Consider the following 72,089-nt stretch of genomic DNA (forward strand, 5'->3'; position numbering starts at 1 on the left):
CATGTAAGAGTGATATAATGTTTATGTACTTTAGCATTATGAAAATATACACTTAGCGCATTACATAGCAAAGACACTCACACAATTCATTTTTCATTTTATTAACACTTCATGACAACTATTACTTTAGATAAATTTATATACTATTTGGCAGAAACATTACAACATATCTACATCGATAGTTTAATCCTAAACACTCTATTTTTAAAAATAATAATAATATCGCACACATAATTCTTTGGTGGAGATTAAACATCGAGACCATCAAAAACAACTATTTATGTCATTGTAGTAACCACGATTAGTGTTTGGTTTTGGGGTTGATCTCGGTGTCATTGTAGTAACGTACTATTTACTTCGAGGGCCAGATTTTCCAGATTCCACATATTTGACATTTCCAAGAGCTAGGCACCATTCATTAGTTACAAGAATTTCCAAAGGATTTTGTTGAGCGACCTGGTGCAAAAACTAGCATGGTGTCGTCTGTGTGTTGGGCAAATTATAATACTCCGCTGCAGCGCAGGCTTCATTTTGGCGGACCGAGGTGCTTCATCAGAATGTCTAGGATTTGACATGCCCTAAATTCCGATAGGCTGTCTCATTCTTATATACGTATAAATTAACAATGGTGTGGTGGCGGTGGTGCTGCTGCGTGTTTTGATCAAAAGCAGGGTTGTGCGTGCATGCATCAGCGCATGCGTCAAATAGCGCACCGGGGAAATCACTAGTGTACGTGTCTCTTCATGTGGCCGAATCTTGACGCAACATAACATGCAGCTCTTCTAGGCCACCTCATCGATCGATATATCTGGAAGCTGTTAGAATGATCCATCTCACATCATCTCACATTGCACAATTTCCCTCCTATGTGTCACAACTCGGGAAAGGCGCGCATAGGGAAGATTGTTTGACTCGTAATCTACTGCCGCACACAGAAAAGCAGTTGTGCTCCTCGCATTTTTTTTTTAAAAAAAAGGTTGTACTAACGTTAACACGCCTATCTGGTTGGGTTCCGCCGTGTTCTGGTTCTCGCCTGATTCACAATAATATGTTTTTGCAAAAGAGTTTAGGGTTTGTTTGGTGAAGTTCCAATCCCTGACTCTTAGATACAGTCATTCTAGTTGATTTCAGTGTGTGTACGTATGTGTGTGTGGTGGGGGAGGGCAGAATGGAGAGCCGGCGAGAATTGATTTTGGAGGTGATTGGATAGGGAGCAGTGAGAAGCAATTTTTTTTAGCTCCTAACTCCTAGTATAAATGGAGAAGTGATTCTTGTCTACTCTTCATCAGAATCTATGTAGATTTTTGTTGTTTGGCTAAGGAGGAGCGATTCTCACGGAGAAGGTGCTCTATGCAGCACTATCAAAAGGCCCCATAATTAAAGATAAAGATAAAGAGTGAAAATACTATAATAAGTACACTCTAGATATTCTTAACGTAGGACCTGGTTGGTTTCAAATAAGTCACCTACTTATAAGTTAAAAAGTGAAATAAGTGACTGATTTTGCCAAACACCACCAACTTATAAGTCACCCCTGCTTATAAGAAATAAGCTGGTTCACCCCTGCTTAAAACTTATAAGCCACCCTTTTCCGCTTGGGGCCCACATCTTTCACTTAATAGGCATGAGCTTATAAGTCATCTACAACTAAACAGGCATGACTTATAAGTCACTGGTTTTCAGTCACCTGACTTAATAAGTCATCTGACTTATGGAAACCAAACAGGGCTGTACAAGCATCGTGGAATGTTTTCTCGTGAGGCCATGGAGAAGTGTTATAGGATGGAGGGAGTAGTTCAAAGTACATGTGGATCTCCAAAATTTTAAGCCTTTCAGGATCCGAGAACCATAGCACTAAAAGTTCATCGTCGAAGAATGAGAGTAGGCCTTTGGGGAAGCCAATGGGCAGCTTTATTAACTAAATATCAGTAAGTTATATATGAAAAAAATCAATAATTCAATTATATTAAGAATGTAATGTCACTTACTAAGCTACATAATGTAACCAAAGGTAACTAATTTTGAACATTTTGCAATGCTACTAAATTATATAATAATCTAGGTAAACCATTTTTATGAAAAAGTACATGAACAAGGCCCTCCCCCCCTCCCCCCCCCCCAACACACACACACACACAAAGGAGAGGACATTATTTTTTAATCTACCATAATCAAGACGTGAACTAGATCTCTAACTTAAATTGGAGTTAGGTTTTGATCTAAGCGATCTCCATACAACTATATCTAGGAAGATGTAATGTGCCAAATGGGATCCCAATTTGAGCTCTAGCTCATTCAATATTTTATCACAATGGGAAAATCATATTATTCTTATAAAACCTAATGCAACTTAGCAACTAAATCTAAATACATATGGAGTGTGGAGGATGTTACTACCTCTAGTTTGGAGGAGCACTTAGGGAGAGTGGATTCCCCATAGTTTTGTATCCTCCAAGCGAGGTTCTTTTGTAAGCATTTGTGGGAGAAGACAAAAACTCCTCCTATTTGTGGTGGGCTAGGTAATCTCTAAAACCATTAGTGATACCTGAGTAATACATTGAGGAAGAAAAATGGTAGTGTTGCTTCATTATTGGTTAGTGTTTGTTTAGTTGCTGGTATTCTAGAAGGTACCACTAGGGTTTGGAGTTTGGTTCTTGGGGAACATAGAGGATAAAGATTGATAAACAATAGACGATAAAATGTACTCATTTACCAGTATAAGCTATATTTCGAATAGATGCTTTGAATATAGGGTACAAAGGTTGGTGAAAGAATTATAATATTGTTAGATGATACCTCTAGAACGTTTGTTTAATTGTTCAAAAAGAGAAGCTATGAATTGTGGCTTTCTTTCGATCACTCATCGATGCATCAGGTCATTTGATATGTAATATTTTGAACAAATGTGATATCTATATTTAATTGTTCATAACCTTCATTCATAATAAGTAATTGTCATAGTTGTGCTAAACACACCACAAATTATCATCCATCATTGTTTTTACACTAATAGCCATTGATTACAGATAACAACATGAACAACTAATTATCACTAATAAGTAGGGACAAACTATTTGAATCCCAATGCACCATATGTATGTTGTATGATAATGTCTGCACGCCTTTGGGCATGAGATCGATCAATTGCTTATTTTGTCCATTGAAAATTTTTGAATCCTCTATTTGCATTGATATGTCAATAGCATGTAAAGGTTGGTTTCATAGAAATTGATAATATAGAAAAGGAGAAATTTAATGTGAAAGTCATCTCATAAAGACCTTTGCTATTAAACTACTATCTCCGTTCCAAATTATATAAGACGTTTTGGTTTTCTTGATATATTGCTATTACTATGAATCTAAATGTAGTGTATATCGAATTGCATAGCAAAATCTATGAAAAAACCTAGAACTTCTTATAATTTAGAACGAAGGGAGTAAGTCGGAGCTAGCTAGGGACTATTTTGGGCTTAAGGTAAGGCTCCGGGTTCGGCTTTTGCAGATTAGGCTTCTTTTGTTTAAGGCCAGCGGCACATGAACATGTCTGAAAAGCATGGAATCACTACCCTAGCTCTTCTGTGATCACAATCAAATACACACTTTGGTCCCAATTTTATATCACCAAAATACGCCCAAGACAAAAGATGATAGTTGCCAGCATGTGCTTTCTTAAACTCCAAGCAAATCTGTCTATTATTCCATTTGTCACTAGAAGAATTTAGTGTAAGTACACGCTGCTGCAAGTAGGAGCATCCGCACTAATTTCCAATTGTATACATCAAGTACGGCTAGCGATGGCATGCTAATCTCCAGCTATTTAAGCTTAATCCTCCCCTAGGCAGGGGACCAAACTACCTCACTCACTCACTCACTCACTCAGAGCTCTCACTATCTAGCTCCCAATTGGCCTGGTGAGAACATACTCAAAAGGGCCTCTCTCTGGGACCAACCAGACAACCCCTGAATCTAAGTCCTATATATTGCCATAGCCCAGTGCCTTCCCGCCCCACTGCATTGTTTGCTCAAGGTGGTTGGAGGTGAATCTAAGCTCACAGATTCTTGGAACCAGACAACAATGGGGGTAAGTAGAGTTCACTGGCATTATTATAGGGAAATTAAACAAGAACTGGGCTCATGACCGATCGTACGAACGAAAATTCTTACAGTTCTGTATTTTTATTGGTTGTTGCATGGTTGCAGATCATCAACTGGATGCAGAGCAGATTTCATGGGAAGACGGAGAACAGAATCTTTGACGGCGCAACGGCCACCAGTGCATATAGAGGTACCTTAACTCTCTCATCGCAGTGCACTTGCACTTGGAGCTTGCATTGTGTGATCACTGATCCGCACTGGAGTGGAGTCATTGCCGTGCTAAACGTGCGTGCATTTCCTGAACTTGAGCCAGGCGCTGCAGCCCAAGAGAGACAACAGACGATCATTCAGGAATCAGAGAAGCATCTCGACGCCGAGCCATGGCCTCAGGCTGGCCTCCTCTCCATCGGCACTTTCGGCAACGAGGAGCCTCCACCGGCGACAGCGCAGGAGCAGGAGCAGGACCTGCCGGAGTTCACCGTGGAGGAGGTGAAGAAGCTCCAGGACGCGCTGGCCATGCTCCTGCGGCGCGCCAAGTCCAAGTCGAGCGCCCGTGGCTCCGCAGCCGGCGAGGACAGGCCGCCGCTGGACAGGTTCCTCAACTGCCCATCCTGCCTGGAGGTGGACAGGAGGGTCCAGACGACGACGAAGCACGGCGAGTGCGACGGCCACGAAGGAGAAGGAGACCTCTCGCCGGACACCAAGATCATACTGACCAGGGCCAGGGACCTGCTCGACAACGGCGGCAGCATCAAGCAGAGGTCGTTCAAGTTCCTGCTCAAGAAGATGTTCGCCTGCAATGGCGGCTTCTCAGCGGCGCTGCCTCGGAGCTTGAAGGACCCAATAGAGTCAAGAATGGAGAAGGTATGCGTACATGTGCGAATGATCGGCAGACACAACACAACGAAGCTAGCTGCTTCATGCAACCATGTCTAGCTAGTGTCTCTAATCAATGCCCTCTGGTGGACTATCTTTGCAGTTCTTCACGGTGATTGGGAAGAAGATGAATGCCAGGTCAGGCAACGGATCGGCGACGTTGAGGAAATACTTCTTGGAGGATGGAACCAAAGGGAAGAGGCGAGGTGGTCGCCGTTGTGGTAGCCAAGAGGAGGAGGAGGAGGAGGAGGAGAGGGAAGAGAGCTGCAGGTGGGACAGAACAGATTCTGAATGTAAGTTCATTATTTCTGCTACTCATCCATCACGGGCAATTGATGTCACAATTCTGTGTCTGAAGATGAAATTCTCTCTCTTTTTTTATTCTCTTGTGCAGTCATTGTTTTGGAGATATGAAAGTGAGAACATCATGGTGAATTGGCGACGAGACGACTGGAATCAAGAAAATGTCAATGGTCAAAGCTAACCAGGGGTCCATGGTAGGGGTCACGATGGACAAACCAAAAGGGCCGCCCCTGCAAGCCAAGATACTGAGTTGTTTGGATTCTGGAAATTCTCCAATCTTTACTTTTTTTTTTGGATGATGAGACAAGAATATCAATTTCCCCCTAATGTGGGCTTGTAAATTCATTTTGCGCCACATATAGTGGGTTTAGATAAATTTTCAGTTACAGTTTTTAAACAAAAATAGCCTACATAAGGGCTCGCTTGTTAATTCACTTCCATCCCTATGCCTCAGGATATAATATATTCTCTCAAGTCATTTTCTAGATTACGTGTATTAAAACTTCGATCTTTAATTAATTATTACCATATGTGCATTGAGATTTGACATGTATAATATAGAGGTAAATGAACTAGAGTGTGCTACAGATGGCCATAAGGCCCAAGATCCATGGATACGGTGACTCGCCAGGCATTTTTTGGTCCAGCCCAGGCATGAGTGTGGTGCCCGTGTCGTCCCGGCTTGATGGGTGGGCCGTGCCTAGACTGGTACTCCGGCATGAGTTGCTAGCCTGGTCGGGCTCAATTACTAGTTCGTCCAATATGGTCCATTAACTTACAATATATAATCGTCGACTCTCTAAACCCTAGCTCCCGCATCACCTCCTATCCTCCCACATGCCTCCTCGTCCACCATCACCTCCCTCGGCCTCCGCTGCTCCTGTAGACCGCATCGCCTTCTTCTTCGAGTAGCCGAGCACCCACCATGAGCTTCTTGTCTTAGCCACCTTCTGTTCTTCCTCTCTCCTCCCCTGATCCTCTCTAGTGGTGGCGTAGGCACAGGCACAACAGCCTAGCCAACGCGATAGATTCGGCGGAGATGCAACTTGAGCTCAACTGGCTCACCAGGCCATCAGGACACCTCGACAAAGATGATGTGGGGTCATGCCAACCTATGGACAGGTACGACATGACACAATTTGCTTATGGGATACGCAAATACGCGACGACACGACCCGCTCCCATGCGCCTGTGTCCGCACCCACGCCCGTGCCTGCGCTAGAGAGAAAGAAGAAGGCGCCTAGGGTTCCGGTGAGGAGGTCGCTAGCGTCGGAGACGACGAGCTCGCCGACTCTCCCTCTCTTCTTCTCCATCTCTGGCAGGCTTAGAAGGGGGTTCGGGTGGAGGCAGACCGGCCAGGCGGTGGGCACGGCGAGAGGGCGGCGTTAGGTTTCTAGTGGCGGTGGAAGTGGTTGGCCAGGTCTGGCCGGGGGCGCCCATGGCCATGGCGGAGTTCCCGTGAGAGGGGGAAGGGAAGAAGGAGGTCGCCGTAGGCAGTAGGGTCTCATGGGAGCTCCACGGTCGTAGAGCTCCGGCGAGACCCTACCGCCTGAGGTGGGGCAACGGGCAACGGGGGCGAGGACAAGGACAAGGGCGGGGTTGAGGGGCGAGAGCGGGATGTGGGCGGCACGATGAGGCGGCGGGAGCCGTCGTCCACAAGTCGTGGAGCCGGGGGGCGTGGGGAGGGCGAGGACGATGCCGGAGAAGAGGAAGAAGAGGGAGGGAACGTCGCGCGGAGGAAGGAGACGGGTTGCACATTTCCCAAAAACGCGCCCCGTCGCGCGTTAACTGTGTCATTTGCTTATCGGGGCATGTCAGCATGTCCTTTATTAGGCTGTGCCTGGGGTGTTTGGACACCCTTCCTTAACTTTAGTCCCTGTCACATCAGATGTTTGACACTAATTTGAAGTACTAAATATAGACTAATTACGAAACTAATTGCACAAATAAAGACTAATTTGCGAGATGAATCTATTAAGCCTAATTAGTCCATGATTTGATAATGTGGTGATACAGGAAACCTGTGCTAATGATGGATTAATTAGGCTTAGTAAATTCGTCTCGTAAATTAATCTCTATCTGTACAATTAGTTTTATAATTAGCTCATATTTAGTTCTCCTAGTTAGCATCCAAATGTCGACGTGACATGGACTAAATTTTAGGCCTAGGCAGAGTCGAACCGTGCAGTCCATTCAGCCATCTATAGAGTAGTGTGCTTCATCGAACGTGCATGGATCAACCTGCGTGCACGCATGGATTTCGTCCTCCTCCGAAATACTACCAAGCCTCGCAAACAGCTGTACAAATAGTGTACAGCAGCATCGATGCTAGAGCAATTGCTGTTGCCAAAAGAGGAAATCCAAAAATTATTAATTCCAACCTGCTCTGGCAATGGGATCGGAAGCAGTGCCCGGCACTAGAGGTTTCAGGTTAGAAAAAAGGAGGCCAAACAAGTGCATCCCAAGCAACGGTTTGTATACTTTATATGGAATAAAAAATGTTTAAACTCTCACACATCGTGGCTACATCTGAACCAAACATGGCTTGTATATAATAGTCAACGAAAACCCGAAAAGATCTTATCTTAGTCTATGATCAAGAGGCTGCCCTGAGACCACGTTGTACCATTAACTCAGTCACTTACATTCTTATTATACGACTAAACTTTAGAGCTAAAGCTCCAAATAAATGTTCTAAAGTTAGCTCTAAACTTTAGCCCATCTCACGTTAGATCTTCAGAGCTTAAAAGTGAGCTAAAATACACTAAAACTTTTAGAGCTCTAAAATTTAGAGGAGGGGATCCAAACAGGAAAGAGAACAGTTCCTCATGGTTGTGAAGATTTATTAGGATAAGTTTGTTTAAAAACCTGTTGTATAAAACTGTAAGTCTGTGATGGCTTATTACAAACCATTTGTGCTGCAGAGGCTGGAGCTTTTTCTTTTTCAATAATTTGTGCTATTGAGCAACCATTATAGGAACTATCAATCAAACTTAATTATACATGGGTTGTACATTTCTTATACACCAACCTAGTGCCAAATTATCACCAAAAAATAAAATAAAGCTTTCCAAACTAAGTTCCCAAGTTATAATCACTAATGCGCCAACGGATTCCAAAACATACAGGACAGTGAAATATCTGAAAAAAAAACTAAAAAAAGTGGCAACAAAGTTATAACCCCAGCAACGTTCCACAAAACAAAACCATAACAAATCATCTTTCTGGCAACAAATGCAGTCATTTTTACAGCAAACAAGTCCGGTAGAAGAGAACACATAATTGCTGATATCATGAGCATGCAAATAGTAATGAAAACTAGAACAAGGAACTCCACTCAACTTTGGGTCCCTGATGATCCAGTTTTCTGTAACAAAAATAGCTCGTAAGTATTCCAGCGAAAATCCAAAGCTTAGATAGAATATGAATATAAGAGGTGGTTCTTGTCGTATTCACAAAGTATTCCAGCGAAAATCCAAAGCTTAGATAGAATATGAATATAAGAGGTGGTTCTTGCCGCGATTTCTATTAGACGAAGAAAAGAAAAAGAAGGCAAGTGCCCCGTCCAGTTCTTTGAATGGAAACTGGGCAAAAACCATACAACTGAGGAGAGCCCCGCTCATCCTACACAACTTGATACAACAATTCAGCACCAACTTGTCGAATCAACCCCAGCTAACCAACTATCTCAACTCACGCCGCCACTTGCAGCTGGTCGACGTCCACACAACTCGACTCTACTAGAACAAACTCTCCACCACTGGCACCACCCACGCAACACAACAGCGAAAACGATGCACTAGCCCCGCCACGAGCCGTCCCGGCCGAGACAAATTCCACAACGACGCCTTCAAGAAGGTAACGACGTCCAAGCGCCGCCGTCGCTCGTCCAAGGCCGGACTGGGTTTTCACCCGTGGAGAGTGCTGTGGACGCGACGCCCTCAACGGGGGGAACGGCACCCGCAGGTGTCGCCGTCACCAGGCCTTCGCCCAAAGAAACCACAGCACGGTCGTCGGTCAAGATGCCGGGTCCCTGCCAGGCACCAAAGACGTCGCCGCCAGACCACCGGCCGAGGACACTCCGAGGGGGGCCGACGCGCCGGCCACGCAAGCAGCCGCAAAGCTGCGCCAGCACCCCTGCCGACCGGACCACATGCCGAAGAACCAGCCTTCTGCCGCCGTGTACGTCCACCTTGGGCACCATCCCATGCCCTGAAGATCCCGGATCTGGGGCAAGGCCCCAGACCAGCACCCCCGAAGACGCCGAGGCCTCCGTCCTCGCTGCGACCGCTCCGCGCCGATAGCCAGGATCATGTGGGGAAGAACGGCATAGACGAGGGCCGCCCCCCAACGCCGGCATGAAACCCAACCACCGCCACAAAATGGCCACCATCGAGAAGAAGGAGAGGGCGAGCAGAGAGGGAGGGAACCCCGCCGCTGCCCCCTGCGCCTGCACGGGCGCACGCGCCGGCAAGCCCCAACAGGGAAGTGTGGCCTCCACCGGGCCCGGCAATGCCGGCAGCACCACCACGGCACCGCAGGCCTGCCACCGCCACGGCCGGCCACGCCACCACGGCATCGCCGAAGGAACCACACCGCCACCGTTGGATTGCCGCCCAGACGCCGAAGACGTCGCCCAGCCGAACCACCAAGCAGCCGATCCACCTCCTTGACAAAGCCGCCGCCGGTGCCCAGCCGAACACCAGCGCCGGTAGACGCTACCACCGCAGGAGCACCAAATCCGGCCCAGTGAAGGCCGGATCCGGCCGCCAGAGCGCTAGATCCGGTAGCCGGAGCCGCCGCCGCTATTGCGCCCGCTGTAGACGCCGGCGAGGACCAAGACGGCGAGCAGCAGCCTCCATCCCGCGCCCACTCCACCTCCGAGCGCCGCAGCAAGCTGCCGCGCCCCCTCCGCCACCTCTGACCTGTTGTCGCTGCTGCATCGAAAATGGGCTGCAGGGGCAGCAGCCCGGAATACAGCGCCGGTCACCGAGGACCGCCGGCCATCGCCGGACCAACGGAGGAGAGCTGCCGTAACTACACCACCACCACCACCACCTACGGGCCAGGGCGCCACCGCACCAGCCACGCGCACAAGCCACACCGCCCACCGTCACGGACACCACCGTCAAACCGTCGCACCGCCATGGATGGGCGGCGCAGCCGAGCACGACCATGGCAGCCAACGCCGCCCCACACGGCCACGAGGCCCACCAGCGTAGATCTGGCATGGGAGCTGCCGGATCCACCCTCCACGGCGTCGGATCTGCCACCTCCGTCGAGGATGGGGTCGTCGCAGCCGCCGCCGTTGCTCGCAAGCTGCTGGCGCCGTCGCCGCGCGCCCACCAAAACGGACGGGGAGGGGACGAAGAGCCCCGCCGCCACCGTCATTGCGACTTCATGGCGAACTGCCGGAGAGCTCGGGCGGCGGCGAGGATGAGGGCCGCGAGAGGGAGGTGTGCGGCGGTGCAGGCTTGGTCCGCCCGTGTCGCCCTTGGCGAGCGACGCGGGCGTCTGTCTTCCGATAGGGTGGCAATCCGTGAATAAATCACCACTGCAGTCTCCCCAATGGCTTTAATGCTACTTGAATCAGCTTCAACTTATGGACTTGTTAAAGCTTAGGAATACAACTCAACCTTCCTGGTCCTCATCCCTAAGAAAAGCCTGACGCCATATAGGTCAAGGACTTCAGGCCAATTAGCTTAGAGGTGCACAGTTTGGCCAAACTTATCACCAAAGCATTGGCTAATCACGTGGCCCCGAACATGCACAAGATGATCTCAACGAACCAGAATGCGTTTGTCAAAGGATGATGCATTCACGACTACTTCTCGCTTGTTCAGCAAATGGCCAAATTCCTACACAATCAGAAGGAACCGCGCCTCCTACTGAAGCTTGACATCACGAAAGCCTTTGTCTCCGTGTCCTGGCCATTCCTCCTCGAGGTCCTGACTCCTGACGCACGTGGGGTTTGGCCAACGTTGGCTAGGCAATATAAACGACGAAGAACGGTAGATCAAATACAGGGGACACGGGATTTTAACGTGGAAAACTCTTCCAAGGAAGAAGGGAAAAAAACAAGAGCACCAGCCAGCAAATCTTCACTATATTAGGTGAGGTTACAAACGTCGGGGATTTACAAATTTTCTTATCCCAAGACGACTGCTTACATGAGGTATGTATATAGATGGAAAACCCTAATAGGCGACGATCCATACCAGGGGTGGGGGGTGGAGGGGGGGGCGCACCCCCGGCGACAGGCCTCGCTTCGCTCCGGCAGAAGTTAGCCTTTAAATTATACATAACTGAATTTGGATCACAACTCCCATCCAGCACTCGTATACTTCTTGGACAGCCGGGGGAATGGAATGCACACTAGCGAGTCTTATGACAGGGGATCCCTTATCGACACTCCTCTTCATCTGGTGATGGACGTGCCCAATTCTATCATTGTCAAGTCAAGTGAAGAGGCCCTCCTTCAACCACTCTCGAGGAGCCTTACCGGTCACCGGGTGTCCCTTTATGCGGATGACCTACCTATGTTTGTAAAGCCGACGCATGAAGATCTTGCAACAATCAAGAGTGCTTTCGAAGTTTTTGGGGACGCTTAGGGACTCCACACACCAACATGCAAAAGAGCTCCATTACCCCGATCCCTTGCTCCACAGAGGATTTGGATGCTGTGGTTACGGACTTGCGCCTTGTTTAGTTGGACCCCAAAGTCCAAAAAGTTGCTACAGTACCTGTCACATCGAATGTTTGTGGCCCGTGCATAGAGCATTAAATGTAGACGAAAAGAAAAACTAATTGCACAGTTTGGTGGGAAATTGCGAGACGAACGTTTTAAGCCTAATTAGTCAATGTTTGGACACTATTTGCCAAATAAAAACGAACGTGCTACAGTAGCCCCAAAATCCAAATTTCACGAACTAAACAAGGGCTGGCGTGTGAGATCAAAGAATTCCCCTGCAGATATCTCGGCTTACTGCTCTCGATTAGAAAGCTATCAAAGGCCGACTATAACACCCTCGGTGTTACGCCCTAAACAAATTATCAAACCATGTGATGAGCATCATGTTTATGTGATAATGCATGTGATGAAAGGTGTAGATAACATTTTTTTAACTTCAGATAATCAATAAAAAGGTTAAATGATAAGCTATTCCATAACTCATATGTATAAGTAGGGTTTAAAACTAATTTTTATTGAACAAAAATACTATAGAACATATATGTGGCGCTTAAATAAATAAATTTGGAATATGAACTTTGTAGATGACAATGAAATACTTGTTGTAGAAAAATAACATTGCTAGCCAATATTTCTAAAAGCCTAGAAATGTAACTTGAATCAAATTCAGCTCATAGACTTAGAAGATTTTTAAGTATATAAACAACTAAACAATGTCATATTTGGCAATTTATTTTGCGAAATCGGGTTAAGAATAGGTGTTATGTTTTAGCTTGGTTTGGTAGCCTCATATGTCATCTTGAACATGGTGAAGATGGTTTAGGTCTAAAAGCAACCGTTTAGTTGTTATAGGTGCTTTTAAAATGCGTGCACGACACGTTCTTGGGTTGGTCGGGTGGACGCGGTCACCACGCTCGGGCGCACGTCGTTGCCGCGCGTGGCCGGCCGTGGCTGCCTCGGGCCTGGTCGCCACTAGCCTCTACCGCGCGGAGCCGCCGCCGCTGCTTGCGTGGCTATGTGGCACTGCTGGCTGTCCCGCCGCACTGTCGTCCCGCCCCGCGCAGCGATGCAATCGCTGCCGATGCCGTCGCCTCATCGTCAGGTCCGCGCTTCTTTCCGGACCTCTGCGCCGCTACTGTCCCGGCTCGAGGCCGCCATTGCCGCGCTCACGTGGTCGTGCTCATTGTCGCCTTGCCATTTATGGCGTAGCGCCGTGCGGGCCACGGCCGATCGGGGACGCACACAGTTGTCCTTTGTGTCTACGCGCATGCCTTCCCGATCACGCCGAGCACGTCCCGCTGAAAGGTCCTAATGGCTAGAGGGGGGGTGAATAGCCTAATAAAAAATTCTACAACAACACTTAACCAAATGGTTAGACAATTATGAGGCGAAGCGAGTGTTGCGCTAGCCTACTCAAAAATGCAAGCCACCTACCACAATTCTAGTTTAGATAGTGTCAATTCACACAAGAGCAATGACACTACCCTATGTTAGTGTGCTCTCAAAGGCTAACTAAAGAGCCACACCAACCAAGCATGCAAGCTCTCACAACTAGCTACACTAAAGAGCTTGTCAACTAGTTTGCGGTAAAGTAAATAGAGTGATCAAGAGGGTTATACCGCCGTGTAGATGAATGAACCAATCAATCACGAAGATGAATAACAATGATGACCAATCACCTCGGAATCAAATGATGAACACAATGATTTTTACCGAGGTTCACTTGCTTGCCGGCAAGTTAGTCCTCGTTGTGGCGATTCACTCACTTGGAGGTTCACGCGCTGATTGGCATCACTCGCCAAACCCTCAATAGGGTGCCGCACAACCAACACAAGATGAGGATCACACAAGCCACAAGCAATTTACTAGAGTACCTTTTGGCGCTCCGCCGGGGAAAGGTCAAGAACCCCTCACAATCACCACGATCGGAGTCGGAGACAATCACCTCCTCCACTCAACGATCCTTGCTGCTCCAAGCCGTCTAGGTGGCGGCAACCACCAAGAGTAACAAGCGAAATCCGCAGCGAAACACAATCACCAAGTGCCTCTAGATGCAATCACTCAAGCAATGCACTTGGATCACTCCCAATCTCACTATGATGATGAATCAATGATCTAGATGAGTGGGAGGGCTTTGGCTAAGCTCACAAGTATGCTATGTCAATAGAAATGGCCAAAAGTCTGAGCTTGAGCCGGCCATGGGGCTATAAATAGAGCCCCAAACAAATAGAGCCGTTATACCTCTTCACTGGGCAAAACGCGTTCTGACCGGACGCTCCGGTCAGACTGACCGGACGCTGGCCCTCAGCGTCCGGTCGCTCGATGTCAGCCACGTGTCCAGACTCAACGGTCATCAGCCTCGACCGGACGCTGCTTCTTCAAACTGACCGGACGCTGAAGCCCCTGCGTCCGGTCGTTTACAGTAAGCTCCCGAGCATGACCGGACGCGTCCGATAAAACTGACCGGACGCTGAAGCCCCAGCGTCCGGTCGTTTCCAGTAAGCTCCCCGAGGCATGTTTTTTCGACCGGACGCGTCCGGTCCACCTTGACCGGACGCAGCCAGCGTCCGGTGCTCAACCCTAGCCGTTGTCCTGTCTGACAGCTCGACCGGACGCAGCCTTTCAGCGTCCGGTCGCTGAGTGATCCAGCGTCCGGTCAGTAGACCGACGCCAGCATCATTTCGACCAACTCCATTTCAACTCTAACTTCTTCACCCTTGCTCAAGTGTGCCAATCACCAAGAATTTTGCATCTGACGCAATAGAAAATAGACATTTCATTTTCCCGAAAGCGCCGAATCCCGCCTCGCAAGCTCGGCGGGAGGGAGAGAGGGACCCAAACCCATCTCAACCCTGCACACACACCTTGTGCACAAGTGTTAGCATATTTTCACAAATATTATCAAGGGTGTTAGCACTCCACTAGATCTTAAATGCATATGCAATGAGTTAGAGCATCTAGTGGCACTTTGATAACCGCATTCCGATACGAGTTTCACCCCTCTTAATAGTACGGCTATCAAACCTAAATGTGATCACACTCTCTAAGTGTCTTGATCACCAAAACAAAATAGCTCCTACAAGTTATACCTTTGTCTTGAGCTTTTTGTTTTTTCTCTTTCTTCTCTTCAAGTGTAAGCCCTTGATCATCTCCATGCTATCACCATTGTCATGTTATGATCTTCATTTGCTTCTCTACTTGAAGTGTGCTACCTATCTCATGATCACTTGATGAACTAGGTTAGCACTTAGGGTTTCATCAATTCACCAAAACCAAACTAGAGCTTTCACCCGCCAAGGTGAGGCCGTGCTGTGCCACCTATCGGTCTCTCTCTCTCTCTCTCTCTCTGCTGCCACCGTCGGTGTCGCGCCCCACGCAATTGACCAGCGAGTGGTCATCTTCTTTCAATTCTGCGCGCCTGTGTCTCCACCATCAAGTCCTCTTGCTGCCTGCCCCCACCTGCCTTGAATGGCGCCCAGTCGAGCTCCAATTTGACGTTTTCCCTCCGTCGTGCCGATAAGGCCACGTCCGGCCATGGATGAGGGCAGCCCTCCTACCGTCCCTCCTGAGCCAATTTACCTGCACCACTAGTTTCTCCTTGCATCCCTCTTCACCTTGCGTACGCCAGTGGAACCGCTACCGCCTCCCCGTTGCCGTTGAGGCAACCGCGCCACCGCGGTGCACCGCCGCACGGCTCAGCCACACGTGGCCACACCTCCTCCACCATCTTCCACCCCAACCGTCACCTCGGCTAGGTCCACGGTAGTCTACTGATGCTCCCTCGCTAGCCAGTTAGGTTCTTAGGTGCTCTGGATAGCCGGGACAACTGTGCCGCCGCGTGGATGGCCGCGCGTCGCTGCAGCTCGCTCTAGCGTGTCCCGCCGCCCCGCGTTGCTGCTTGGTGTAGGCGGTTGGACCATAGTTGAAGGTCAGCCCAACCGACGGGCCAGCGCGAGCCTCTGGTGGCCGGCATGGTCGTGCTGTGTCATCGCCGGCCGCGCCGCCGTGCGCTGAGTCCTAGGGGTGCGCGCGGGTGAATTAGGGAAAAGTCAGGGGGTTAAGTGAGAAGGTCTGAGAGAGAAGAAAATAGTGTTAGTACTTAATTGTAAATTAGAAATGAGTTCGAGGTCTCTTTTGCAAAATCGCCAACATGCGTGGGACTCCCCCGCCGTGGGTCGCTGCGCGTGCGTGCTTTGTTTTGCGGGCCGCATGTGTGGACTACGTAGTAGATTTAGTTTTCTTTTTCATAACGAATTAGCAATGTTTTCTAATTTAATTTTGAGCCGATCTTTGGTAAATTGTATAAAATCATGTAGGTGTCTAAAAATTATGAAACAAATTTTGTTAGGTTCCTAAAATTATGCTCTATCGGTTGGTGTATTTAGTTCATGTTTATACGTGTTGACATTAGGAGTTATTAAATCATAGAGGATGCTTAATAATATTAAGTTAATTATTTTAGGAATTTTTATGGTAAATTGGTGATAGCTTTAGTCCTAAAAATTTTATAGTAGTTTTATTGTATTATTATGTGCTCACCGTAATTTTTGTAGCCTTAGAATAGACTAAGCATTAGGGTAGTTAAATGCTCTTTATTTCAATATACATTAAATCATTAGTAGAAATAAAGATATACCCTTAAATTGCAAAACTGAGTGTGTTAGTTGAACCCAACACTTTACTTGATGAAAATAATAGTTAGCTTAGTATCTTAGTCATTAGAGTTATCTTAGTAGCTTAGTATGCATATTTTTATTTTAAGAGTTGTTGTTGTCTAAATACTAAGTGTTGCATCATCATTGCATGCATGTAGAGAATGAGTTGGCAGAGAACGTGATCACCAGCGATCACGAGTTCGAGGAGATCGTCGAGGAGTACGGGGAGGAGATTCATGTGCAGGAGGAGGTTCTGGAGCCACCACTGACTGACTCAGCTGACACCGCATCTGCCCAAGGCAAGCTCCGATGCATAACCTCTTTTTTATAATTCACCGTATATAAATGTGTTGTGCATTTATGTTACTGGAATTTTATGAAAACCACATGCATAGATACACATGTCCTAAGAGTCTTACTAGTGCAGGTTCAAGTAGATGCTATGCCTAGATCATCGATAACGTGAGTAATCTGTCGTTGCTCACAATAGGGGATTATTATTACTCTCATAATAAAATAATGAAAGGAAAAATGGAGACAGGGTAGGGATATGGTATGGGTATTGGTGGGTTTAACAGGTTGTGTTCCGTGGCCAACGGGGCTTAGCTTGGTTACACTGTTTTTTTATTCGTGTCGATTATTAAGGACTGTCCGTTGCTGTGGATAGTAGTCAGGTCATAGATTTATTATCCTAAGCACATACTTGCTTATAGGAGCGGGAAGGCTCGTTACGCTCTTATCGTGGGTTCCGGCTCTAAGCACCATGTTGAGACTGGGTTTCAAGTGTGGAGGCTTGGAGTCCTAGTTTGGACGGGGACCTGGACCCCGTGACAGGAGTGGAATGGGTTGGTCTAGCTTGTGCCTGGGGTGCAAACATGGCATGTGTTTGGGATACTCAGCTAGGATACATTGGTTCGTGAATCGTCGTTTTCGTGAGACAGTATGATTTGGCTATGGTCTAGCACCATAGTAAGAACTGGAAGATGAAAGATTGTGATATGGTTCTGATTGCTTAACCTTTTGCTTGAAAGTAGAACATGTGCTTACCTAGAATGGTTAGCTAATGAAGTAATCATGACTGCTAATAAAACTTGACTGTAAGAATGAACTATTAGTAACGCTTTCCGCAAACAAAAAGAAAACAGTAAACACATATTGTCTATCACATCCTTGAGAGTTGGGAAACTATTCCCACTAGTCGGGTAAGTCTTGCGAGTACATTGTGTACTCAGGGTTTATTTTACCCTTGTTGCAGGTGCAACTTAAGGAGTAGCTCTTGTGTGGAGGATTCTTCTGGTGGGCATAGAAGGATCCTTGTATCGTTTCTGCTAGATGTTTATTTTCATTCTGCTGTTTAATTATCGTACTCTAAACTCTGGTATTGTAATAAATAATTTCTAAGAACTCTTGTTGTATGAAATGGACTAAGTATTGTAAGCTCGTACTCCTTGTTGGATTCTGGATGTAAAACATGGATTGTTTCGAGTTCTCCCTTGGGGTGTGCTTGATGGAACTGTCTGATGTAGCTCACTTTCGAGATGTTTAGTGTCTAGTGGAAGACGAGCGCCTCCGAAAATGTGTTGTTTCGGACGGTTCTGCCACACCGACCTTCAACCCATCATTGACAAGATGGACGACATTCTGCCAGGCTGGAAAGCAGCCATGATGACTTGTCACTACAAGAAATATGGGCTTCTATGACAGCTGCTAGATGACACTTATCTGTCACAAACAAAGGCTGTTTATGACGATTGTTCATAGGATGGCAAGTGTTTTATGACCAAGCTGTGTCACCACGGTTCGCACCATGCTCACCGTGGTTCCTGTCTATATGTTGATCGCGTTGGATGTGACCAAGTGGGTCATTCGAGCCATCGACAAGCGTAGGCATGCGTTTCTTTGGAAAAGACGACAAGAGGTCCATGGGGGATTGGGGGACATTACCCCATCGCCTGGAAAGGGCTTGCCGTCCACCAAAACTGGGCAAACTTGGCATCCGTAACTTAGAAACCTTGGGTTAGGCACTTCGCATGCGCTGGCTATGGCCTTGGGTTCTCTTTGATATCCACGTTCATCCCAATGTTCGAGCCTTATTTGCCATCTCAGTCTCCACAGTGGTCGACAATGGGAAATCAACCATGTTTTGGACCTATAGATGGCTCCATGGAAAATTGATCAAGGACGTAGCGCCAACATCAGTACCATTCATTAACAAAAGGGCTCTCTCAAGGCGGACGGTCCATGAGGCGCTACAAAACCAGAGATGGATCAAGGACATCCAGGGTGGCTTATCCGTTCCGTCCAACGTATGGTACCTTCAGTTGTGGGACATGCTTGAACGGTTCTAGCTCCAAGACGACCAACAAGACCTTCACGTTTGGACTCGGACCCTTCAGGAGTTTAATTACTCCGCCTGGTCAGCTTACAAACGCTTCTTCACAGGGGCTATCAGTTTTGAACCTTGCAAGCGCTTGTGGAAATCTTGGGCACCGCTTTGCTGTAAGTTTTTCCTTTGGCTTGCCACACACAACCGATGTTGGACAGCCGACCGGCTAGTGTGTATAGGACTACAACATCCGGCGAGATGCGTCCTGTGTGACCAGGAGGATGAGACAATCCATCATTTCCTCACCATAAGCGTGTTCGTTCAACAGCTTTGGTCCTGGCCTTTACCAACGTCGGGGCGCATAACTTGGCGCCGAGATGAGGGCATTAGGTCTTCCATGCGTGGTGGCGACGTGCAACACGATGAGCGCCCAAGACCCAACGCAAGGGCTTCAACACTTTGGTGACCCTCATCGCCTGGACATTATTGAAACATCGCAACCAATGCATCTTTGATGGGGGAGCAACCAAGCGTTCAGGTCGTGCTACAAGAAGCCGCCGACCAAGACCATTTATGGATCCTTGCAGGCGCAAATTAAAGGCGCTAGCCCAGTTGCTTCAATGAGTTTTTTTTTCTTTGTGTGGAGGGTGTTCTGTGTTTGATTTTAGGGCATGTGTGTCTCTAAGGCCAGTCTCAATGGGGATTTTATAGAGTTTTATGGGCCTTAAATATGCTGACATGGTACTGTCTTGATGAAGAGAGAGAAGATAAAAGTTTTATAAGAGTAGAGAGAGTTTTATGGGGATGAAACTCTTCTGCACTGTTTCCAAAATATGGGTGTATTGAAAACTGTGAGATGAAACTCCCACTGAGACTGGCCTAAAAAACTAACCCTGGCCGTGAATTTGGCATGTTGTGGTGACCGGTTTTTTCTACCTATTAATACAATTACACGCAACTCTCCTACGTGGTAGAGGAAAAAAAAAGACAACTTACTGATTTTGTTGAAGGCCACATTGTCACGCTCTGGATGTACTCATTGGCAGGTTGTAGAGATGGTCCTCAATTAGACTGTCGACAGAAACGCGGTCATCATAATTTGCACCTTATTGATGCCATATCCAACCGGATCAAACGAAATTTAACAAGACATGACAGGTTTTGTTAAATGTGCTGCGTCATGAAGGTGCAAATTTAACCACATTTGGCCATTCTACAAAGGATGAGATCTCAAGTTTGGGGGGGAAAAAAATCTGATTTACAAGACATGAAAAGTTTTGTTAGCACTACTTTGAAAAGTAGAATAGCATGGAAGAGCAGAGTGACATACATGCACCCAAGAGCAGGCCCTCCATCTTCACACTCCTAACAGCTTCATCTGGCTTTTGCATTAACTATCGGTCTATCACCCATTAAAGCTAATAATTACCTGCTAAAAAATAGTTGGAGACCAACTTTGGCCCCCAGCTAGTAGTCTGGCTAGTGTCTTAACTATCATCCATCTAGAAATTCGCTCTTAGAACATCTCCACCATACCTCGCTCGTGACGCACCCAGTGCGGCGCCCCGCGTGGCGACCTCAATGGTGTCCTCTGCCAGCAGATGAGCACTGGCCGTGGATGCAAGAATCCAAAGGTGGTCGCGAGTTGACTGAAGAAAGGGGATTAAGAAGATTATCTAGTTCTTCCTCTTTCTTTGAGGGGTTATGGGAAGGTTTTGAGGGATAGGAAAAAAATTAGAAAAAGAGGATTTGAAAAGAAGATATATATATTTTTTTGCAAAAATCTCCTTTATGACTGATCATCGGGAAAAGAGATCGAGTTTTATTAAGACCAGTCTCAGTGGGGGTTTCATGGCTCAGTTTCCAACGCACTCATATTTTGGAAAAAGTGCAGAAAAGTTTCGTCCCTATGAAACTCTCTCTGCTCCTATGAAACTTTCATCCTCTCTCTCTTCATCGATACAGTGCCATGTCAACATATTTAATACCACAAAACTCTTATGACCTAACCGGTGAAAATGATCCTAGCTAGTTCCCTTTAGCTGGTAGGACTAATAGATTGACGAAGGGATCACACATGACCTGAATAACACCATTTAAAAAGGCTGAGAATGGTAAGGGAAGGCAGAGTATGAAAGTTAAACTCGTTTGCAGATAAGAAAATTTTAATTTTATAGTATCAAACAAGAAAGCACAACTTTTTTAAAATTATTAATGGAGAATTCTCTTATACAGCAACGAGGACACACGGACCGTGAACAAGAAGATCCATTTGGGCCCTTCACGGCTGCTCCGGCTCAAACATGGCGCATGGTTTTGGCCTGCCTAGAGTGGTCGGCCCATATCTAGGATTGCGGGCGTGCAGCGTGCCCTCAGTTCTTCGCCTCTTCCTATCTATCGCGAGCGCCGGCGGCGGGCGACTGCTAGGGGAGTGGAAGAGGTAAGGGCGGCGGCGCGGCGCTCGCGGCCAGGGAGTGGAGGAGATCCAACGCAACCTCCGGACTCGCGATGGGGCGGCGGATCCTCAACGACGCTCTGCGCACGATGGTCAACGCAGACCGGCGGGGGAATGCGACGGCGCTTCTGCAGCCCATCTCCGGCGTCATGGTCTCCTTCCTCAACATCATGAAGCACCGAGGTAGTATTCCACCTCTTACTAGGTAGCAGCCACAACCTCCTTCCTTTACCAGCTAGCATACTGCAGCCTCTCCCTTCCCCAATCTCATCTCGTCGTCCGATTTACCCAAGAAACACACCAGGCTTTGATGCCGCTTCTAAGCCGTTAATTAAGAAAGTAATCAATCCATTTCTAGGAGGAGCACACGTAATGGTGGACGTGCTGCTAGGTGGTTAAGGCGAAAAGGGAACTGATCCCCACGTGTTGACATCGAAGTTTCCTTCTTCAGTACTGTGTGCTCCTTATACGTCGATAGTTTATCAAAACCGTACCTCAGCTTCAGATTAGTGTCCAGTGCGTGGGTTGGCAAACAGCTTTACGCAGGTGAAGGCAAGAGCGCACATTCACCAGACGTTAACAAGTCTATTTTCCACCAAGCATTCCTGACTTTCGAATTAGTGTTTTGCCTTACTTCATTTGTCAACAGAGCTCAATGAGCACAAAATGACATCGAGTAGTTGGAATGTTGGATGCTTTCCCCCACTTTTAATGGCTTATGCATGCTGCCTGCAAGTCCTGCAAGTCGATTTTCTAAAATTTTGCATCTAGACAGTATTCTTTTTGCTGTGCGGTTTGTTGTTCTAAACAAATGTGCTTATGGATTTTGTTGATGCTTTGCAGGTTATATCAAAAACTTCGAGGTCATTGATCTGCATAGAGTTGGGAAAATTAATGTGGAGCTTCATGGACGTATTAAAGATTGCAAAGCTCTTACTTACAGGCAAGACCTCAGAGCTAAGGAAATAGAACAATACAGAGTTCGGATGCTCCCAACGCGGCAGGTATTTTGTTTGCTCATATCTATGGACATTACATGTCCTGTTAGTTCCATTATTCTTTTTATTTTATTGGCTTCCTCGAAAATGTTGGGCAAAAGCACATAATCTGATAATGTCATGTCAGTCAGACAACTAACTGATATGGCTGCCTATTGTGCATGCTGTTTTTGATACTCCATGCAATGTTCTATCCAGTATGCTAGGTTTGCATATAATCCTGTCGTGTCCCTTGGATGGTTATATCCTCCCAGTTTAGTTTCAGAACTAGAGCATACTCCATTCAGATTTTCCTCACCTGTTCCCATACAATGTGCTGTGCAGTTGGGTAGGTGTGTATATAAACCTATACTTATCCCTTGGATCTTTATGTCTGTTCAGTTTAGCTTTAGATCTGGAGCATACATTTCACATGTAGTCAGCATGGTATCACTAATACATATCCTGTTTATTTGGTCTGATTTTCTTTGCAGTGGGGCTATGTTGTGATTACTACTCCGAATGGTGTTTTGGATCATGAGGAAGCAATCAGGCAGAACGTGGGTGGGCAGGTCCTTGGTTATTTCCATTGATTGACAAGGAGCACCATTCTCTAGTCCCGAATGAGGCAACGGGTTGTGCCCATCTGGCATTATTACACTGTTGTTATTACTGAACCCATTCTGTTTGCATTTTGGGAGCTGTTTTGCTTTCGTTCATGGCCATGCAAGAAATGAAATAACTAACATGTCAAAAATACGGCTCACAGCACTAGGAAAATTGTTAAACAGAAACACTGTAAGTTTCTTTTGAACTGATTTCTAGTAAATCTGTTCTGCACCACATATTCAGAGATACAAGGGGGTGTTGCTAAATTTAATTGAGATTCTATGATCCTGCTACAAAAGCATGTTCCTGTCATGTTGTCATGATAGCTTTTCTGAGACCTTTCCTGTAGGGAGGGTTGAGCACACATTGGTAGTTTCGTCAGTGCCTGAGCTGTGTTTCAGATCTTATTTGCAGCACTTCTTGTAGCCCCTTTTTGTTTAGAAAAATAATGTTGATGGGTCTGTTTGATGAATGGCAAATGTGACGGATGTCTGAAAGAAACCAATGTCGCTGGTTTTGTAGAGTAGCTGTAAATGTTGTCTTTATATGAACTCGTCATTCTTAGTGTGATGCTGTGCACTGCATGCTGGAGATGTTTGCTCCTGGGACAGTTGTGCTATTTAGTACCAAAGATGTTTCCATGAATGTGGTTACCAGATAGATGTTATGGTGTTGGATTGATGCTTAATAATAAAATAAATTGGTGGCGTGTAACGGGATTTTTCCCCCTCCGGAGGAACTGAACTTGCACCTACAAAAATTACCCAGGTTGAATACTGGTGTCCTTTTTGGCTAGCATTTCTATCTAGGCCTTGCTTAGATTGCAAGTTTTTTCACTCTCTCTCCATTACATCAAATCTTTGGACACATACATGGAGTATTAAATATAGATAAAAAAATAACTAATTACACAGTTTGATTGTAAATTACGAGACGAATCTTTTTAGCCTAGTTAGGCCATAATTGGACAATAATTGTCAAATACAAAAAACGAAAGTGCTACAGTGTCAAATACTGATTTCTAACCTCAATCTAAACAAGGCCCTAGAGTTGAGAAAGGGACAGACGTGCTGCTTGAGTACCATTAACTCAGTCATTACATTCCCTGGCCAGGCTCCTCTGGCTCCAGCTTCGTGCTAATGTACGGATCGGGCTCCTAGTTCATTTCACGAGAGATAGAAAAGACTCTATGAGCTACAAGAAGTTTGCCAAATAAAGTTTTACACACAAAGCAGCAGTGCAGGCATACAAATGCAAGAACATGCTGCTCGTGAAATGAACTAGTGCAGGCGTGGAGCACATGCTGCTCACAAGTATGCTGCCTACAAGCTACAGACGACGTAGCACCATAGTATCAACTATCAAGCAAACCAAATTATACGTGGGTTGTGCATTTCTTATACCCCTAGTGCCAAATTATCACCAAAAAAATGCAAATAAAGATTTCCAAACTAAGAATTCCCAAGTTAACATCGGCTCTGAAGGCTTCCAAAATATACACAACTCCAGCAACGTTCCACAAAGAAAATCCAAACAAATCATCTTTCAGGCAACAAATGCAGTCATTTTTACAGCAAACCAGTCCAAACGCAAAACACATAATTGCTGTTATCATAAGCGGTGCAGACAGTAATGAAAACTAGAACAAGGTACTCCACTCAACTTTGGTTCCTTCATGATCCAGTTTTCTGCAACAAAATCAGCTCATCAGTATTCCTGCAGAAGTCCAAAGCTAGATTCAGATAGAATATCAGTGGTGGTTCTTGTCGTAAATTCATAAAAGTAGAGCAAAGGATATGTAAGTGAACCTAATAAACCCCACAGATGCTATTGTATTATATGAGATCAGTAACAAAGAAACTAAGGCAGCATACAGAACTGAATAAGAGATTGGATATGGGTAGCTCCACAACCAAGCAGTACACAAACTACCGTGCCTGCTGCTAGGAACTATTTAAACCACTGAGGATTGGAAAGATTGATGACTTAACAGGACAAGACAAACATAAATACACAATCCACTAGCAGTCTAGCACATACAAATGCATTAAGAACAGTCCATTGGAGTACATTATTTATTCCAAAGGAAAACGTTCATGATGTGCATACAGCCTAGCGAAGTACTTCGAGAAAAAAAAATGCAAAACAAAATGATGACTGAGGCCCCAGTACAACTGAAAGATCTTAACAGTAGTACCAATCGGGTTTCTCCAAAGGTTGGCTATAAGCATTTCTATTAGCTACCTTGGCCAAACTAGTCATCCATCAAAAAGAAAAGGGGAGTATGTGGTTTGAGATCACGAGTCCCAGAACTCATATAAGAATGGGCATTAATGCTGCTTGAATCAGCTTCAACTTATGTACTTCTCAAAGCTTAGAAATACATGTGGGAGATTATGTGGAACTGTCACTGAATGTTTAAGTCCCATTCAAACCAGAACAAAGAAAACAAAGATTCAAGCCAAAGACATAGGGCTCCTGGACCTTGGAAGCAGAAGCTAACGTACAAACAAGCCACTGACAAATATCCTTGGTTAAGTGGAGAAAGGTTCAAATTTGAGTAAACACACAAACAAGCCCACACTGAATCTAAAGCTAGGACAAATATGCTCCTAAACTACTGGTTGTGTGAGCTTATTCAGTTCGCAGACATATAAAATTGTCAGGAAACAACACAATTCATAGTAAACTACTGCTCTGTATCTGAATAATAATAATAATAATGACTGTCATAAAAGGCTAAAATAAGTAAATGAAACAGGATGCATAATTCTAGACACAAACAATGTCCAAGACAACTTACAGATTTTGTTGAAGGCCACAATGTCACAGCTCTGGATGTACTCATTGGCCGGTTCAGTGCAGAGATGATCCTCTATCAGACTGTCAACAGAAACAAGGTCATCCACAATGGCCATCATAATTTGCATCTTCTTGATGCCATATCCAATTGGAACAAGTTTTGCTGCAAAGGATGGGATCCCAAGTTTAGAAAAAAAACAAATTTAACAAGACATGAGAAGTTTTGTTAGCACTTAGCACTTCTTTGAAAAGTAGAATATTCTGGAAGAAAAGAGTGGCATACATGCACCCCAGAGCAGTCCCTCCATCTTCACACTCCGAACAGCTTCCTCTAGCTTTTGCATGTCAGTTTCATCGTCCCATGGTTTCACATCCAGAAGAACTGACGGCTTCCCAGCTAAAATAAGAAAAGGTCACATTTAGCAATAGAATTTCTCAGATCATATAAAGCAACTTCAACAATTTGCTTAATGGCTAAATGAGCATATATGCAACTGCGCAATAAAAGCATTCATTAAACAATATGAGGGTGCAAATTTGGCTAAAAAGTTTGCTGATTTTTGCATCCCACTGCATGAAGTTTTAGAGAGACTAATTATAATCAGGGACCACAACGCCACAGGCCCATACCTTCCTTATTCTAGTTCTTTTCAATGTAACTTTTTAAATAAGTCATACTGGGTGGGCAACCAGATAAATAAGGACAGACATTACTCTTTCTTCTTGCCAGAAGCCTTAACAGCTGCTGCGCGTGCTTCCGCTGCTGGATGCTCTTCTTCGGTCTCCTCACCAAATAGGTCAACATCATCATCTTCATCAACCACCGGTGCCTGAAATTACAGCCTGCTTCAGACAGGGGAGATAGAAATAAACATTTTTCATATATGTGCTAAATTGTTACATAGTAACCATATCAAATTGCTCATTGTCCGTATCACAAAATTGTCTGTCTATTCAGTATACAGCCTGAAAACAAACAGTTAATTTGACCACGAAAGCAATAGCTATATAGCCGTTTTGTAACCTTTTGTTGAGCAACTCCAGGAGCTGAAGACACAGAACAAGTTGCCTCAACCTTGACACCCTCACCCTCTGCCATGATTCCACTGAGTATCAAATAAGTGTACCCTTAGGCACAGGACAGAAGAAATGAAACTGGGGATATCAACGGTAGCTCAAGCACACACCTGGACCTTAGGAGAGCACTGATATGATCGTACCACCTCGTAACATTGACATAGGTTGATGGGAGAGCAGATGTAAGCGCAGTGAAGACAGCCATATCATCCTTTGAAGCTTGGTACCTAAAGCACGTGAGATATGCAAGCCCAAAGCCCAATTGAGGCAAAAATGACAAATCCAGTGATGACTGATCAACACGCATTATAAATCACATACCCAGTTATGTAACTGCGGGTGAGAAGGTAGTTATTAAGCTTTTGGAGGCCTGCCTTGGAGTTGACATTTGACAAAACTACTGCCATCTTGCGTCTATAATGTATCAGGTGATCTGTACTTCTGTAGGTTTGGAGAAGAAAAAAAATACCTACGAATAAGTGACCAAATGACTGTATCAAAGTCATTTGCAACACTACAAAATTACAACTAGGTCGACCATCATTGCACATGTATAAATAGTAAAAAGCAAGCAAGCGGGCTGTTTTGAAAATGTTGTATCGTGTAATTTAAAAACGTCGTATCATATAATTAAAAAAAATGTCGTATCGTGTAATTATATATGTAGGAACTTAAAAAGATTAGTAACTACTAAAAGAAACCGGAAAGTGGTCCAAATTTCTTGCCTACTACTGCGACGCATGAGAAATTCAAGGACCAGCACCTGAAGCGAAATTCGGTAAGGTGAGATCATCTTCTAACTAAGCCGTACAAGTAAAGAATGACATGCCGCGTTGAGACGAATGTTACGAGAGATATTGCATGGCTTGCCATCAAGATCCAGATGTGAGATTGAATAAACGCATCATCAGTCTTACCGTCAAGCAGCGAAGGACGTCGGTCGATCGGATCGGATCGGAGGCTGCACTGGAGACAGGAGGCGGGGTCGAGGGGAGGTGATGACGAAGACCGAGCGAATCAGACAAGGCTGCGGCTGAACTGAAGCTCTGTGTTAGTTAGGGTTGTGAAATAGAACGTCTAGTTAAGGGCCGTCCTTAGAGCAACTCCAGCCCAGCATGTAAATTGGGCCTCTATTTTTTTCATTTGCATGCTGGCCTGCAAAAAATAGGGACCCAAATTTGCTTCCAACTCCAGCCCAACACTCTATTCCAGCCCAAGAACGCCCCGCACACGCGCCGCCGGCGCCCCGCACACGCGCCCCGCCCGCGCGCCGCCAGCTCCGGCGCCCCGCCTGATCCACGCCACCGACGGCGAGCCGAAGCCCCTGGACCGCACGAAGCCGCCTCGACGTCGACCGCCGGAACCACCTCGCCGCGCGACGCCCTCGCGCTGCGCCGTCCCGGCCGCGTCCCAGCTCGCCGTGAACCGCGACCCGGACGACATCTTCACGAGCCCTAGTGAGCAACCCCCTGCCCAAGGCCCTTCCTTTCCTCTGTGTTGGACCTCCCATGCCTGTCCCGGCCTTCGCGCATCGATGCCCCTGTCCCGGCCTTCGCGCCCCTGCCCAACTCCATTTGTTCTTGTTTTTTTATTTGATAAAAAATTTAGGACCATTAACTGATTGAAGAAAGCAAACAGCTCCTTGACTGGTAGTATAACATGGAGCAATGCTAACTTTGATGCAAGAAGAGACAGATCAATTGTCTCTCAATAAAACTCAGCTGGCACATTATTAGCACAAAACAGTTGTAAACTGCCGTGGGCTACTGTTGCTGTAATCTCAGCACGTTGCTTTTGATTCTGAGTAAAAGCTTCCAACAGTTACAACTAAGCACTAATATCATTTCTTACTTACACAGATTCTAGTAGCTCTTAATACAATATCTGCATAATTTTACTCTACAAGCCTCCATCGGCCTCTCCTTCCTTCCCTTATTCTCTTGGAGACGGCAATGGCTGATCCGAACCACCTTCTGTTGCATCTCCAAAAAGTTCCGCAACAACAGCAGCCCTTGCCGACTTTGCTTTTTCATCATCCCCAGACAGGTCAGTGGTTGTAGCTTCCTTTGCCTCATCGCTGGGAGGCTCGCTGGATGATTCTACCATAGCCTCAGCAGACACGGGTGTCTCTTGTTTCCCAGTGTCAGCTTCATTAGATTCTGTATTTTCGCCACTAGGAGCAAGCTCGGTGTTTAGCCGTCCCTGCAAGGCAGCAGCAGTCTTCATTAGTTTCTATGCTACCCCCTTGACTAGGAACAACAGTTTCTTGAACAGGCTCCGATTCCACAACAGTTTCAGATGAAACAACAATGTCACCCTCTGCTGCACATTCATCCCCTGTACTAGTTGTCAGTTCCACTTGCATAACAGAAGTTTCATCAATTGCCTTGGGTTCTGCAATGTGCTCAGATTGGGAAGCAAACATTGGTTCAACCATCAACGCAGCAGTTGTAGGAGAATCATTCTGCCAATCCATGTTCTCTGGGAGGGTAGAGGTGGTTTGAGTAGGCAGAGTTTCTTGGCGATCAACACCAGCAGTTGTAACTGATTGCTCCATGTTTGTTCTTGTTGCACTAAGGTGGAAGATGAGATGTTGAAATCAAAAGATTACACTTTTTATAGGTAGAAGAAAGCAATAGCAATACAAACTTTTCTGTTAACTTTTTCCCTTTTTTTGTTGCTATGGCAGATGTCAAGGTTTGTAACTAGAGCTCGTCGAGGGTGGGATGAAGAGGATGAATCTGATGATGACGACCTCTTCATCATTGCTGGTCTTCTTGAGGGCTCGAGGAGAAACAAGCGCAAGAAAAAGTTTCGTGGATCGTTGCCGGGTCGCCGCAAAGTGCCACGGAACATTTCTAAAGGGCACAATCGCATCTACCTAGACTACTTCGCGGACCAGTGTGTATACAGTGAGAAACATTTCAGAAGGAGGTTTCGGATGTCCAGGTCGCTCTTTCTGTGGATAGTGGATGCAGTGGAGTCTCATGATGACTATTTCCGTCAGAAGCCCGATGCCATCGGAACTCTTGGCGCCTCTCCCATACAGAAGGTTGTTGCCGCCATTCGGATGCTTGCCTACGGTATTTCGGCCGACTTTTTGGATGAGTATGTGAGGATGGGAGAGAGCACAATCATTGAGTGTCTGAAACATTTTGTGAAGGCTGTCGTCGAGGTCTTTGGTGAAGAATACTTGAGGGCCCCCAATGTCCAGGACACAGCCAGGCTGTTGGCAATTAATAGTGCAAGAGGGTTCCCAGGAATGCTTGGTTCCGTTGATTGCATGCATTGGAAATGGGACAAGTGCCCAGTAGGTTGGAAAGGAGCATACGAAGGGAAAGAAGATGGGCCGACCATGATCCTTGAGGCCGTTGCATCACAAGATCTATGGATCTGGCATGCATTCTTTGGCCTTCCAGGTTCTCTAAATGATATCAACATTTTGCGCCGCTCTCCACTCTTCCAAAGTCTGACCTCTGGGACGGCGCCACAAGTGGAATACATGGTCAATGGAAACAAGTACACAATGGGGTACTATCTTGCTGATGGGATATACCCAGCCTGGGCAACGTTTGTCAAAGCTTTTCAACATCCACAGGGCAACAAGAAGATCCACTTCACAATGGCACAAGAAGCAGCGAGGAAAGATGTGGAAAGAGCGTTTGGGGTGCTCCAAGCTCGCTTTGCAATTGTGCGGGGTCCTGCAAGAATGTGGCATAAGGAAGATCTATGGTACATAATGCAAGCTTGTGTAGTCTTGCACAACATGATCATTGAGGGTGAGCGAGATGAGGAAGATGATTTTAACTACCATCAGGAGGGTGTCCCTGTGTTGCAACCTATGGACTACCAACGTCGTAATCCGCTTGTGCTAGAGGACTTCCTGAAGATACACGACGAGATTGAGGATAGGTCTTCACATGAGCGACTTCGTGATGATCTTGTAGAGCACTTGTGGGCAATTCATAGTTCAAGCTAGTGATAGATTTCAAGCTTGTCCCTGTCTTGTAATGTTGATAACGCGGGTAGTAGTGGTGTTTTGATTAGGTGTTACATGTTATGGGGTTTAGGATGCAGAGAAGATCTTACTAGTTGATAGTTTGTGCGGTGCAAGTTTCTCTTTATTTGGTTGTCTAGGATGATGTGTGTTTGTGACTAGTATCATGCTTGCTACTTATATGGAAGAATCTGAGGATTCGTTTTAACCATCTCAAGCCATGTGGTTTTGTTGAATAATTAGAATTTACTCTTGCTCCAATGATTGTTATTTCATAATGCATATCAATTTAATTTCTGTATATTGATCCTGCCATTTGCATTACCTGGGAAATGATCACAGACAAAGCTGCAAGATACAAATATAATGTGCCAATTTATAAAATTCTCAAATCAATAATACACATGGAGTTTCTGAATAATTATGTAAGCACATTTCAGTTATTAGTTAGAAAAAAAGGATTATGTTTAATAGCCAAGAACTGAACAAGCCTCATCATACATTTTAATAGCTTCTTCTGGAGATTTCTCCTCCAATGCACTGGTTTCATAATATTATGTTTAGAACATAAGCATCCATAATGTCACAATTGTAGGAGGTGTCATTTAAATTTACCTGGCACCCTTTGCTAGAGCATCGGATGCAGGTTGTGGCCTTCCACATTCACGGTATAATTCTGAAGCTCTGTGATAGAAATCAGATACTTCATTAGCTAAGGGTACACTAGGTAATTGTATAATGATATGAAAAATTAAAAAACCAAAACTGCAGAGAAATTTCCGAAGGATACGAGGAGATCATTTCCTATCCTTTTGAGGCCTTCTCAAATGCATCTTTTGCTTTCTCATTGTCCTTTCTGAACCTATACGCAATTGCTTTAAAGAAGAAATGAATTTCACTTATATGCTCCCCGGTGAAAAAATTGCTATCAAGAAAAATAAGGAGGATGGTAAAGTCACCGACCAGCTTGCTCATACAAGGAAGTAGCACTTTTCCAATCAGCATTCCACCTTGTAAAACTCAATTTTGTTCTGCGAGAAAGGGTATATTCAAGAAATTTTGAGGGAACGTGCCTTACACAGAGAATTATAGGTTGCTGAAACAGGACCCTTTTAGGTGTCACATTGATAAAAGTAATAGAAGTAAAAGCAGGAAAACCAGCAGACATACTATGCAGCAGTCAATCACACTCACACACTATAAGAAAATAATTTTTAACGGTAAAGATCTGACCATACTGATATATTGCTATGTTCAAGGAAATCAAATAAAACTCTGAACCTATTGTGTACTGAAGACAGCAGTTAGAACTGATCTTGTTCAAGAACTGAAGACAACAGTCAGATAGCTGTTCACATTTCAGGATATGCCAAACTCCAGTTTTCTGGACTACAGTACAGTTAAAATAAAACAGCAGTCACATGCAGTCCAGATAGCTGTTCACATTCAGCTAGCATCCATCGCCTACACTAATACAGACATAAGTTCACATAATACAGACATAAGTTCACATAAACTTAAGTTCACATAAACTTAAGAAATGACCACTAGCACTCCACTCTCACCAAACCTACACTCCACTCTCACCACTAGCAGTCTCGCCTACACTAGCACTCATCGCCTTCGCAATCTTCGCTCTCTTGGCCAACACATATGCCCTTTGATCATCGTCCATGGTGGTCACATCACAAAACATAATTTTCTGTTCCTGCTCCCACTGCAGCCGCTGCTCCTCCATCTCAATCCTGCGCTGCTCAAGCATCATATCCTTCTCCCACCTTTTTTTCTTCATCTTATGTTCCTCGGTCTTCATTACCATCAAGTTTTGCATCATATCCTTGTACTCGTCATCTCCTTCATTCTTTTTCAGCTTCTCTTTGGATTGCTTTCTACCCGGAGGTCGGGCTTTCTTGGCAGAAGGGACTGAGGAGCTCTCTTGGCCTTAGGCGGTTGACTCATCGTCTTGTTCACTTCCTACTGGGAGGTTGAGCTCTCTGGACTTGGCTGGCCTCTTGTTGCCTTCAAGTGTCGATTCGAACTTCTGAGTATGCCTCAACGTGAGCCAGCAATGTTCGAATTGACAATTTTTGCCCTTCGCTTTTCTGGCATACCTTGCTTGGGCTTCAAGCAGCTGCATCAAAGATCAAGTGCATGATTAGATATATAGCAATGTCAAGATATATAGCAATGACAAGGTATGGGATGAACCAATTACATGCTCTTTGTATGGAATGCCGCTTGGATGACGACGCTCGACCTCCTCATAGTAGCCTTGGAATTTCATGCACTCCTTTAGTATGATCCCAAAGCGATGCTCGAGTGAATTGGGAGTCCTATCGGACTCAAAGTCCCTGTTGCTGTGGAAATCATTTCTGATCCTCTCCCAATAAGTTTTCCCTGGCTGGTTATTCCCTATGATAGGGTCATTGCTGATATGAATCCAAGATTTGCAAAGTTGGATATCCTCAAGATTAGTGTAGTTGCTGCCTCGCTTGGATGATCCTTTGCCGCCAGTACTTGGAGTGGCATCCTGCTGCCTCAGCACTTCCAAATCATCATCCGCTTCCTGTGTCAATATGGTTGTGAAATATCCTCTTCCTCTTCCTGCTGCACTTGAAGCCCTTGGTTCCTGCAAAAAAACATAAACTCCATATTGTCAGTTCAGTCCCATGCAATGTAATGCAAGTGCAAAAAACATAAATCAATGAAGGACTCCAGATTGTTAGTTCAGTCCCGTTGGCTTCGGGGAGGCTGAAAAATACCGTTGCCCATGGCTGCCATGACAAGCCAAGGCTAACTTGAGGACTCTCTCTGTGAGTTTTTGAATCGATGGTTCATGCTGTACAATTGCAAATGCTTTAGGGAGCTTGATGTTAGATTAAAATGGTTTCTTGAAGTAATGACTACTCTCTCTGCAGCTTGAAATTGCACCGCGACAAACTACTTAAGAATATATCCGAGTTTACTTAAAAAGAGTAGGCCTATAACTAAGATTTTCATGAAAATATGGACTTGTGCTAACATCCAGTGTTCTACTGCCCAGAGGAATATACCAGACATGAATGTACCTATGGTCATTGTTAGCTTTGGTACTTTTTAGTATTTTGGTATCTCAGATATCCATGTAATACATAGCATCTAATTGAAAAACTATCTGATCTCATCCTACCAAACTGTTAGTATACATGACAGAAAGCTTGTCTACCATGACTCCCTCTGTTAGTATACATGACAGAAAGCTTGTCTACCATGACTCCCTCCTATCCTATTGTAGTTGCCATTTTAGCTCTATTGGAGCAACATACTTTGCTCCTACGAATTGTACCATAGATTCTCGAACAGTATAACACCACTGCCATTCTACTGAGAAGCAATGAGTAGGGCTATTTCGTGGAAAGTGTTGCCTCGGACAACCAAACTGACAAGTATTTGCTGATCAAATGCACTTTCTGGCTAGACAGCAAAGTATCACATGGCATTCTGGCTAGACAGCTAAACACCAGGCAGTTAACAAACATGCTACAATTGTACTATATGTTCTCATCGTGGCCCAAATTGCAGACAAGTGAGCACGCCTCAGCCCTTCAAAAGCTCAAGTATAACACAGCTCAGAACCAAAACAAAAGCAAAATAATGGCTGCCTGATCTGAACAGGCACATGACTGAGCTCAATGTGGAACAAGCAAAAATAGGTGAGTGACCAGCAAGAAAGGCCAAGTATCTTCTGCAATGTCTATACTAGATTTCTTTTGTATTGTACTTGTATAATGTTACAGTTAGTAACACAATCTTATAGAAAGTAATAGCACATACAAAAAAGATCAGAGAACATATGATTGTGATTGCCATAGCACATGCACATAGCTTATCTAAAATGTTTACCAATGAGCTCTTAACATTAGCACAACTCACCGAGTAGTCATCAGGCGTCCAATGGTTGGGGCTAAAGTCGCCGGCAACCTCATAGACGTGTGCTGGTGATGTTGTGGTGCTGCCGGCGTCCTAGGTGGCAGCGTGAGGCTCCGTGAAGGTCAACGCGTGAGGACCGAGTCGAGGCTGCTCGTTGGGGAGCCAAGGAGGTAAGCCGCTGCCGCCGCCGCCGAGAGAAGGACGTTCTTGGGACGAATGCGGCGTCGGACGGGGATGCGGCGCGACGAATGGGCGACGTCGCATGGGAGCCACCGTCGGACGGGGAGGCAGCCCACCTCCGGAGAAGCCACGGGACGCGTCGCCGTCCATGGGAGAGGAACCGGCAGCGTGGTGGGCATCTTGCTGGTTGCGCTGCTGCTGGTCGTCGGCGTGGTGGGCGTGGAGAGGAGGAAGAAGAGGGGCGGGCACGGGGATGGAGGCCGGGAACGCAAGCGGGGATGGAGAGGAGGAACAAGGACGAGGATGGAGAGGTGGGGATGGAGAGGAGAGGCGGGGATGGAGAGGAGGAACAAGGACGAGGACGCGGACGCAGGCGAGGTCGCCGGACCGGCGGGAACCGGCGGGACGAGGAGGAAGAAGAGGGGCGGCGGGAACCGGCGGGACGACGCGGAGGCAGGCGAGGACGCGAAGGAGGGCGGATCCGCGAGCTCCGCGGCCGCGATGGAGTCCAGGCGGCTCGCCGGACCGGACCTCGCCGGATCCCGCGGACGGCGGCGGCGGGGTGGCGGCGGCGGTGTGGCAGTCGGGGTGTCGGGCGTGGGGAATAGGAGCCCCCGGTTCCTGGGGGCCTCCAACTAAATTTTGGGAGGTCTCTTAAAATGGGAGTCCAAATAGGAGGCCCATTGGAGTAGTTTTTTTTATTTGAGCTCCTAAAAATAAAATAGGGGCCTGTTTAGGGACTCCACTGGAGTTGCTCTTAGACTGTCTCCGATATATAACCCGTATGGGCATCCAAACCGAGTAGAAGACCTAAAATTTAACGGTGAAGGGGGGTTTTTAATCGACAGTAATGTCGAGATCTAGAGTAGTGGCTGACAAGACGCTGGAGGATCCAACGGTGGAGGACGAGAAGTCGAATCTCCCGTGTGTCGTGTTCCCATCGCTCCCGTCCCGTCTCGTCGACCTCGTTCACCAGCGAGTCTGTGCCGCTCCCGAACCTGCGCGTCCAACTCTGGTACAAGGAGCCATCGTCGTTGCGTGAGCCCGAGCCCTCGCCGAGTCCAACTTTTTTTTTCGAGGGCTAAAAGTCGGACACTTGATAAAGAGCTATTTTTCTAAGTGCTGCACTCGGCAACGATATACACTCGGTAAAGAAGGCTTTGCCGAGGACACTCGGCAAAGGCCTTTTTTGCCGAGTGTCAAGCACTCGGCAAACCCTGACGCTTGGCAAAAAGCGACGTCAGGTAACGGCCGCCACCTGCCATCTAGGTTTGCCGAGTGCCAGCGGGTAGGCACTCGGCAAACCACTTCTTTGCCGAGTGCCAGACCCTGACACTCGGCAAAGAATAACGACAAACTATTTTTTCCCCCACTTTTGAACTCCAAAATTTTTCTCAAGTCCTCCTACAGTACATGAGACTCCATGTTAAAATTTAGTACATTTTTATGGCTTTTTGCTATATTTAGTTAATTTATTTCATTTAATTGAATTTTTTTTAAAAATACAAATTTGAACTGCACGTGCATCGAATAATGGAATTTAATGATTCAAAAAATGATATTCATGGTATTGAGTGTAGTGTGAGGCCGTATCCAGGAACGGACCCGAAATTTCGAACATCTTGTTCACGAAACATGACCACAAACTTGCGGACGAATTGTTTTTAAATTCTATAAAATGCAAACGAAGTCTGAAAATCATGAAACTTGTCGAGATGTCATGATATCGTATGTGGAGGATGTGATAAAAATTTGAGAAGGTTTGGTACACGTTATCACGTACGATGTTTACAAACCAGAACATCTCCACATGTGATATCAGATAATAGACAATCTATCCTTTCACACATGAGAACAAAAAAAATAGTGCCAGATGAAAACAACGATCCAAGAAAGAATAGAGAGGGACAGACATGGAATTCAACCACGCCACCCACGGGCTATTGTGTGGAGTTACCGCATGTAGGCTACCCTGTGACATGCAGATTTTTTTATTTTTTAATCCTTTTTAAATAAATATTTTAATACTAATCCTAAAAAATATTTGCAAAAGTGACCCTTCACTCTGGGCGAACTCGAGGTCAGCTCTGGTTCCTGTGTTGCCTCTCTTCTCCTCCTCCCATCCTCTATTTGTCTTTGATCAAGTTTGCATTGCATTTCAGGTTTGAACGGTCTTGTGCATGAGGTATGACTCCCTCACTGTCGATACGGGACCCACAGAATACCCCACAAGGAAGGGAGAAGACCTAGTCTAACTAGGATTCTTTCTATGTAATCTTAGTAGTAGTATTATTCTGTAATCCTACTAGGAACTCTCATTGTAAACCGACTAGGACTCTGGCCTCCTAACTATGTAAAGGAGGGCGGAGTTTCTAGAGAAGGGACTTAGATAACACAACACTTTACAATCAATCCAACGCAAAGGCCAATGCCGAACTGGACGTAGGGCTATTACTCGATCACAGTCGAGGGCCCGAACTAGGATAAATCGACTGTCTCTTGCGTTTATCGTCGAGTTCTGCATACGCTGAAGCTCGAACAAACTGCCCCGGGCACCCCCGTGGTAGGCTATCAATGGTGAAACATCGACAGCTGGTGCGCCAGGTAAGGGCTTTCAACGAATTTGCATCCGAGAGCTCGACGGACCTCGACAACATGATCTTCTCGATGGGATCAACCTTCATCTTCGGTTCATGGATCTGCGAGGCAAGCGACGATGGCAAGCTCCAAAGCCGTCTCCTCAAAGATTCGGATCACCTTGAAGACCTTTCTATTTTGGCGACTACGACAAATCAACTCGTTGGAAGATTCACGCATCTCGTGATGTCCGACCCAACTCAGATTTCGCGGCTTTGCGCATTCGACTCAAACTTAGGCTCCGCGTCCGAGATGGAGTCTTTACCGAGTTCTTTCGAGAAACCAAGTTCTTTTCCGGTGGGGCTCCAGAGCGCGGCCTCAGCCTATCAAGAAAACAACTCGGAATACACTCAGAGTCCTTTCAAGAAGTCTAGTCCTTTTCCTTTCGGACTCCACAACATGGCAAAATCTTATCGGGCACGGCCCAAAGGAACCCTCGATCCGGTGCTTAGAATACCACTAAAAGGAGCTCAAGAAGGTCTCGTACTAACTATAACATCTCAAGACTGCATCGTCCACTAGCTAGGTTCTATTCCTGAGGACAGCGGTACCCAACTAGTCAGCACGACGACGACAGCAATTCTACCCTACCAAGAAGGAGACTCGATCTGCGACCTTGAAGCCTCTACTAAAATCATCAACAACTCCGACAGTGTGGAAACCAACACCGATAACAGAACAATTCACGCACGAGAAGTATTCATGGTTTGCTGTCCTCGATCACCATTGGTCCCCCCGGAAGCACTCGACATCAGATCATCGGATGAATCTGAGTCCAACATATCACCCTTTATCCAAGGGCATGATGGTGAGACTGAGAATCAGAGGCAAGCCAGAGAAAGAAGAAACAAATTGAAACAAGGACATTAACACCGTGCTAGGCAGCGCAAGGAAGCTTGGATGGGTCAGATCTGGCTGAGTACGATAGAAGAAAATCAGAACAAGAAGTCAAAGAAAGACACGTGGCGAATACACCCTACAATAGGATCCGAGAAGCACTAGAAGAACTCAGAGCGACATCACTTCCCAGTGAAAAACAGGAATAGCTCCGGGACCTCCTCCAGTCAGCAGTTGTGGGGGTATTAACCCCTATACCCTTACGGCTAGGCTTGGGCCGGCCCAGATCAGTGGGTCCGGTCCACCAAAAGATGACGCGCGGCCCAGCCAACCTGTTCGGAGTCCCGCGCAAGGAGTCAAGGCAGATTTGGCGATCAAGCAAGATCCTGGTCGGTTAGAATAGGAATCCTTATCCGACCACATATGGCAATTGTAACTGGCTAGGATTAGTTTCCAAATCTGTAACCCTGCCCCCCGGACTATATAAGGCGGGTAGGGGACCCCTCTAAAAAACATCTCTCATTAACATATAACAATACAATCAGACGCAGGACGTAGGTATTACGCCTTCTTGGCGGCCGAACCTGGATAAAACCTCGTGTCTGTCTTGCGTCACCATCTTGTTTGTGGCTTGCGCATCTGTCTGTCGACAATCTACTACCTTGGGCATACCCCTAGGTAGACTGCCGACCATATTTCATTGACAGTGGCACGCCTGGTAGGGGGTATGCGTACTGCTCTCCAAGCAAACAAGATGGTCATCATCTCCGGCTCCATGGCTACGCCGAACGACCTCACGTTCACCGTCGACCAGATCACCTGGACCACCGGCTCCGACGACTTCATCGCCATGACCATGGAGGAGGCATGGATTCAGTCTACGCCGACCACTACTTCACCTGCATCGGCTACGGCTCCGACCACGGTGGATACGGCTCCGACCACGGTGGATACGGCTCCGACCATGATGGATACGGCTCCGACCATGATGGATCTGGCTCTGACCATGGTACATCTGGCTCCGACCACACCCGCATCACCTTCAGCCACGCCGACAACCCGTCATTCGCTTCCTCGCTACAAAGGGAAGTAGATCGACAACACCGACCTGCTCGACTCCATCGATCGGGTCGGCACCAAACTCATTGAAACCCTAGCTCTGGTAAGTACGATTCAAAGTCAACCTAATGAGCAGGTAACCACACCCCACAACAGATCTACCCGACTAGCTTAGGCCAGTCGTCCTGCACGACTTGGTATAGATCTCGTGGTCATGTCTACTCCTGAAGGGCGCTCCGCTCATCGCCGACCAGCCCCCGCGATGGGTCTCCAGCTCTCCGAGTATGAAGCCTCGATGGAGAACTACCAGGCCCAGCCCTACGTCCTACGAAACGCTGCCTCCAACTACGCGTATAACATATGACGCTGCTCGGATCTGGGTTTTGTACATCAGCCTCGGCCGAGGCCAAGCAACTTCATCAACATGATCCAGATTGAGGATTATCAAGAAGGATCCGTCCACATGATCCAAGAGGGTGACTCTAGCTCCTCGTCTGGCATCGCGTCTAATGCCTCCGTCCACACCGAGCTCCAGCATCACGATGATGAAGGCGTCGAATACGATCTGGATATCCTAGACCACGCCCTAGGTTTCCTGCAATTCCCGTCTTTCCCACCAAGGCGAGGGGGTTTGATCAACGTTGTCAGCAATGACGAACCGCCAGCAGTTGGCGAAATAGAACAAGAAAGGATTGCACGCGAGGCATGCAATATTGACCGGTTTAATCACCGGCAAATCAAAGCTGAAGCAAAAGAGGAGGCACGACGCATAAGGGTCCAACCACGCAACCTCAACAATGCTTTCGATAGGGTGGGGGACAAATAGGTCTTCAGGACTCCAAGCACCAACGTAGCCGTCGCCATGGCGACAATGCAATGGCTACCCAACACCCCGGAAACCTAGGCAGTTCGCGATGATATACAAGCTTATCTAACGGCTGCTATGGCTCAGACCGCAGAGATGGTGAATCAAGCCCGGGCTCCATCCGTTTCAAACGAATCAAGCCACAGCCGCCAATACTCAAGTCGCTCATAGCCACTCAACCAACATGGCTCGCGCAACAACGACCCATCAGACAACCATCAAGGCAGAAACGACGGTCATGATGGTGGTCGGGACGACAACCGCCGTTGGGAGGACAACCGTCACGACGTTCGGGATGACAACCGTCAAGATAACCGCAATAATCACCGCGGTCACAGGGTTAATCAGGATGGCAACCAGGATCACCGTGACGGCAATAACGATCTCTGCCGCTACCTCGGGGAACACGATTTGTGCGATCGCATCAACCAGAGAGCCAACGATCGAGCATCCCATGAAAGTTATCACCGTATGGAATATGACACCGCCCACGGCCCGCCGGGTCTGAAGCAGTTTACTCCACACCTTCGCCAAGTCATATGGCCCAAGAACTTCAAGCTCGAGAAACTTCAGAAGTATGACGGCAAGGAGAACCCCGAATTATGGGTCATGCTCTATGAAACTGTGTGCAGATCAGCCATGGCTGATGAGCATGTCATGTCTAACTACTTCCCAGTCGCTGTTGGCCATGTAGGTCACCAATGGATGGTCAGCTTGCCGGCGAACTACTTTGATTCTTGGCAAGAGCTCAAGCGGGCTTTCATTGACAATTTCATTGCAACTTGCGAGCAACTGGGAAACAAATACGATCTGCAATAGATTCGAGATCGAAAAGATGAGCCACTGCGCAAGTACGTCTAGCGTTTCTCAGAGATGCGCATCAAGGTCCCGTCAATCTCTGACAACGAGGCAATCGAGGCTTTCATCACCGGCCTCCGCTTCCACGATGCCCTAAGGGACAAGCTCCTGCGCAAGAGGCCCAAATCGGTTATAGCGCTCCTGACACCGCTAAGAAATATGCAGATGTCGACGACGCTAAAAAGATAATTATCGAAGAAGCAGCAAGGGTTCCACGCTCCGACCACCCCCCACACCACGACGACTACCGCGGCAGCCATGGTCGGAACGACAATTTTGACCGCCGCAACCAGCGCAACGACTCCCGCGACCACCATGACCAACGTAATCAGTGGCGTAATCGCCGTGACGATTACAGGGGCAAGCGTCCTCGGGAAGACAACGGCAAGGTCAACACCGTTAAAAAAGGTGGTGGACGTCGTAACTATGAAGACAACTACGCCAAAGCATTGATAGGGCCCTGCCAGCTCCATCCTAAGTCAAACCATACCATGGAGAATTGCCGCGTTCTCAAGTCCATCTACATGCATCAACAGGCTCCGGATACGTCCGACAAGCCTAACGGCGTAGGGGAACAGCGCAACGAGGACAACGACGACGAAGACGCAGATCCTCGTCACAAGTACGTGAAGCCAACCGATCGCGTGCACACCATCATTGGCGGCAAAGTGTCCATCGAGACCAAACGAGAACGCAGGCTGCTCGCCCGTGCTTGCTTGAACGTGGCCAACACCGACAACCTCCTCACCGATCCGCGTCTCCCTCCGTGGTCTCACCGCGAAATCTCCTTCAGCAGAAAGGACCAATGGGCCGCAATACTTGAGCCAGGACGTTTTCCCCTGGTCGTCGATCCTTGTATCAACAAGGTTCAGTTCGACAGAGTACTGATCGACGGCGGTAGCTCCATCGACATAATGTTCAAGAACAGTCTGCCCGCCCTGAAAATAGCCCAAGCAGACCTCAAGCCGTACGAGGCATAGTTCTGGGGTGTTCTCCCCGGACAAAGCTCTACACCTCTCGGGCAGATCATGTTACCTGTGCAATTTGGGACTCCAGACCACTTCCGCACTGACTACGTCAACTTCGTGGTCGCTGACTTCGACGGCACCTACCATGCTATTCTTGGTCGACCATCGCTCACCAAGTTCATGGCCATACCTCATTACAGGTATCTGGTGCTCAAGATGCCCACCGAGAAAGGAGTTCTAACCCTCTGAGGCAACGTGTACGCAGCTTATACCTGCGAGGACGACAATTTCAAAATAGCAGAGGGTCATGACCTCTCTATTCGCATGGCCAAGACCACGATCGACGCTAAGAAGACCTCGTCCGACAACCTAGAGATCCCAGAGCTCGAGGCTCCATGCAAGAACATCAAGTCCAAGGAGCACAAGGTGATTCAGCTGGTCAACGGTGATCCCAGTAGAATAGCCCTTATCAGGGCCAACCTGGATCCCAAATAGGAAGACACGCTCGTCAGGTTCTTGAGGAGCAACATGGATGTGTTCGCATGGAAACCTGCTGACATGCCCGGTGTACCTCGGAACTTGATCGAGCACTCCTTGAATGTCAACGACAAGGCCAAACCTATCAAGCAGAAGCTACGACGGTTCGCTCGTGACAAAAAGGAGGCGATTAGGGTAGAAGTTACATGGCTTTTGGTAGCCGGATTTATCAAAGAAGTGTATCATCTGGAGTGGTTAGCCAACCCAGTTCTTGTATGCAAAAAGAATAATGAATGGAGAATGTGCGTTGATTACACTGATCTCAACAAACACTGCCCTAAGGACCCCTTCGGCTTACCTCACATAGACGAGGTTGTAGATTCAACCACCAGTTGCGAGCTGCTTTCCTTTCTCGATTGCTACTCTGGTTATCACCAGATCGCTCTCAAAAAGGACGACCAGATCAAGACATCTTTTATCACGCCTTTCGGTGCCTACTGCTACACGACCATGTCATTCGGACTCAAGAACGCTGGGGCTACCTACCAATGCGCTATACAGGCCTGCCTCAACGACGAGATAAAAGACGACCTCGTCGAGGCTTATGTTGATGATATAGTTGTCAAAACCAAGGAAGCACATACCCTTGTTGACAACCTGGAACGCACCTTTGCAGCCCTTAACACATTCCAGTGGAAATTAAACCCAAGAAAGTGCATCTTTGGTGTTCCTTCTGGCATACTACTTGGCAATGTCGTCAGTCATGACGGCATACGCCCTAACCCAGAGAAAGTCAAAGCTGTCTTGGACATGAAGCCGCCCAAAAAGATGAAGGATGTTCAGAAGCTTACCGGATGCATGGCCGCCCTCAGCCATTTCATATCAAGATTAGGCGAAAAAGGATTACCATTCTTTAAACTGCTCAAAGAATCCGAAAAGTTTGAGTGGTCGGATAAAGCAGACGCTGCCTTCACATAGCTAAAACAATACCTTACGTCACCTCCAGTCCTCACTACTCCTAGAGAAGACGAAACACTCCTGCTTTACATTACGGCTACTAATCGAGTGGTCTCCACGGCCATGGTGGTCGAGCGCGACGAGCCCAGCCACGTCTACAAGGTACAACGACCAATCTATTTCATCAGTGAGGTACTCAATGAGTCCAAGACCAGGTACCCACAGATTCAGAAGTTGATCTACGCCATACTGATAACATCCCGAAAGTTGAAACACTACTTCGATGGATATCGTGTGGTGGTCATAACTGAGTACCCTCTGTGAGACATCATTAGCAACAAGGATGCGAACGGGCGCATCATTAAATGGGCAATGGAGCTATGCCCCTTCCCCTTGGAATTTCCAAGCCGTACTACAATCAAGTCTCAGGCACTCGTCGATTTCATCGTCGAGTGGACAGACTTAAGCACGCCTGCCTCTCTAGGATCCGATGAGTATTGGACAATGTACTTCGATGGCTCTCTCAACATTGACGGTGCGACAGTAGGAGTCCTTTTCGTGTCACCATCCAAGGAGCAGCTCCGGTACGTTCTCAGGATTTATTTCCCAGCATCTAATAATGCCGCCGAGTACGAGGCATGCCTGCATGGTTTGCGCATTGCGGTTGAGCTTGGCGTTAAACGTCTCTATGTCTACGGAGACTTGGCTCTAGTCATCAACCAACTCAACAAGGACTGGGATATGACCAGCGAAAAGATGGATGCATACTGCAAATCTATTAGAAAGCTGGAAGGTAGGTTCTATGGCATCGAGTACATACACGTGGTCTAGGACAAGAATCAAGCAGCGGATGCACTGTCAAAGTTAGGATCATCCTGAGCCAAAATCCCACATGGCGTATTCGTCCAAGACCTGCTCACGCCTTCCATCGAAGAGGAAGATTCCACGGCAGACAAGCCTCTAGACCAGCAATTGGTGGCTACGGTTCCGGCGTCAAGCACCACTAAAACGCCTCCGACCACTCATGAGCCTGACTAGAGAATACCTTTCATCAAGTACCTAACAGATGGCAGCGGCTACACTGATCGGACAGAAAACGAGCGCCTGATGCGTCGTAGTAAGCAGTACCTGCTCGTCGATGGCAAGTTATGGCGCAAAAACGCAAAGGAAGAAATCTTGATGAAGTGTATAACCAGGAGGATGGCAAACATCTCCTGGACCAAATCCACTCTGGCTCCTGTGGCAACCACGCGGCCTCAAGAACGCTGGTCGGTAAGGCTTTCCGAGCAGGGTTCTATTGGCCGTCAGCAGTAGTCGACGTAGAGAAGCTAGTCCACCACTGTGAGGGTTACCAGTTCTTCGCCAAGAGAATCCACATACTAGCACATGAGATCCAGACAATACCAGCCTCTTGGCCCTTCGCATGCTGGGGACTGGATATGATCGGGTCCTTCAAACCGGCTCCTAGGAAATTTACATGCGTCTTCATGCTAATCGACAAATTTTCTAAGTGGATAGAATACATGCCTCTGGTACAGGCATCCTCAGAAAAGGCTATCACGTTCCTCGACCAGGTCATCCACCGTTTTGGCATACCCAATAGCATCATCACTGATCTGGGTACTCAGTTCACCGGGAACGCTTTTTGGGACTTCTGCGATGAAAGGAGCATAGTAGTAAAATACGTCTCGGTGGCGCACCCTAGAGCTAATGGACAAGTCGAGCGGGCAAATGGCATGATCTTGGACGCATTGAAGAAGAGGATGTACAGAGAAAATGACAAAACTCCTGGAAGATGGCTCAAAGAGTTACCAGCCGTGGTCTGGGGTCTCAGAACTTAGCCCAGTCGTAACACCGGCGTCTCACCATACTTTATGGTTTACGGCGCTGAGGCAGTCCTCCCAGCAGATATAGCTTTCAGACCAGCACAGGTAGAGAACTTCAACGAAGGCAGGGTCAATGAAGTACGGGAGCTATAAGTGAATAGTGCAGAAGAGAAGCGGCTCGATTCTTGTGTACGTACAGCCAAATACCTTGCTGTTTTGCGTAGGTACTACAACAAGAACGTTAAAGAGCGATTCTTCATGGTCGGGGACCTGGTCCTGAAGTGGAAGATGAACCAGGCTGGTGTCCATAAACTCGCAACCCCATGGGAGGGGCCCTTCATGATCAAGGAAGTCACACGACCAACGTCTTACAGGTTAGCTCACCTGGACGGTACGGACGTACCAAACTCGTGGCACATCGACAAGCTTAGACGTTTCTATGCTTAACCACTAAGATATGTACTCCTTTTGTACTTTTGATTTACTTCAATAAAGCTATTATGATTTCTCCGACCACTCTAATGTGTCACTTCGAATTTTATGGTTATTCTAACTTAGCCAGTAAAGGCCGACCACCATTCCTTCAACGGTTTTCGGAGCAGGCCCTGTCTTCGATTCCTTCCAACGCGTGCATGGGATCCGCTCTCTACATTACGGGTGATCGGCAGGTCCCCCCTGGTTTGACTTGTCCGCGTCTACGTGTGCATAGGTCATGCACCTCACACTCCGACCACATGGCAAACTAGGGCCGCACAAACTTTTCGGGATGACGTGTCAAGCAAAATGGTACAACTAAACAGAACGTTAACATGTTCTCACTTAGTTACACCAAAATGAGTTTCAAGCTTAAATACGTTTTATACAAAGCAAACAAGCTTATGATGATATACAGTTATGTTATTACAAGCTTGCCTGAAGAGGCCCAAGTTTACAATAACACAACTATGTCCTTCTTCTATAGCTCTAAGCCTATTCTATTGGCTGGTCGGGGCACGTGGCACCTACTGCTCGCCGCTTCCGATATTCTACTCGAGTCTCGGGGACTCTTGTGCTGGTCGAGCTGAAGAGGATGGCCTCGCCGATGCCTGGCTAGTCGAGACCGCAGGCTTCATCGGTTGGCTTGCAACTGATGGCGTTTCCAGCTGACTTGTCGATGACGTACCCTGTATAGGTGTTGTCCCACCTCCACATAGGTTAATGTCACCAATTATCTTTGACGATAGGTCTAGCTGGGCCATCCGAAGCTCTTCAGCCTTGTCTGGGTCTACCTCCTTCGGGTACCTAGCCTCCAGGCGCTTGAGATCGATCAGGGGGTAGTGGGCACGCACCATGCTTAGCACATGTGCACCCGTGTACTCACCCGCCTCCTTCACGAACTCTTGGAACCATTCCCATGCCTTTTGGCATCTCTCGACCAGTCCGGGCTGTGGCGTCCTTAGCACTTTCTCTGTGAGCACCAGGTCGATTAGGTCGAGGACGGGTAAAATGCCAGTTGCCACCTCCTGGCACTGGTTCTTCCATGTATCCCGATCCTCAGTGGTCTCCAGGCATCGCGCCTTCCAGCCATCACGATCTTTCATCACGGCCTCCAGGTGTTTCTTGGCATTTATTTTTAAAACTACAAACCGTACAAGACATCAAAATGTAACGGCATGACAAGATAAGGCGGGCAACAGAATGAGCAAGGTGGTCTAGAACACTTACTTTTCAGTTCCTCCTTCATCTTAGTTGTGCAGTCTCGGAGTTGAGACTAGTCACGCGCCAGTTTCTCGTTGTCCTCCTTCAAGCGACCACACTCTGCGGTCACACGGCCATTCTCCTCTTGGAGGCGGGTTACTTTGGCTTCTAAGCCTGCACTACAACTGTCACTACCAATAATGCAACAACACATGTCATGCACTTGCTGTGATAAAATGACAACTTACTTGTTTTTTCCTGCTCTTTGTTACTGAGCTGGACGACCAGGTTCTGGTTTTTTGCATCTTGTTCCGTCCTCTCCTGGTTGGTGGCTTCAAGTTGGCGGCACAAGCGTTCCACCTCGGCCGCCTGTTCTCTATTGTTTGCCGTGATTCCCTCAATCTGGTCGAAGCACCTCTTTCGGTACTTTGTGGTCTTCATCAAGTCCTGCACATAAACAAGCTAAGTCAGTCAGTTTGACTAAATAGTAGGATCAAGTGGTCAAGCCAAACATACCTGGACTTCTATCACTAGACGTTTTGCCGCTCGTTCAACTTTTAGGGTCTCTTCGACCTCTGGGATTTCCTCATGCATAACCCACTCGTCGTTCCACCAGCGCGACACATATACATGTTGTCGTTTGTCTTGGGGACGGCCCAGGACCTCTTCTACTTCGTCCACTTCGGCCTCTTGTTCAGGAGGCGGCGCTGGTCTGGAGTTTGTAGTCTCTGCGACCACTATGGCTTTCCCATGAGCCGCGGCATTGGCAAGCGTGCTCTGTGCCACCTCCAGCTACTGCTCCTCGGCTTGGTCTATTCCCCTTGGCGCCGAAGTATCCCCCTCAGTAGGGTTAGTGCTCGGAGCACTTGTACTTGGCTCGGCTCTCTTCTCGACCAGCTGCTCGGGGACTGTCGTCTGGCCGCTCATCTGCTGAGGTTTCAGTGGATTTTCTTCCACAGGTTCCTCCACAGCTGGTTGTTGGGTAGTTTTTTCCGCCTTTGCTGGCGAAGTCATGCCGCACCCGGCTAGCTAGTCGGGATTTTCGGTGGACGCCGACCTAATATATTAGAGATAAGTTCAGAAGACAATGGTATTCAATACAAATTGTAAGCTTACATCAAGGTTACAAATACTTACAGCTTGGAAGCATGGAATGACATGGCAAAGGAGCGTCTCTTCGACCGCGCTTGCTCCACGTGCTCGGTGGGTTCCACCGGGTCTTTTTCCACGACCAGTACCGGCGCCAGGGTTTGGTGTTCGACCCCTTCTCCGCTTGTCCTCTATGTTGCAGTGGTCGGTGATGCGATCCCTGCTGGCACAGAGGAGCCACCCTGCTCCGTTGACTCCATTTGTCTCCTCTTTCAAGGGACGAGTCGGAAGATGTCCGCATCCTCTGTTTCATCATCTGAAAGAGGGAAGATGGCCTGACGACGTTTGTTGGCTGTTGGCCGCTTTCCAGCAGCCCTGGCCGTTGCCTCCTCTCCAACCCCGAGTACGGCCCAGTCGACGTCTTTGGCCCTGGCACTGGTCTGGGCGGTTGGGCTGGCAACTTGCGGCCAATCCACACCAGGGGGTGGAGACACGAACACTGCTGCCCTGTCACGACCATTACTCTAGGAAACATAAAGACGACAACATAGTCAATTTTTGTTCCAACATAACTCTACAGCTGCAAGGAAGCATAATTTACCTTTGGGGGAGGTCGGGCCAGCTTGAAGGCATGCTCAATGTCGCTTAACCTGACATAATTGGGATCGACTAGGTTGAATAGCTCCCCAATCCTGGCCTTGACTTCGATCTTGTCAAGCGCCTCTTTTCTGGTCCTCGTTGGATCTGCGCTCCCCTGGTATTTGTAGCCAGGATGTACCCTCTTCTGGCAGGGCTGGATCCTTCGGCTGATGAAGTTCCTGACCACTCTTGGACCGTCCAGCTTCCCCCACAGGATCATCCCAAGCAGTTCTGCGATCTGTTCCAAGTGCTCAGGCTTCTCCGACCAGCTATTCTTCTTCTCCGGAATCAGCCCCACGTTGCATAGGGTGATCGTGTTCGGCTCTTCATGGATGTAGAACCACTTCTTGTACCATTCATCCAGTGATGTGTTCCAAGGGCAGTGCAAGTACTGGGCCTTCATCCCATCACATAGATTGAGGTATACGCCTCCGGCTATCTTCGAGCCGCCACTCCTTTTCTTCCGTAGACAAAACAGATGGCGAAAGAGGTCGAAATGGGGCTAGAAGCCACCATAGGCTTCGCAAAGATGGATGAAGGTGGAGACAAGAAGAATCGAGTTGGGATGCAGATTGCAAATCCCAATCTCATAGTACAAACAGAGCCCCTGAAGGAAAGGGTGCACTAGAACCCCAAAACCCCGCTTGAAGAAATCCTCGAAAACCACAATCTCACCTGGTTGTGGATCGGGGTAGCTTTCTCCTTCCGGCGTGTGTCATCCCGCAAGTGCTTTGTTATGGAGCACTCCCATGGCGACGAGGTCTTCGATGGTCTGCTCATTGCTCCTTGACTTCCACCACTCCTTCGCCATGACTCCGGTTTTCTTCTGGGCATCTTTCTTCGCCATTAATCTATCCTTGCTAAAGGGGTGGATGCGGTGGAGGGGGGATTGGTGATGATTTCGGAGGTGTAGGGTTCGTCAAGAGGAAGAAGAAGGCTACGGCGACGAATGATAATGGGCATCGGTAAAAAGTAACTTACCAGTTCTATATTATAAATAACCAAGAGCTCTGTCATTTCATCCGCCCGAGATTATTGGGAGACGTGCGCACGCGCCGCAGACGGTTATTTTCACAACCTCGAGATCTACGCCAATAAACACACCCCTTCGTTACCAGTGTACGCGCCTCTTCGTTGATAGTGTGAGAGGACCCACACTAACGCACCTCCTTTTAGGTGCCAAGCGACTGTTTGCCAGAAAGAGCAAGAAGACAGTGTGACGTGCTATACCTGTCTGCTTTTTTGACCAGACGTGTCAGATTGGACTTGATAGAGTAAGGAGATAAATAAATACACCAAATAATAGTACAAGAGGCATTCGTTTTTTTGCTGCATATCTTGTGCTCAAGGATGGACTAGACCACGGCCATGCTCGAGGACTGCCCCGACCACTACAATGCTCGGGGACTGCCCAGATCACTGCCGTGCTCGAGGACTGCCCAGACCACTGCCGTGCTCGGGGACTGCTCCGACCACTGCCGTGCTCGGGGACTGCTCCAACCAATGCCATGCTCGGGGACTGCTCCGACCACTGCTCGGAGATCGCTCTCCTCGGCTACATGTGATTTGTACTCACATACAGTTGAGAGACATTTATTTAGACCTTGCTACAAGGCTCATACTTCGCCTTCCAGCAAGCTCAAGGACTACATCGGTACGATGCACCTGCCGGTGCATCTCGTATCGCCTGCATGACGATTGGATTCTTAACTTCAGTGGAAATTCTTTTTAGACCCTGGCACCACGTGCCTGCATCATCTATTACTAGGCTTGGGGACTAAGTGGGCACACTTCACCTTGCGGCGAATGTGTTTATTTAATCGACCCCTATGCTTTGACTGATTGTAAGGATTACTGCCGTGCTTGGGAACTGTCCCGACCACTAATCGGAGATCGTTCTCCTCGGCTACATGTGATTTGTACTCACATACAGTTGAGAGACATTTATTTAGACCTTGCTACAAGGCTCATAATTCACCTTCCAGCAAGCTCGGGGACTACATCGGTACGATGCACCTGCCGGTGCATCTCGTATTGCCTGTACGACAATTGGGTTCTCAACTTAACTGGGAATTCTTTTTAGACCCTGGCACCACGTGCCTACGTCACCTACTACCAGGCTCGGGGACTAAGTGGGCACACTTCACCTTGCGGTGAATGTGTTTGTTTTTCGACCCCTACGCCTCTGATGATCAAGGATGCTATGCTTCAAGATTCACTTACATTTCTTTTCAGAAATACAAGTGGGCACACTTCATAGGATGGAAATCTTTTTCTTTTTCTTAAGAGCACCATACATTCTTCGGACAACCTACTTCTTCGGCGACGACAGTGGTCAGAGATGTCAAGGACTCAAGCCTTACTTGTCGGAGAAGGTTAAAATGGCGTGTCGTAGCATAATACATGGTGCTTGGGGACTAGCTATGGGGGTATTAACCCCTATACCCTTACGGCTAGGCTTGGGCCGGCCCGGATCAGTGGGTCCAGTCCACCAAAAGACGACGCACGGCCCGGCCAACCTGTTCGGAGTCCCGTGCAAGGAGTCAAGGCAGATTTGGCGATCAAGCAAGATCCTGGTCGGTTAGAATAGGAATCCTTATCCGGCCACATATGGCAATTGTAACTGGCTAGGATTAGTTTCCAGATCTATAACCCTGCCCCCCGGACTATATAAGGCGGGCAGGGGACCCCTCTAAAAAATATCTCTCATTGACATACAGCAATACAATCAGACGCAAGACGTAGGTATTACGCCTTCTTGGCGGCCGAACCTGGATAAAACCTCGTGTCTGTCTTGCGTCACCGTCTTGTTTGTGGCTTATGCATATGTCTGCCGACAATCTACTACCTTGGGCATACTCCTAGGTAGACTGCTGACCATATTTCGTCGACAGCATCCCTAAGGACGCACGATGGAAGGGCCCGCTCAAGACTACCTGCCAAGTCAACATCTCATAGGAAGGAAGATCAAAATCAAAGGAAGTCCGCTTTCGAGAGACTTAGACCAAGTGGAAGTTACAATAGAGAAAGTAGAAGGGACCATAGTCAAAACTACCAAATCGAACAACCAAGGAAGATCAGAAGCGAAGCACCCATTTAGACATCCCCGCAGAACTACTCTCACCAAACCGATAGTTGGCAGGAAGGAGGTGCTGAATCAGAATACAAAGAAGCCAGAATGCACGATAGATTCCCCTATTTTGCAAACAGACTTGCTTTAATATAACTACCTCACAAGTTCAAGCCGTCCAACCACTCTAAATATGATGGCAAGACCGAACCAAGGCAGTGGCTCAGGATTTACTCGCAGTCAATTGAACTAGCTGGAGGAGATGACGATATCAAGACCTTGTTCTTTCCCATGGCCCTAGAAACCATGCCCCTCCAATGGTTCGACAAATTAAACCCAGGGTCAATCAGAAATTGGGAGGACTTGCAAAGAGTTTTCTATGAAAATTTCACGGGTATCATTACGCACCCCATCACCCATGCAGAATTAAAAGGACTCAAGCAGAAATGGGGCAAAAGTCTTAGAGATTACTATCGATGATTTGGCGAACTACGTGCTCAAGTACATGACATCACCAAACAAGAAGTAATCGAAGCTTTCTCTCACGAAATCATGGCTAGGTGGCAATTTCAGGACTTCTGCAAAGAAAATCTGAGAAACAATGAAGAATTCAGATGCACAGTAGAAAAGATGATTACTACAGAGGAGAAGACACAAGAAAGGTTCCCGGATAGAAACAACCGAGACAACCCGGACAAGCAAAATCATCGAAACATCAGACATCAGGAAAGAAAACGTGGACTAGACAACACCGTAGCGGTGACTGACAAATCAAGGAAGTTTTCTAAACCTAGAAGGTATGACAACATTGAAAACATGCATTGCATCTGGCACCCTAAAGGAAATCACACCATCGGAAATTGCTACACCTTCAATGATCGATACACAAGAAAAGACAATAAGGTAAACACTAAAGAAGACAATCAGGAAAAAGATGAAGACAACCATGAAGACAAGAGATTCCAAAAATCTAGAGGGACAGTAGCAGTGATCTTCGCTGGGGCCCCAGATTCTAGAAGCAAACATCAAGAAAAGCTATCTCTATGAACCATCATGGCAGCAGAATCGGCTACTCCGAGATATCTCAATTGGTCATAGTATCTAATCCAGTTTTCAAGAGAAGACCAATGGACTAGCGTAGGAAACACAGGCCATTACCCACTGGTTCTAGATCCAACTATCGTCGATATGACTGTCACAAAAGTACTAATCGATGGGGGAGCCGGACTCAACATCATTTTTTAGAAACGCTAAGGAAGATGGGACTACAACTCACCGGGATGATTACACCAACAAGCACCCCTTTTTATGGGATAGTACCCGGCAAGGCAGCCATGCCACTTGGACAAATCACTCTACCGGTTACTTTTGGAACTCCCTCAAACTACTGAATAGAGTTCATCAAGTTTGAAGTTGCAGACTTCGATTCATCATATCACGCAATCCTTGGGCGCCCAGCACTAGCAAAATTCATGGCGATACCGCATTACCCGTACCTATTGCTTAAGATGCCAGGGCCTAACGGTGTCCTTTCCCTCCGAAGTGATTTGAAGCGCGCTTTTGACTGCGACGTTCAGGCAGTTCAAATTGCAGCCAAAGCACAAGCCGCCAATGGTAGAAAAGAAATAGCCACTATTGCCGTAGAAATGAGCCCAGAAGAACTAGAGATATCGGCTAAAAAGCCTAGCATCCTCGCACCACCAAAAGAAGTTAACGTCAAGCAAATCGACCTGAGCATCGGTGATCCCTCCAAAACGGCAATCGTCAGCGCCCACCACTCGGCAAAATAGGAACTCGCGCTCATCAACTTTCTTCAGGACAACAAAGATATCTTCGCTTAGAAGCCGGCCGACATGCTAGGTGTCCCAAGAGAGTTGGCTGAGCACATAATCGATATCAATGAAGGCTCCAAGCCTGTGAAGCAACGGCTACGATGATTCTCACCCGACAAGAAAGCAGCAATTAAAAAAGAAATCACGAAGCTAATGGCAGCCGGATTCATCAGAGAAATCCTTCATCCAGATTGGCTAGCAAACCCAGTTCTAGTACAAAAAAAGAATACGGACAAGTGGCGCATGTGCGTCGACTACATAGATCTCAACAAACACTGCCCGAAAGATCTATTCGGGCTACCACGCATTGATCAGATAGTTGATTCAACAGCTGGATCTGCCCTATTATCCTTTATTGATTGCTATTCAGGATATCACCAGATTGCATTAAAAGAATAAGACCAGAGCAAGACATCTTTCATCACTCCGTTTGGTGCCTATTGCTACAAGACCATGTCGTTTGGACTCAAGAATGCTGGAGCCACATACCAAAGAGCTATCCAAACGTGCCTTGGTGATTAGATTGGTGAAAACATAGAGGCATATGTGGATGACGTAGTAGTAAAAACAAAGAACCCGGACACATTAATTGAAGACTTAAAGCAAACCTTTGAAAACCTGAAAAGGTGGAGGTGGAAATTGAACCCAAGCAAGTGTGTATTCGGAGTTCCTTCAGGACAACTACTTGGATTTTTGGACAGTCATCGTGGAATTGAAGCCAGCGCCAAGCAAATTCGGGCCATAACAGAGATGGGCTCTCCTCGAAGTGTTAAAGATGTGTAGAAACTAACAGGCTGTATGGCGGCCCTCAATCGTTTCATATCAAGACTCGGCGAAAAAGAGTTACCTTTCTTTAAACTACTAAAGAAGACAGATAAGTTCGAGTGGACAGAAGAAGCCAACGAAGCTTTCAAAAGACTTAAGGCATACCTCACCTCCTCGCCCATTCTCACAGCTCCAAAGAAATACAAAGACATGATGCTATACATTGTGGCAACTTCTACTGTGATCAACACAACGATAATCGTAGAAAGAGAAGAAGAAGGGCACGTATATAAAGTACAACGCCCCATATACTACATCAGCGAAGTACTATCAGAATCAAAAATCCAGTACCCGCATGTGCAAAAACTACTCTATGCCCTCCTGATCACTTCACGCAAGCTTTGCCACAATTTGGAAAGCCACAAGATTACCGTGGTGACGGATTTCCCACTCAGAGATATCCTACACAATAAAGACGCAATATGGCACATATCTAAGTGGGCAGTTGAACTTAGTGCTCTCAATATCGATTTCACCCCACGGAAGGCAATTAAATCTCAAGCCCTTGCCGATTTCGTTGCCGAGTGGACAGAAATTCAACAACCCATGTCAAATACCATCGTTGACCATTGGAAGATGTACTTTGATGGATCGCTCAAGCTAGGCAGAGCCGGTGCAGGCATTCTCTTCATTTCTCTAGACGGAAAACAACTCAAATATGTCCTTCAGATATTATGGCAAGCTACAAATAATGAAGCAGAATACGAAGCCCTCATCCACGGACTCTGAGTAGCAATTACCCTCAGAATCAAGCGATTACTCATATACGGTGATTCGGTAGTAGTCATCAACCAAGTCAACAAAGACTGGGACTGCACCAAAGAAAACATGGGCGCTTACTGTGCTAAAATACGAAAACTCAAAAAACATTTTCAAGGATTGGAAGTTCTACATGTCCTGCGTGATTCTAATATCGCAGTAGATGTCCTCGCCAAGCTCGGATCGGACAGGGCAAAGGTCCCACCTGGCGTATTCATAGAGGAGTTATCAGCTCCCTCTATCAAATAACCCAGTGAGATAACCCCTGAACTCCTAGCTAAAGGCACCCAGATTTTGGTAGTTACCACCTCATGGACCTAGGTTTTTATTGATTATATCAAAGAGAATAAGTTACCAGTGGATAAAGCAGAGGCTACTCAAGTTGTTCGCAAAAGCAAGAACTACGTCCTAGTAGGGGACAAGCTGTACAGAAGAGCCGCATCATCAGGAGTACTCCTAAAATGTGTCTCGTTTGAAGAAGGCAAAGAGATCTTAGACGAAATACACTCAAGTTGCTGTGGAAATCATGCCGCTTCAAGAACACTAGTCGGCAAAACATTCCGCACCAGATTCTACTGGCCAACCGCTTTGAAAGACACAAAAGAACTCGTCAAAAAATACAAAGGTTGTCAAATGTTCGCAAGACAAGCTCATGTACCAGCTCACAATCTCATATGTATCCCTCCCGCTTGGCCTTTCTCCTGCTGGGGGCTGGATCAAGTAAGACCTCTTAAGAAAGCAAAGGGTGATTTCGAGTACATCTTTGTAGCAATTGACAAGTTCACCAAGTGGATTGAATACAAACCACTTGCAAAATACAACGTAGTCAAAGCAGTCGAGTTCATCCAAGACATTATGCACCGCTTCGGCATGCCCAATCGAATCATCACAGATTTGGGTTCTCCCTTTACAGCTATAGAATTCCAAAGTTGGGCATAGGATTGCGGCTTCAGCATAGATTATGCATCAATCGCACATCCAGAAGCCAACAGACAGGTAGAAAGGGCTAATGGACTCATACTAGCCGGATTAAAACCAAGATTGTATGAAGAACTAGTGGACTATGGATCCAAATGGATTGAAGAATTACCCAAAGTAGTATGAGGGCTACGAACTCAAATAAGCAGGGCCACCGGATATTCACCTTTCTTCCTAGTTTATGGATCAGAAGCCGTACTACCTGCTGACTTGTTCTGAACGTCACCAAGGATAGAACAATATGACGAAGGAGAAGCAGAACACACCCGAAGATTAGAACTCGATAGTATAGAAGAAGTTAGAGTAAACGCTACCCTTCAATCAGCTAGATACCTCCAAGGTTTAAGACACCACTACAACAAGAATACCCAGCCTCGATCACTCCAAATCGGAGACCTAGTATTAAGAAGGATACAAAAAACTGACGGATGCCATAAACTACTCAGTCCATGGGAAGGTTCTTTTATTATCACAAAAGTCACCGGACCAGGCACGTACAAGTTGATAACTAAAGATGGAAAAGAAGTCAATAATACATGGCACATCAGCCAACTAAGAAGATTCTACGCATGAAAACAACACAAGGAAGAACATATATACAAGCCACAAAAGATCAACGTTCATGATCAATACAGATGGTGTTCCTTGACAACATATGTCTTATTATGGCCTTCCCCCAGTTGTTTTCACTAAGCATGTAAACGTTCATGATCAATAAAGATGATATTCCTCGACAACATATGTCTTATTATGACTTATCCCGAGTTGTTTTCAGTAAACACACCGGCCAAGAGCAAAAGAGCTAAAAAGATGCTTGAGCCCGCTGATGAGGGTAGCTAATAAGCTAACACCCAAACCAAAAAGCAAAATGGCTGAAATTATGCCTGAGCATACCGGCTGAGAGCAAAAGAGCTGAAAAAATGCTTGAGCCCGCCGATGAGGGTAGCTAATAAGCTAACACCCGAACCAAAAAGCAAAATGACTGAAATTATGCCTGAGCATACCAGCTGAGAGCAAAAGAGCTGAAAAGATGCTTGAGCCCGCCGATGAGGGTAGATAATAAGCTAACACCCAAACCAAAAAGCAAAATGGCTGAAATTATGCCTGAGCATACCGGCTGAGAGCAAAAGAGCTGAAAAGATGCTTGAGCCCGCTGATGAGGGTAGCTAATAAGCTAACACCCGAACCAAAAAGCAAAATGGCTGAAATTATGCCTGAGCATACCGGCTGAGAGCAAAAGAGCTGAAAAGATGCTTGAGCCCGCCGATGAGGGTAGCTAATAAGCTAACACCCGAACCAAAAAGCAAAATGGTTGAAACTATGCCTGAGCATATCGGCCGAGAGCAAAAAAGCTGAAAAGATGCTTGAGCCCTCCAATGAGGGTAGCTAATAAGCTAACACCCAAACCGATCCTAAGATGATTTTACAACCAGAGAAAGAGCCAGATGCTGGCCACATCTCGAGTTAAGCAAAAAGCTAAAAAAAAGAAGCTAAAGATGCTTGACATCGCTGGTCCTAAGTCTTTTCAGTGCTAACAAGAACAAAAAGGTTATAAAGACAAAGATCTACTTACCTCGAGTTGTTTACATGAAAGCTAGACAAGCACTCGACAAATCAAGAAAGTTTGTCAAGACAACGATCTACAAATCCCGAGTTGTTTACATGAAAGCCAGATAAGCACTCGACAAATCAAGAAAGTTTGTCAAGACAACGATCTATAAATACCGAGTTGTTTACACGACGCAGATGAAAGCATGACAAGTACTTGTCAAAATCTAAGACATCCAGGTAAAGAAGACATCAACAAAAAATAAAAGATCTTCATTCAAAAAGAAGTATAGTATCCTATTATAGAGGCTGAAATACAAAGGTCAATTACATCAAGCATCGTCATCAGGAGAAGAAATATCAATATTAAGATTATCTACGATCCTCCTGGCTCAATCTTTGACCTCAGGCTCCACCTTTTCAACGACATCTAGATATTCTTGACTCTCGGCTTCCTCTGCAATCTTGGACAAAGGCATCTCCGGAGCAAGAACCAGGACCTGGGCAAGAACATTTCTGGTACATAGTTGGGCGCACCTCTTCATGAACTCCTGGAAACGGGTCAGAACTTGGGGAATAAACTGAGCCCAAGATTGACCATCATTCGATGGAGTCCGGAGAAGATCGGCTACTGACCGAAATGATTTCCACAAAGCATTCTAGTTCTCAGTAGCCGTTGCCAACTTACCAGTCAAGACTTCAACCGTTTTTTGGACCTACACAAGATCCCTATCAGCTCCACGCCTAATCAACTTGGCAAGCGTGAGTTCTTCTTCAGCACAAGTAATTACCTCTTCAGCCCTGTTGTGACTATTGCGAGCAAGTGTCTTCATTTCCTCAATACCCTCCGAGAGCTTCTGCTTTTCAACTCGGAGAGCTAGACCAGGCACCAAAAAACAAGTTAGCAGAAAGGGAAATTTGAATACAAAAGGAAACAAAAAGAACCCGCAATACCATTGCACTCATTCTTCATGGCCTCCACATTCTTCAAGGCCTCCTGGACAGCAACATCCCTTCGCTTTTCTGCCTCAACCACCTGGGCATGGAGAGCTTTTTCCTCCCTTTGGTGCGTTTGACGCTCGGTCTCCATCTCAGCACGACAGAGGTCAAGCTCTATTTTTAGGGCACTAACCTCAGAAGACAACTTTTTCTTAGTTTCAGATGAGAAAAAGAAGCCGGTATGATCCCAAGAAAAAGACTGAACAAAGGAGAGAGAGAAAAACAAGACATAAGAATAGAAGAAAGATGAACATCCAAAGAAAGAACTTCAGAAAAAACTTACCTAGAGTTTTTCCCCAAAAGAAGTCGCAAAGGTTCCCCAGGCAGCGGTCAGCTCTGACAATCGATGAGTGGCATCGAATTGTTGCACCACATCATCATCCAAATGCTGAACGCCACTAGCAAGAGGAGCAGAGGGAGAAGCCGGCCGAGGCAAAGAAGATAAGACTAGGGTCGTACCCTAGGAAGCCCCGGCTACCTCCTCAGATGGCTCCACTGCCACGGCCACGGTCACCTCTAGAGCTAGCAAATCAGCAGCTGCGTGATCACCAGAGAACCCTATCTCCCTCATAGCCACCTCACCGACCGTACATTCAGGATCCTAAGACTCAGTACACTGGGGCAAACCAGAAGACTGATAAGAGGTCGACTGAGGGTTAAGGGAATGCAAGGGTCTGCAAGATGATAAGGAAACTCGACGATAAGAATATGAATCAGAAAAAAGGAAAACAAAAGCAAAGAAACAGAACGAGGATTCACTCACTCAGCTATCTTCTTCTTCATAAAACCAACAGAAGACCTTAGAGGGGGAACTATAGCAGCAAAAATATCACCACCACCCTGCGACAGGAGTGGCGTGGTCGGTACCGGAGCCCAGAAGAACTCAAGGTCAATGACCGCTTACTACAAGAGAACAAGGTCAAAGTCAGAACAAAAAGAGGTGTTCAACAGCAGGAAAAACAAGAAAATAACTCATCGACGCATAACAAGGGCCGCATCATCATCCTCATCTTCCTCACTCTCAAACACGGCAACCACAGCGCCATCTAAAAAAGAAGAAAAGTACTCGGTTAAAGGCAAAAACAAACAACGAAAAGACAAAACATATTAATATGCTCACCTAGGAGCACGCTACCTATAACTTGAGTACCTGGATGAGTACTTGATTGGCGAAACTTCTTGGTAGCAGGCAAACCAGAAGAACAATCCACTCGCCCCCTTTTTCCGACACTGCAAGGAGCTCAAAGAACTGGATGAGGAATATACTCTACATATGTGTCAAGAACTGCGGAAGAAACACCAAGGGTTTGAAACTTACTGGTTAAAGATGCCCCAGCAAGATTCTCCCCAGTCTCCACAATGGCAGGGCAGTCATCAATGGGGATCGGATCAACGAAGTTGCGCCCCAATTCCTATAAAAGAGTAGAACAACTAGACGAGAAAGATTAAGTGAAAAGTGGAGACAAAAAGGAAATACAAAAAGTACCTGCATAAGAAAAAACAACTCACAACAGGAGGTGGGTTGTTAGCACAATACTCAAGGACAGTATGCGGGATGACGCTTACTCCTTTCAACATCTTCTGAAGGCGCTCGAGCACCTCCTCACTAGTCAACTCAAGGGCAGGGACCATACGAGAAGGGTCCTCCACCCTAGAGTATTCAAAACTGTAATTCTCTCGCTCCTTTAGAGGTTGAACATGGCGGCGAAGAAAACTGGAAACGATCCCGAAGCTGGTCAAGCCTTGCTGTTTCAGAGCACATATCCTCTCAAGAAATGGCTTGATCTCCTGGAGCTCATTCATCGTTAGGGGATTCTTTTCCCATCGGTCATTAACCACGGGACCAGAACCAGAATGAACAGCAAGAGGAGGAATCATATTGGCGGCATAAAACCAGTCGGCACGCTAATCCCTCATAGAATCAACCAAGTCATAATCAAAGAATTTACTCTTATGACCCTGACAAAACCGAATCCCGCAGCCACCAAGAACATGGGTGCCATCGCTACGGGGTTGGGCTTCAGGCGGAAGAAGTAACGAAAGAGAGAAAGAGGAGGAATTCCAAGAAAAGTTTCACAAAGATGAACAAAAATAGGAAAATGAAGGACAGCATTGGGAGTAAGATGGTTCAAGATAATCCCAAAATAACTGAGAAATCGATGAAGAAAAGCAGAAGCAGGAAGGCAAAGTCCGGCATGGATAAAGGAGACAAAAAGAACAATCTCACCAGGGCCTAGAGTTGGGACCTGATGCTGGCCTAGAGCTTTCCACTCAGCAATGTCCTTGTCCTAGATCAGGCAATCACTGACAAGCTCGCGCAACTGATCCTCAGTCATAGTCAGAGCTAGCCAGATCATCTAAGCAGCCCTGATGGCCATGAATTCTTGATTTTCAATCACAGAAAGCGATGCCTCCTCATCTACAAAAGTCGCCTGGGACTTGCTCACTGATTTCTTCCTACCCATATACTAGTGAAAGCAATAAAGCACTAAGAAACGAGGATGCTCAGACGGTAGCACTCAGATGACAGCGACAATGGCGACGGCGGAGTTTTGAGGACTAGGGTTTCAAGGAAAAAGCAGGGCAGCAAAGAAAAAGAAGAAAGAAGGCCTTTAAATAGATTTTTACAGCAATAAAAACACGTCCCACTAGGCTCGTTTAAACACGACATGAGAACGCAACGGTCCATTTCCCAACACAACTGACACAGCTGAAATGACGGACGGCACACTTCTACACAAAGGTATAGTTCAACGGGCAAATTTTAGACTTATCCATCCAGCACCAAGGCAGAGTTATCATATTGCTACAAAAAGAACTCATCAACCATGAAGCAACGAAGGGTTACCTCACAAGGAACACAAGAACTCGGTTCTTATAGAAAGAACTTGAGAATCTCATAAACAACCAGGACATAAGCAGAAAAAGAATGAAAACTCAGAAGACAACATTCTTTCCATTATAAATGGCTTCAAAAATTACAAGATTACACATCTTACAAGACCCAACGAACTCGATACTACGACGATCAAGATAGCAAAAAGGAACCCGGACACAACTAAGCTCTGGAAAGACTACATGTTCCAAATTGCTACTCGATAGAACAAACCGCACTCAGCTACACTGTTTTCTTCAAAGGACGAATGCAGTACATCTAAGGTGGAAGTCAGCAGCACGATGGGACAACATGGACCAGAGAAGGCCAGCAAGCATCTGTCTACCCAAGTCCGATGTGACACTGGATCAGGCGTTGATCTGCACCGAACAGTCACAGGGCAGGCAAGGGGGATCTACCCAGAACTGCTAGATGAAGGAACGTATCCCACATCACAAGACTCCCTCCAACTACCGCCATGTACCTCCTGGTACAATGCCGCTGCGAGATTAGTCTACCTCTAATCTCTATCACAAGACTCCCTCCAGCTACGACAAGATATACAAGAACTACAAGATATGCCCGGGGGCTGCTCTACTTTAGTAACTATCATATTCATGACTACAGAGATTTAAGACCACGCAACAAAGTGCTTGATGAATCAAAACAGCACACCAGGAGGGTATTTATAGACCAAAGAAGTGGTGCACATGGACTGGGAGCACCAACGGAACAAACCTAACAAAGAACACAGTGAAAAGATAGAATTCAATGAAAGAGGACTTAGGCGTGAAGGAATAGTACTCAAGGACGAGCATATTCGAAAGGATATACCAACACTGTACAACTCGTGAGCAAACAACATTTACACTCAACCACTACCATACAACCACATCTGACAATAGCAGACTACCAGAGAATATGCCAAGACTCTGCACCTGAGTTTTTTTTGAATAAAAGAACCAGGATATACGCTCGGGGGATGCAACAGGAGAGGTTTTTTAGCTCTTTTGAACAACATAAGATTCAAGACCCTCCAACTTTTTGTTCCAAATAGCAAGAGGCTCAGGGGCTACACTCAGTGAGTGCACTTTTTCTTCCAAAAAGCGCACATCACTCAGAAGACTTCTTCAAAATAGGAGTTTTCAAACAACATAAGATTCAAGACCCTCCAACTTTTTGTTCCAAATAGCAAGAGGCTCAGGGGCTGCACTCAGTGAGTGCACTTTTTTTTGAAAAAGCGCATGTCACCAAGAAGACTTCTTCAAGACAGACCACTTCAAGGCCACACAACAAAAAGAACCCAAACCGAGCTATATCTGAGTTCTTTTTGAAAAAGAACCCGGGTATATGCTCGGGAGCCCTTCGACGAAGAATCAGAGCAATTTCAAGACAAGACCCTCCAGCTCCTTGTTCTAAATAGCAAGAGGCTCGGGGGCTACACCCAGATGGGAGTACATTTTTCTTCAAAAAGCACACACCACTCGAAGATCCCAAGAAGCGCTACACAGTTTCACTCAAGAAAGCACTCGAACGATGCTTGTTCCTGCTCGGCAAGACCTGAAGGAACAAGATGAGGCTTCCAGAGCTCAACCATGAAGTGCTCGGGGGCTTGTCGATATGGGACCCACAGGATACCCCACAAGGAAGGGAGAAGACCTAGTCTAACTAGGATTCTTTCTATGTAATCTTAGTAGTAGTATTATTCTGTAATCCTACTAGGAACTCTCATTGTAAACTGACTAGGACTCTGGCCTCCTGACTATATAAAGGAGGGTGGAGTTCCTAGAGAAGGGACTTAGATAACACAACACTTTACAATCAATCCAACGCAAAGGCCAATGCCGAACTAGACGTAGGCTATTACTCGATCATGGTCGAGGGCCTGAACCAGGATAAATCGACTGTCTCTTGCGTTTACCATCGAGTTCTGCATACACTGAAGCCCGAACAAACTGCCCTGGGTACCCCCGTGGCAGGCTATCGGTGGTGAAACATCGACACTCACCTCTGTTGTTTTTTGTGTTTAGTTGATGTTTATATACTGCTCTGGTTTACACTGCTGTGTGCAATACTAGCTTTCGTTTGGTTGAATGAAAGTTGCTTTGGCTAATCACGTCTAATATATTATAGTTCATGATATACTTGTTGAACTTTTATGATTTTTGTGATTGGTTTTGGTTGGCAGTGCATTAGGGCTTTGGTTGGCAGTGCGTTAGGGTTTAGAGAGCAGTATGGGTTGCACTATTGATACTAAACTTTTGTTTAAAGTGTGTGATTTGAATATTTTTGTGGTGATTAGATGTATAGATGAGTTGGACTATGTATGTATAGACACCATTTACATTTAATAAGTTTGTTTTAGGGTTTGGCTTCATAGGTTTACTTGATTATTGGTTCATATCTTTGCTTTCTTGAACTACTTTGTAATAGGTTCAATGGCGGTTCGAAATGACAACCAATTCGTGAACCATCCGAAGGACCATGGTGCTATCGATCCTTTGCTACCAGTAGAGCCAACACCGTTGTGTTACTGTGAGTTACCAACATTTGTGAAGCAGTCAAGGCATCCCGCGTCAACTAGACGTGCTTTCTACTATTGCCAACTTAAGCGACGTCCCCCAACATTTGATGCCTACATAGAGGGATGCAGCTTCTATCAGTGGATCGATGGCGATGAAATGTTCGATCCGTTGATTATGTTGTTTCGTTATGACCCCTAGAAGAGGGTTCCATATTCAGAATTTGTTTGTTGGGTTCCACCGCCACCGAACCCTCCAGAAATGACAGAGGCGGAGAAGGTTGACGCTGATTTGTGCCATCTAGCCAATCCTCCTAGATGCCATTGTGGAGTGTCAGTGCGACTAACTACTCCTAGCCAACATGGAGCATTTACTGCCTTCTATCGCTGTGGATTGCCAGATTATGTGAGTTCTCATGAAAGCAATCTATCTTTAAACTTGTATGCATTTTGCACATACAATGTTACACTTGGAACATGTGTTTTTTGTAGAGAGGGTTCCCATCTTGTGACTTTGAGGAGTACAACTATGGACCCAAATTGTACTGGCCTTCTAAGTATGAATTTGTAGAGTTTCAAGTAGGCATTAAGCCATAGCTGTACAACTATGGACCCAAATCGTACTGGCCATGCACAAAGATGTCAGAACATAAGTGCAAGTGTGGCATCAAGGCTCATGAAGGAGTTGTTCCATCTGAGCTAGGATACGGATACTACTGTGGCAATGCTTATGGAGGCCCATCTGAGTTATGGGTAAGTTGACTGAACCGGTGAAGTTACTACATGAACATAGGCCACCGGTTTGTTTGCTCATTGCTTTGTGTTTGCTTAGGTGGGGAGGACATGCGATTAGGCGGACTTCACTGGTCGTGGAGAGTTAATGAAGAGGCTAAAGATACATTCGCATCTTGAAAAAGATAGGAAGCATTGGATGTGGGAGGAGAAGCAGATGGAGGTGAGGATGAGGTACGAGGTAGAGATTCCATCATGGATGACCCATAACAGGATTTTAGAGGACTTTCCTCAAGTGATCGGTTGACCCCTAAATTATTACAATAGCAAGGACGAGTTGATGAGCTTCTAGCGACAAAACAAGGAGGCTTATGACTTTAAGGAGGCTGAGGATGCCAGTGAGATGGCCTTTTTTCATAGGCATATCCATCGCTTATGTGACTAATTGATTTCAAAATTTGTTTCGACTTGTTCATCTTCTTACAATTATTGGCAATGAGACATTGTTTCCTTCTTGTAGTCCCCAATGATGCACTCAATGACGGCCATATCCCCGCACCCATGGAGGAGGAGGATGACGATGACCATGACCATGACAATGATGATGATGAGGACGATGAGTAGTGTTTCATCTCAACTAATGTCTACAAGATGCAGTACATATTTTACTAATGCCAATAGTTTTGGCATTACATAGGTCTTGTGTATGGTAGATGGAGGACTGGTATGATAGGGCTGCTTTTTTGTGCAAAGGTAGCAAGATCCATACATATTTTGCAAATAGCCCGGGGTTGCCATTTGGTAGTACTTGTTCATGGTAGATGGAAGACTAGTGTTAGTAGTAGTGCTTGTATATGGAATACTTATGTAAGTGATGATGATGATGATGACCTTCGAACAATGCTTCGAACTCCTTATCGTGTGTAATGCTTTGAACTCGTTATACTCATTACGGTGTGTAATGCGAACAATGTTTCAAAACCATGAAGAAAATACAATGTCACTAAGTTATGAAATGGTGGACTTAGGAAATGGTTTCACAAAAATAGTGTCACTTGGAGCAAATGGCTAAGAAATTTTGTGTTTGGAAAAAACCCATGAAGAAAATTGAATGTCAATAAGTTATGAAATGGTACTTAGGAAATGGTTTCACAAAAATAGCATCATGTGGAGGAAATGGCCAAGAAATTTTGTGTTTGGAAGAAAAATATGAAGAAAATTCAATTTTAAGGACGTATGTTTTGAACAAAATTCATGAAAGCTAGACACTTGGAGGTAATGGCCAAAGCTAACAGATTTCCAAGATTGTCACGCCAGTGTAGGTGGCATGATAGAGCCACGCAAGTTAGCTAGCCATCAAAACCAGAGAGGTCTGGCCTGGCCTAGTGAGTCCTTGTCGCGCCAGCATGGGTGGCACGATAGGCTTGTTGCACCGAAGTCGATGGCGCGATAGGCTTGTCATGCCACTTTGGCTGGCGTGATAGCCATTTGCACAGTGTTCTGTGTTATCTGTCATGCCACCCTTGCTGGCACGACAGGATTGGAAACAATTTTTTCCATTTCTTCCACACTTCTTAACACATAAGTACAATTGAGATACATAGCATATTGTTTCATAGATGCCCAACATGGTGACAAGTTGACAAATGACCAACATAGCATATAACATCAAGTCCACATAGTTCATAAACAACGATAGTTCACAAAGTTCACATAGTTCACAAACCATCGACAAAGTCCACATAGTTCACAAGTCATCAACAAAGTCCAAATGAGCACATAGTCGACATAGTTGTTCCATGATGACATAGGCAACAAAGAAGGATATAGTTCACAAAGCCTGCTTGACATGGATTAGTTAGGTGTGAAGGGCTCTCGAGGATGACGCATGTGGCCTGGATGTGTCGGTTGGAGATTAGGAGTGACTGATGTCGGACCAGTCACATGGCACATCCTCAGCACGTTTCATCCTTGACCTCGTCGTGGGCAGTTGGACAAACTCTACACAAAACATATACAACATAGATGTCAAACAAGTAACATGAGGAAATAGTAAAGTGGTGGTCATTTTTCACAAAATATCAATGATGTTGGCCATCCACTATCATGAACACTCATGGGTTAGTGTAAGATTACACAATAAGCACTTTATGACCAAGTGGATTACCATCTCTACTGGTTAACATACTTCTAGCAGCTCTAGCCGATTATGGTACAATCTCTTGTGAGTATAGTATGTTGATGTACTGGCCAATGGACTCATATCACAACAAGGTGTTTACAAGCACTATGTTTTGGGGTTGCTGACATCATTAGAAGGCCGCAAGTGAAGCACAATCGAACTTGCACAGATTATGAAAAGTTGTAGGACTGCCCTATGTGAAGTTGAGTTGAACTATGATAGTTGCAGGGAGTACATCCAAGCTCTTCTAGCCATAGATATTTCATAGTATTGTAGGAAGGTATTGCACCCTCTGCTTTCCATCTAACTTAGCACGAAGCCATCCACAGGAACCTTCATGGAGGAAACCTCTTGCAACGCTACTAGCATTTTGGTCTAAACTTGTTGATGACATACCGGGGGATTCAATTGATGCTTGCTCATATGAAAGAACAGACTACTTAAAATTCAAATAGGTTATCTCTGTGCATATGAGCTTTTAGGCAGCTATTGATAAATGATGAGATAGCACTGGCACCAAGGTTGGGATGCCATCTCCATGTATGTAAAAGACTACCTTAGAAGTGGAATGATGATGGAAACATCATGTTTTTGTAGAGCTATGATTCTATGAGGCTGCAGTTTTGAATTTGTAGTTGAAGTATACTATGGAGGACAAGGACAATTAGGGAGTGAGAATGCATATTCAAACAATTATTTGGATCTCTTAGAACTTTATAATGATGGTAGCCTCATGTACTACTAGGTAATGACACACGCACCTAAGTTTGTGTACCCTGAGGAGCATCAGCAAGTTGGGAACCCATGAGCTCATCATGGTCATACATTGGATCATTGATGTCATCATCATCTCCATCGTCATCTTCGTCTTCATCATCCCTACATCTTGCATGGGAGCTCTGCGCTCTCTCAATTGCTGCCCTTTGGCTTGTACGGGTTTGTCGTCCTTGGGATGCGGGAGCTGGCGCTTGTACATCTTTGGCTCCCATGTAACTCAACTTACGAGCCATCCATCGATAGGATGTCAACACCTTCTATAACCATGTTCATGTCAAATGAGAAGTGGTTACATATCGTTTCGGGTATAGTTGAAATACGTAGGCATAGGGGTATTACCTTGGCAAATTCTTCAAGGTATGAATTCTCAACCCCTCCTACATGTCCAAGGTAAACTCTGGCCTCATTAGAAAGGTGAGCTAGCTGAGTTGCCTAGAGTACATGCATATTGATCATTACGACGTACTTTTCAAGTTAAGCTGTGTGAAGACATAGTTCATTTCAAATGCTTACCATGAAGTTCTCAAGTGGCGCTCTCTGTGGCTGCACGCTTGTCCTCGTCATCACATGATACGGGTCATCATTGTCACTCCCTTGTTCATCAATTGGAATGCTCAAGACCGGTGGATGTATAGTGATTCTTGTGGACCTATGAAGCCACGCCAGGTACTCATAGTAGTCATTGGTCACACAATGAGCCCCATTAGTCGGTTCCACCCTCTCTCTAGCTTCCTACTCTTGCACGTACTTTTGATGCTTCATAAGCCAGTCGTTGCCGCCGAACCTTTTCCTCCTCGAAATCCTGTAAGGACAACACATGTTACATTTTGAGGTCTTGTACGATGCATGCAATCGTGAGTCATGATACATGCAAAGTCTAGCTTACTCATGCAACTGACGGGTTGTCGACTCATGCTGTAGAGGGAAATTTTGATTCCTACCAAACTGCTTCATCACTCTTTGGGGCAAGTGGTGCTCGACCACATAGTAGAACATCATCGCTACATTGGATCACCACAGCACCTTCTTAGCCTCAACATATGGGGCCATGTTCAAGTCCCATTCATCTTGTCTATCATATGGATCCCATTCAACCTGTAACTTGTGTTATTAGTACATGGCCTTATTGATACTTTATGAAGAAAAAGAATGGAAGCCTCGATGGTAGAACAAACCTAATTCGGAGTTAAAACATCCAAATCATTGGAGTATTGAATGTAGCGCTATTGCGGCTGACCCCGGAACTGACTTAATTCTCGTCCAAAGGTAGCAAACGGGGGGACGACTGTCACCATGTGTCCAAGCCTAAAAAACAAAACAATTCTAAGCATTTCACATAGTGCATGCAGTAAATGAAACACATATGGCAATTGAATGCAAGGTACTTACTGCAACTCTGCCTCTATGCACCCGTCCGATAGGAATGTGCTCCCAAATCCAAATCTAAAGCAAGTATGTGCAACCACCTATGTTCAAATTGGGGTTGACCCTCCTACATCCCTCACATAGCTACCTATACAATGAAGCAAGAGTGGCAGACCCCCAACTATATTGGGTGATGTTCTCCCATGGCTCACATAGCTAGGGTAGGACCATCCATGAGACGGTGTTCCTAGAAGCATCTGGAAATGAGAATTGTGCCACCATGTGCCATAGCCAGACACGAGCGTGCCTCTCAACGATGTCTTCTAGTGCATGGGGAGGGCACATGTTGAAGTGTTGCCACAACCAAGCTGAGCTGACACCTGAAGTCTTCATCTCCTTCTTCCCTTCTTCAGGGTCGGGTGGCCTATGGCCATTAAACTGCTCCACCATATCCTTCTAGTTGGGTGGCTCTACCATGCCTATAACTGCCGAATCATCAAATCGAAGGCCCAAAATGTAGCCAACGTCTTGCATGAGCACGAACATCTCTCTAGGGGGTAGGTTGAAGGTATGGGTCTTCGGACGCCACTTGTTGATGAAGGCGGTGAGGAGGGGACCATCCATGTCTAGGAGGCAGCATTGATAGCTCTAGCCAAGCCTAGAAAATTGGCTCCTGCTCTTGTGAGGTAGGGGGCGTAGCGCTCGTCCCACTCGAGCGGTCGGTGAGTTCGGGGACGCTGTGGGCCCAAGGCCTACAAAAAATGTTAGAATCGATAACGGGGTTAAGACATTATACATGAAAAAGAAATAATGTGTGCAAATCACTTACATCACCGTTGTTGACCATCAAGTGCACTCGGTGGTCCTTGTCATAGTACTTCTCAAGAAGGGGGAAGTGCGGGTGCGCCATGATGCAATTGTGAAAATGATGGGACAACGTTAGAATATGGAAAAAGTGAATAAAACATGCTAGATGGTACAAAAACAATGAACAAATGCATGTAATATATAAGCAACACCTATTTTAATCTATGTATGTACCTTTCTAACCTTCAAACCACTATGACTCCTATTCTGTGTTTCTAATTTCTTTGACTTCTTACGCTTCTTATGTGTGGCAGCGATATGACCGGTTTTGTGGCATTTGGAGCAACGGACCTGTTCTAGTGCCTCATCAAAGTCACCAAAACCATACATATCTTCACCATACTCGTTCCATGCATCCATAACTCCTTGGAGCCACTTTTTCTTCCTTCTACCCTTCTTTGTCTTCGGAAGGTTCGAGTCGGGAACATAATCCAACCCATAGTACTCGGGCCATTGTGTCAGATATAGGTAAGGCTTGAAGCTCAACTCCCACACTTTGAGAGTGTTTGACATGAGGTAAAAAGGAGACATGAACTTTTCACTTTTGTGGTCTAGACCCCTACATTTGCAAGACGTAATGACATGGGAGCAAGGGACATGGAGGAGTTGTGGAATGTTACAAGAGCATTCCACTTTCTCAAGGTCCTCCCTATAATTCCGACCACCGTACTTCTCGCCCCCGGGTTCATTCCTCTAACTATCCTGATATTGTACACTAACCACGATGGCCCAAAGGCCTCCCCCACTTGGTTGGAAGCTATCGTCTCCGAGAGATCCAAGTGTTTTCTACCGGCTCTACCCCATTTCTCTTTGGACGCCTTTGCTATATTCCAACAATTGACAAAGTATTCTTTGCACTTCCTAAATGAGTACTCCATAATACCTAACACGGGGACTGCATGGATACCCTTGAACACCATGTTGAACGATTCTGAACAATTGGTAGTCATCACGCTGTACCGAAGACCTCCGGCATCGAATGCAAGAGCCCACTTGTCCCTTTGAGGCATATGATCCTCAAGCCAACTCTTTGCCCTATCATTGAGGACCTTTTGTAACTCCGTAAGCGTCTCTTCAAACTTTTCCTTGGTTCAACACCCACATAGTGACTTCAACTTCTGCACTACCTCCTTTTTCTTCTACCTCCTCCATATGTTGGTAGCAAAGTGCCTCATGCACCACCGATGCTCGAGAGGAGAGCGTCCATCTACATGCTCTTTCGTAGCTTTCAGCAGACTGTGATGCCGATCTAAGATCATGCATATGTTCCGAGATGAACGGAGCACATTCTATCTCACAAGCTTCAAGAACCAACACCAGCTGTCGTCGTTCTCACCCTCAGCCAAAGTGAATGCTAAAGGGACAAATTGATTGTCCGGGTCCACTCCAACGACAATCATCAATACACCCTTGTACTTGCCTATCAAGAATGTACCATCAATAAGTACTAAGGGACGACAATGCTTGAAGGACTCCGTGGACTGAGCAAAACACCAAAAAAAACTCTCTGTAGAACATGCTTCGGAACGCCATCCACTTCCGTCACAATTCGACCCACATAAGGATACCACCGAAGGCCTAGATTGTAGTGTTTCATGGCACTTAGAATCCTAGGAACTTGGTTTTACGCCTCTTTCCAATCGCCCCATAGCAACTCTATAGCATGCTGCTTTGCCCGCCATGCCTTTGAGTAGTTCACCAGTTCACCTATAACCAGTGAACCCAAATATGGTCTCAATCATGCTTGAAACAGATGTGTCACTATCGGCCCTAACCGTGCTAATAAGACAACGACCAAGGTAACGGGCTGTGTTTTGGGCATGCACACCCTTCGGCTTCGAAGATCGACACGTGTGAGGTTGCCTCACATTGTGAATCTTCCACTTTTCATTTCTCTGCCTCCGAGCCCATAGACCCC

General features: G+C 46.3%; 3 protein-coding genes and 3 pseudogenes across 3 annotated transcripts; 3 read left to right on the top strand and 3 right to left on the bottom strand.

The window, feature by feature from the left end:
* The first annotated feature begins 4,075 nt into the window (after window positions 1–4,075).
* On the top strand, window positions 4,076–5,590 carry LOC136537084 (protein NEGATIVE GRAVITROPIC RESPONSE OF ROOTS-like). Its single transcript, XM_066529172.1, has 5 exons — window positions 4,076–4,081; window positions 4,201–4,285; window positions 4,409–4,959; window positions 5,075–5,264; window positions 5,366–5,590. Exons 1-5 carry the CDS (start codon window positions 4,076–4,078, stop codon window positions 5,383–5,385), a joined length of 852 nt encoding a protein of 283 aa, XP_066385269.1. The 3' UTR covers window positions 5,386–5,590.
* Window positions 5,591–21,325: 15,735 nt separating this feature from the next.
* Window positions 21,326–23,587, top strand: LOC136539726 (small ribosomal subunit protein uS8my-like). Its single transcript, XM_066531700.1, has 3 exons — window positions 21,326–21,584; window positions 22,245–22,405; window positions 22,873–23,587. Exons 1-3 carry the CDS (start codon window positions 21,455–21,457, stop codon window positions 22,969–22,971), a joined length of 390 nt encoding a protein of 129 aa, XP_066387797.1. The 5' UTR covers window positions 21,326–21,454; the 3' UTR covers window positions 22,972–23,587.
* A 926-nt stretch (window positions 23,588–24,513) lies between these two features.
* Window positions 24,514–27,916, bottom strand: LOC136539727 (elongation factor 1-delta 2-like; annotated as a pseudogene).
* Window positions 27,917–28,627: 711 nt separating this feature from the next.
* On the bottom strand, window positions 28,628–29,423 carry LOC136537085 (uncharacterized; annotated as a pseudogene).
* A 384-nt stretch (window positions 29,424–29,807) lies between these two features.
* LOC136539728 (protein ALP1-like) lies at window positions 29,808–30,859 on the top strand. Its single transcript, XM_066531701.1, has one exon. The coding sequence runs from the start codon at window positions 29,808–29,810 to the stop codon at window positions 30,843–30,845; it is 1,038 nt and encodes a 345-aa protein (XP_066387798.1). The 3' UTR covers window positions 30,846–30,859.
* Window positions 30,860–32,342: 1,483 nt separating this feature from the next.
* Window positions 32,343–34,071, bottom strand: LOC136537086 (glutathione S-transferase T3-like; annotated as a pseudogene).
* Window positions 34,072–72,089: the final 38,018 nt, after the last annotated feature.

Source organism: Miscanthus floridulus, chromosome 2 (assembly GCF_019320115.1).
Source record: "Miscanthus floridulus cultivar M001 chromosome 2, ASM1932011v1, whole genome shotgun sequence".
NCBI classification, from domain to species: Eukaryota; Viridiplantae; Streptophyta; class Magnoliopsida; order Poales; family Poaceae; genus Miscanthus; species Miscanthus floridulus.

Excerpts from the sequence above, each read along its gene's own strand:
- LOC136537084 (XM_066529172.1), top strand. Across the intron at positions 4,960-5,074 it reads TAGAGTCAAGAATGGAGAAG|TTCTTCACGGTGATTGGGAA; the intron begins GTATGCGTACAT and ends CTATCTTTGCAG. Across the intron at positions 5,265-5,365 it reads GGACAGAACAGATTCTGAAT|TCATTGTTTTGGAGATATGA; the intron begins GTAAGTTCATTA and ends TCTCTTGTGCAG.
- LOC136539728 (XM_066531701.1), top strand. The coding sequence starts at position 29,808 with ATGTCCAGGTCGCTCTTTCTGTGGATAGTGGATGCAGTGGAGTCTCAT.
- LOC136539726 (XM_066531700.1), top strand. The coding sequence starts at position 21,455 with ATGGGGCGGCGGATCCTCAACGACGCTCTGCGCACGATGGTCAACGCA. Across the intron at positions 21,585-22,244 it reads CAACATCATGAAGCACCGAG|GTTATATCAAAAACTTCGAG; the intron begins GTAGTATTCCAC and ends GATGCTTTGCAG. Across the intron at positions 22,406-22,872 it reads GGATGCTCCCAACGCGGCAG|TGGGGCTATGTTGTGATTAC; the intron begins GTATTTTGTTTG and ends TTTTCTTTGCAG.